Raw genomic sequence first — 72089 nt, forward strand, 5'->3', positions numbered from 1 at the left:
CAGCTTATTTCTAGAAGAAAAGAGTCCTACTAAGGGTGTTATTCTGAATTTGGAGCTTCCAAGAACTGAGATGTGGGCCAAATACTCACAGACAAGGTGAGACATCACTTCAGTGAAGATAACAATGCTGTCAGATCCTCATCTAACTGTCTCCTTCTTGAATCAAGGAGACACCTATGTGTCACCTTGCTAATCCTGCCTCAGCAGAGACTGTCACCAGAACTGTAGTTCAGATATATGCCCGAGGTGAGGGTGGACAGAAGACCTGCTTATCCAACTGAAAAATCACGGATCTATTTCTTTTGAATTTTTGGCCCTTTGTCAAAGGGAGGGATTTAGAATAATTTTCTGAATCTTTCACTGGAGTCTTTCTCCCTTGATTTCTGATCTAATCTATATTTCAGAGCATCATAACGTCACAAACCAAATTTAATCCATCGCCTCCTTTTAAAGATTGGATAATTGAGGTCAAGCCCAGGTGAGTGTCCTCAACCTGGTCAAACTACAAGTTAATGGTTACTTAGAGCTGGAATAAGAACTGGTCTCACTGTTGTCTTTCCAATTCTCCTTTAGCAAGACTGTATTTCTAGAATGCATGGCATCTCTGTGGTCTCTTTGTTCTCTGGGGTGCTCATAAATATCCACTGGTATTCTCTGACTTAACACAGAGGAGAGTCTTGTGGTAGGGATAGGTGTGCTGGGCCCTCCTTAACAACTGAAAACAAAGGCTCATGTGAGTGAGCTAGAGGCGGCCAGTCACTGTAGTTGCTCTAGAAGATTTTTCTATATTTTTTTGTTTTTGTTTTAACAATTTTGTGTTTTTGTTTAATGGTCACAGAAGTAAAATACACTCACACTCTTTTAACAACTGAATAATTTAGAAACAATATTTTCTCATCTCATGTATTGGATGATTCACGTGGCCCCTATGCTAAAATGATATAAATTACGTAGCCTTTTGGCACCACCCCAGACTTGGAATACGGTTCATTTTTATACTCATATTGCTGTTATTTGGTTTGCTGTTGTTGTTGGCTTTCTTTATTTTGTTTTATTCCTGATGTTCCTGATGGGAACACAGCAGGGCTCAGTGAATGTTTGTGGAATCTGTCGATCAATGGATGGCACACGTGCCAGGCTCTGCATTGGGAGTGAGCCTGAGATGGCAAAGTAAATAGATTGGGGGAGGAGGAGTCAACTGAACCTGCAAGGGGAAGGCGGGGAGGAGACAGTGTGATCATGGAAAGGGCTCACAGAGTTGGGAGTTCAGGAATGAGGCTCTAGATTTCAGGTGCATTGGTTCAAATCCTGGTCTGACTCACTCTTAGTCATGGGAACCTGGACAAGCGAGTTAGTGCCACTGAGCCTGTTTATACGGCATCAAAATAGTGGAGAATATAATACTAACTCCATAGGGCTGTGTGAGGACTTCAACAAACACTTCAACAAGGAGAACACTTATTACAGTGCCAGGCAAATAAGAAGAAGCCAAATAAATATTATCATTTTTAATCACTATTAATCAAAAACATGCAGAAAATACCTCAATTCATTGATTTCTTATCCCTCCCCTGCCAGATAAACAAGACAAAACATGAGTGGCCCTGCTTGGATGAAAACCCAACTGACACAGTTTTGGAGGATGCAAGTAAATCACACAGGGATTAAGGACACCTGAACATATGTGGATGTGTGGAAGGACAGTTAGAATGGCTGTTAATTTTAATAACTACAGTCCAACAGGCTGATGTATTTTATACGGTTTGAGAAAAATAAAGCAAGCTATTGAAACCCCTCATCTTACAGATGAAAATACTGAGGCTCAACTTTATATAAACGGTGAGTACTATAATAGGATATTATGCAAAGTCTACAGGTATCCGCAGCTCTGTACTTCCCCATGGGGCTCCTCACTCTACCAGGCTGCCTCCTGTGAGACAGAAGCGGGGAGGAGAGAGGAGGACCGGGTGAGACACAGCTTAAGATGGAGATGAAGGAAAAGGAGAGGGGCAGGATTCAGAGAGGCCCTTCTCCTCAGAAGTGAGAGGAAGCCATCAGCTCAGAGTGGAGGCTCAGAATAAGGGATCGACTGGTCAGGGGTGGGACAGAGGGAAGTAGCTGGAATTTGGAATAGTTGTTGAGGAGACTATGAGAGGAAATAAACATGAGATGAGGGGCGGCTCATCTTATCTGGGTCTCTTCAGAGGCTTTTTTATTATTTTAAAATTTTATTTATTTATTGTTGCTGAAATGGTACCACTTCTGATGAGAAAGGCACATTTTCTGGGGTTCTCCCAAGAGTCACTCCAAAGTGAGCAAGCCACCCTAAAGTGGCTTAGTAATGGGTGAGCTCTCTAAGTTGTAAGAACCAGAGAGGCAGAAACCTCAGAGGCTTCTCTCTCAGCAGCAAGTCCGTGGGTGCACTTCCCCAGTAGACCTCACCCTCATCCTGAACTGTGGCCCTCCTTGGGTCAAAATCCTTTGCTGAAGTTATCTTTGCTTTGTCACCTGCATGTCTCTCTCCTTGGGTTTTGGAAGTTGGAGGAAAGTCATTTTGATGTCCATTTGTATATTCCTTTGTGGATCACAACAAACTGTGGAAAATTCCTAAAGAGATAGGAATACCAGACCACCTTATCTGCCTCCTGAGAAATCTGTATGCATATCAGGAAACAACAGTTAGAACCGGACATGGAACAACAGACTGGTTCCAAATTGGGAAAAGGGTATGACAAGGCTGTATGTTGTCACCCTGCTTATTTAACTTATATGCAGAGTACATCATGAGAAATGCTGGCCTGGATGAAGCACAAGATGGGATCAAGATTGCCGGGAGAAATATCAATAACCTCAGATATGCAGATGACACCACCCTTACGGCAGAAAGAGAAGAACTAAAGAGCCTCTTGATGAATCTGAAAGAGGAGAGTGAAAAAGCAGGCTTAAAACTCAACTTTCAGAAATCTAAGATCATGGCATCTGGTCCCATCACTTCATGGCAAATAGAGGGGGAAACAATGGAAACAGTGACAGATTTTGTTTTCTTGGGCTCCAAAGTCACTGCAAATGGTGATTGTAGCCATGAAATTAAAAGATGCTTGCTCCTTGGAAGAAAAGCTATGACCAACCTAGATAACATATTAAAAAGCAGAGATGTTACTTTGCCAACAAAGGTCCACCTAGACAAAGCTATGGTTTTTCCAGTAACCATGTATGGATGTGAGAGTTGGACTATAAAGAAAGCTGAGCACTGAAGAATTGATGTTTTTGAACTATGGTGTTGGGGAAAACTCTTGAGAGTCCTTTGGGCTGCAAGATCAAACCAGTCAATCCTAAAAGAAATCAGTCCTGAATATTCATTGGAAGGACTGATGCTGAAGCTGAAACTCCAATACTTTGGCTACCTGATGCAAAGAACTGACTGCTTAGAAAAGACACTGATGCTGGGAAAGATTGAGGGCAGGAGGAGAAGGAACGACAGAGGATGAGATGGTTGGATGGCATCACTGACTCAATGAACAAAAGTTTGAGCAAGCTCCGGGAGTTGGTGATGGACAGGGAGGCCTGGCTGTGCAGTCCATGTGGTCTCAAGGAGTCAGACACAACTGAGCAACTGAACTGAACATATATCCCTTCATTCATTTATTCAACAAGTATTTATTTGGTATCAATTTTTTACCCAGTGTTATTGATATACCATCTCATTTTCATTTCAACCTAGCACTGTGGGATGGGCTTTCTCCTAGAATTTTATAGGTTAGGCAGCCGGTGCTGAGAAGTGAAGTGATGTAGTCACAGGGATGCCCCATGTAAAGCTTCTCTGACCACAGGCTTGTCTGTCTTCTTCCGCTGTCTGTGCTCTGGTCCCCGGCCTCTGACAGATTCTCTTCCAGGTCTGCCTGGCTTCTAGGACCCAAGAGACTTCAAGGGTGTGGTACTACTGATCTTGTCTTTGGAGACAGAAAACTGCACCACAGATTCCACAGGACTGGTAGCACCAGATACATCCTTTTACAACTCTGGCCTCTGTTTCAGTTTTGCCTCAAGGCCAAGGCATCCCCACATTCTGAGCTCTGTGGGAACCTTCAAGACTCGGACTTGAGTGGTTTCCAACCTTGAGAATTATTACAGTAATTTATTAATACTCCAATAATTTTGCATGTCTTTACCCCTGCATAACTTGAGCCTTGCTTTGGGGCTTTTGGGTAGGTTTTAACATTAGGGTATGCGACTTTTATTCACAAGGCAGTTTAGCTTTTCTACTGGATCGAAAATACTACATGCTTAAGAAATAAGGAGGTGAGCCTGAAAAATATAGCCTCCTTTAATTCTCCTTTTCTAGTTTTATAATTTGTTTTGCTGCTAAGTTTGGAGCTGCCTTGGAAGCTCTGGTCATCAAAGTTTTGGCTACTACTGAAATAAGGGATTCAGAAGTACTTAATATGAGAGAATTTGGACTGATCATTCCAGGTCAGCTGGACTTGTAAGTTCTGATTATGAAGGGATGTGTGTGTGTGTGTGAGAGAGAGAGAGAGAGAAATAGAGACAGAGACAGAGAGACAGAGACAGAGAAGAGTATGGGACAGAAAGAGAAGGGAATCGTAGGAGAGAGACAGGGAGAGTGGAAAGGACTCTTCCCTTTCTTACACTACACTACTTCGTGCTCCAGAGTGATCTTCCCTAAAACGCAAATAGAAACAGCTGTGTTCTTCTCCAGTGCCTATTAGTTGAAGTCCAGACTCCTGGACACTTGGCAACGAAGGTTCCTCCACATCTGATGCGTTACCTCTTCACTCCTCCTGGCCCACCTCTGGCATTCTCTCCCTCCCACACTGTATGCCAACCACACCAAAGGGCACGCACCCTTCCTAGGAAAAACTTTCACAACTATGCGCCCCAGAGGGTTCTCGTCTCCCAGGATCGGCTTGCAAGCTCCGATGCATCCTCCGAGCCTCACGTCAAACACCCACCCCCCCCCGCCCCCGCAAAGCCCCCCCCCCCCCCCCCCGATCTCTTCAGTCAGACTTTGGCCTTCTTTTCTAGAAATCATTGCATTGTAAATACACCTTCACTCTGAACAGACTTTCACGTAGCATCACACATGTCTCTTTACCTTTCTATTTCTCCTACTAGGTTGTAAACCACGGAAGGTCGGATCATGTTTCTGCTTATTCTGTGCCACCAACCTTAGAATAGTATCTAGCATTAAAAAAAGTATTCATGAGCTCTTCAAATATGGGTGGAAAGAACAAGGAATGAAGGGAGGGAGGGAGGGAAGGCAGACTTCTGAATGAGTCAGTTTTAAATAAGCTGTCCCAGGCCTGCATTTGGCCCTGAGCAGGTGCATTAGAGACGGTACCTTCCTCTGCCATCACAGGAGCCATGCAATTCATTTCCTGTTCCTCTCCATCTCAAATGAAGAAACAGATGCTCACATAGGCAGGGCACGTTGTCCATGATCACCACTGGGGATTTCAGAGCTGGGATTTGAACCCAGACCTGTCTGGATTCAAAGCATGATTTAGTTCCACTGACACCTTCCTGCTCAGATGTATTCTCCTTCTACAAGTTTCATTCCTTGGTCTCTATTTGATCAGAAGTTATTTTATTAGAATTCTGAAACCAGCAGAATCATTTGTCTACAACTCAGTTAACAGTATAACTTGAATATTTACAAATGAAATTGAAAGACTGGAAAAATCAGGCTTTAATTCCCTCAATGTTTAAAAGGAACAAAAAGAGCTAACATTTATTGGATGCTGTGATGGCTAGTTTTATTTGTCAACCTGGCTGGCCTGGAGCATTGTGTCCCATCAAAAGTTATTTTCATTGTCTCTGTATAAGTGTTTTTTGGGTGATATTAACCTTTAAATTGTTTTCCCTGATGGCTCAGTGGTGAAGAACCATCTACCAATATAGGAGACATTGGTTTGATCCCTGGGTTGGGAAGATCCCCGGGAGAAGGAGGCAACCCACTCTACTATGCTTGCTTGGGAAATCCCATGGACAAAGAAGCCTGGTGGTCTATAGTCCATGGGGTCACAAAGGAGTCGGACACGGCTTAGCAACTAGACCACAACAACCTTTAAGTCAATGGACTTTGATTCAAATCCAATCAATTGAAAGTCGTAATCAAATACAGACTGACCTCTCCCAAGAAAAAAGATATTCTCCCAGCAGACAATCTCTGGACTCAAACTTCAACTTTTCCCTAGATCTCCACCTTGCTGGCCTACACTGCAAATTTTGGGTTGGCACTTCCACAATCATGTGAATCACTTCCTTAAAATCTTTCTCTCTCGCCTCATACACACACACACACATACACACATACACACATACACACACACACACTGGTTGTTGGCTCTGCTTCTTTGGAGAACCCTACTAATTTGCTCCTACTAAGCTCCTACTAATTTGAGAGACTATGCAATGCTCTTTTTATCAGCACTTTTAGAACTCTGATACGCATGTGAAGTACTGGGGTCTTGTTAAAATGAAGTTTCTGATTCTGTCTGTCTAGGGTGGGGCTTGGGGTTCTTCTGCAGGCCCCCAGGTGACACTGAGCTGCTGCTCAGGGAACTCTCCTCTGCGTGGACGGCTTTAGAGCACTGGCTGCGGGACTGAATGGCCTGAGTTCAACTCTGACCCTGGTAAAGTTGATCTGTTTTTATTCATCAACCACTTCTACAAACCAAGCTGACAAGCGTACAAACTGCATGCTGAGTCATGTCTGATTCTTTGTGACCCCAGGGTAGCCTACCAGGCTCCTTTGTCCATGGGATTCTCCAGGCAGGAATACTGGAGAGGGTTGCCATTCTCTTCTCCAGGGGATCTTTCTGACCCAGGGATTGAGCCTGTGTCTCCTGTGTCTCCTGAATTGGCAAGCAGATTCTTTACCACTGAGCCACCTGGGAAGCCCCAAAAGTACTCACTTTATCCTGTTTTATTATAGGGCTATTGTGAGGATGAAATGATAGACTGTTTAAAGCCCTCAGGACATGTCTGGCATGTCATACATGTAACATAAGAAAGGCATGTAATTATATTATTGTTGTCTTTAAAACAACCCAGTGGTTCTCGATGATGGCCTAAGGGTAGAAGAGGGCCATGATTTTATCCCCTAGGGGATATTTGGAAATATATAGAAATTTTTGGTTGCTATGAGAGGGTAGATAAGGAGTGCTATTGGCATCTAATGACTGGAGGCCAGGGATGCTGTTATGAATCCTACAATGTGCAGAACAGCCTTCACAACAATAATTGTGTGTGCTCAGTCACTCAGTTGTGTCTGACTCTTTGCGACCCCATGGACTGTAGCTTACCAGGCTCTTCTGTCCATGGGATTTCTCAGGCAAGGATACTAGAGTGGGTTGCCATTTTCTCCTCCAGAGAATCTTCCTGACCCAGGGACTAAACCCATGTCTCTTGCATCTCCTGTACGGGCAGGTGGATTCTATACCACTGGCACAACCACAACAATAATTATCTAGACCAAAATATCAGTAGTGCTGAGATTGAGAAATTCTGCAATAACCCTACAAGTTAAGGATTATTCCCTCCAGTTTCCAAACGAAGGGGCTTCCCTGATAGCTCAGTTGGTAAACAATCCACCTGTAATGCAGAAGACCTCAATTCGATTCCTGGGTCAGGAAGATCCCCTGGAAAAGGGAAGGCTACCCACTCCAGTATTCTGACCTGGAGAATTCCATGGACTGTATCGTCCTTGGGGTCGCAAATAGTCAGATACAACTGAGCGACTTTCAATTTCACTTTAAATGAAAGCACAGAGGTCCAGAGATATGGCAAAATACACACATTTAGTAAGATAGAAACCTTTTTTTTTTAACTACAGACTGGGAGTGGACGGTTTTGGAGTTTCCTAAGTCAATGTGTATGAGAGCAACACACCTGTGTCTTCACATGGTTGGACTCCCTTTTTAACTTCTAGGGCTATAAAGGAGCTTTGAGCCAGTATTGTTCTTGAATTTCAATCAGAAACTCAATTCCCAGAGGAGGCCATTCAGTCATGAACTATTCTTTGCAGAACCAGTGGAGTCACACACCACTTGTGCAATTCAAATCCCCTCAGACAAAGGCAGGGCGATTATTGTTTCCTGAGAAAATAAAAATCCATTTGGATTAGAATGAGGGCTTCAATGCATATTTCAAACCTTGCACAAATGAACAACAGGAGTTTATTATTATTATTTTCCAACCACAGCATGGCATATGCAGCACCCTCTGCAACATACTTCTCTTTTCTCTTCTGGTTCTACAAATACGTCTAAACTGTCACTGTTCCTCTAAAAATGTTAGCTGGCTAGAAAATGAGTAGAAATAAAATCTAAATCTCCTCAGATTGGCTCATTCAATTCAAACTAGCAGGTCAACCAATTAAATAAGTAAAACCACAAATAAAAATCAACCTGTAACAAAACAAAACTGTTTGAATCTTTTTATCAAGATGAAAGAGATTGGGCTTTCGTTAACATGAGTCTGGCTCTAGTGTTTACTAACCTTATGACTCCCTCTTCGGAGCTTAACTTCGGTTTATATACAATGTAGATGCTACAGGTCCGTGGCAATCTTGGAGGAAGGGCTCAAAAGAGAAGTAGCCTTGCCAGAACGTATTTGCTCTATAAGACTAGAAGAACTACCACCTAGATGTATTATTCATGAGAGCTCAAAGGACTTTATTTGCCAAAGAAAAATGAGCACTTTGATTATGGGGATACTAGAATTACTGAGAAGTTCAGCAATATCTATTCTCTGAAGTCTAGGGTTAATAGTAATAAATGCAATTACAGAAATGAATTTCCCAAAAAGACCTGAGATAGTAAAATCACAGAACAGCAAAAGCCAAGTGGTAGCACTTGACTTCCAGGACCAAGTGAGTGTATTCATTGTAAGGGAAAATAAGATCAGAATAGCTGCCAGGGGAGCCATGTCTGCAGAGACCTATGGAGCTGACTAATAGAGCATGATGTTTCTGGGGATAAGATAGATAGGCAATCAACAACAGTGTTGCTTAACATATACAAGTAAGAGATCAGGAATGAATGAGAAGAAAGTTGAGGTCAGCTGAATCGATGGAAAGCAATCGTGGAAAGCCTAGTTTCTAGACATGCTCTAGTTCTTGTATCCAGATGCCATCAATGGAATAAGAGGTAGGGTCTCCATTTATTTATATCATAGCAAATATATAAAGTAATGACCTGCCCAGCCTTTCTACAAGAAACCTGTAGCTATTTATTGGGTAACTTTGAACTGAGAAATATTAATATCCAGGGTGGTAGGAAAGACAACCATTTTGCCTTTTTGCATTTCTTTTCCATGGGGATGGTCTTGATCCCTGTCTCCTGTACAATGTCATGAACTTCCATCCATAGTTCATCAGGCACTCTGTCTATCAGATCTAGTCCCTTAAATCTATTTCTCACTTCCACTGCATAGTCATAAGGGATTTGATTTAGGTCATACCTGAATGGTGTAGTGGTTTTCCCTACTTTCTTCAATTTCAGTCTGAATTTGGCAATAAGGAGTTCATGATCTGAGCCACAGTCAGCTCCCAGTCTTGTTTTTGCTGACTGTATAGAGCTTCTCCATCTTTGGCTGCAAAGAATATAATCAATCTGATTTCGGTGTTGACCATCTGGTGATGTCCATGTGTAGAGTCTTCTCTTATGTTGTTGGAAGAGGGTGTTTGCTATGACCAGTGCATTCTCTTGACAAAAGTCTATTAGCCTTTGCCCTGCTTCATGGAAAAGAAGTGCAAAAAGGCAAAATGGTTGTCTGAGGAGGCCTTACAAATAGTTGTGAAAAGAAGAGATGCAAACAGCAAAGAAGAAAAGGAAAGATATTACCATTTGAATGCAGAGTTCCAAAGAATAGCCAGGAGCAATAAGAAAGCCTTTCTCATTGTTAGTATATAGGAATGCAAGGGATTTCTGTGTGTTAATTTTATATCCTGCAACTTTACTATATTCATTGATTAGCTCTAGTAATTTTCTGGTAGAGTCTTTAGGGTTTTCTATGTAGAGGATCATGTCATCTGCAAACAGTGAGAGTTTCACTTCTTCTTTTCCTATCTGGATTCCTTTTACTTCTTTTTCTGCTCTGATTGCTGTGGCCAAAACTTCCAACACTATGTTGAATAGTAGTGGTGAGAGTGGGCATCCTTGTCTTGTTCCTGATTTCAGGGGAAATGCTTTCAATTTTTCACCATTGAGGGTGATGCTTGCTGTGGGTTTGTCATATATAGCTTTTATTATGTTGAGGTATGTTCCTTCTATTCCTGCTTTTTGGAGAGTTTTAATCATAAATGAGTGTTGAATTTTGTCAAAGGCTTTCTCTGCATCTATTGAGATAATCATATGGTTTTTATCTTTCAATTTGTTAATGTGGTGTATTACATTGATTGATTTGCAGATATTGAAGAATCCTTGCATTCCTGGGATAAAGCCCACTTGGTCGTGGTGTATGATTTTTTTAATATGTTGTTGGATTCTGTTTGCTAGAATTTTGTTAAGGATTTTTGCATCTATGTTCATCAGTGATATTGGCCTGTAGTTTTCTTTTTTTGTGGCATCTTTGTCTGGTTTTGGAATTAGGGTGATGGTGGCCTCATAGAATGAGTTTGGAAGTTTACCTTCTTCTGCAATTTTCTGGAAGAGTTTGAGTAAGATAGGTGTTAGCTCTTCTCTAAATTTTTGGTAGAATTCAGCTGTGAAGCCATCTGGTCCTGGGCTTTTGTTTGCTGGAAGATTTTTGATTACAGTTTCGATTTCCTTGCCTGTGATGGGTCTGTTAAGATCTTCTATTTCTTCCTGGTTCAGTTTTGGAAATTTATACTTTTCTAAGAATTTGTCCATTTCATCCAAGTTGTCCATTTTATTGGCATAGAGCTGCTGGTAGTAGTCTCTTATGATCCTTTGTATTTCAGTGTTGTCTGTTGTGATCTCTCCATTTTCATTTCTAATTTTGCTAATTTGGTTCTTCTCTCTTTGTTTCTTAATGAGTCTTGTTAATGGTTTGTCAATTTTGTTTATTTTTTCAAAAAACCAGCTTTTAGCTTTGTTGATTTTTGCTATGGTCTCTTTAGTTTCTATTGCATTTATTTCTGCCTTAATTTTTAAGATTTCTTTCCTTCTGCTAACCCTGGGGTTCTTCATTTCTTCCTTCTCTAATTGCTTTAGGTGTAGAGTTAGGTTATTTATTTGGCTTTTTTCTTGTTTCTTGATGTAAGCCTGTAATGCTATGAACCTTCCCCTTAGCACTGCTTTTACAGTGTCCCATAGGTTTTGGGTTGTTGTGTTTTCATTTTCATTCATTTCTATACATATTTTGATTTCTTTTTTTGATTTCTTCTATGATTTGTTGGTTATTCAGAAGCTTGAAATTAAGGAAACAATACCATTCACCATTGCAACAAAAAGAATAAAATACTTAGGAGTATATCTACCTAAAGAAACAAAAGACCTATACATAGAAAACTATAAAACACTGATGAAAGAAATCAAAGAGGACACAAACAGATGGAGAAACATACCGTGTTCATGGATTGGAAGAATCAATATTGTCAAAATGGCTATTCTACCCAAAGCAGTCTATAGATTCAATGCAATCCCTATCAAGCTACCAACGGTATTTTTCACAGAACTAGACCAAAGAATTTCACAATTTGAATGGAAATACAAAAAACCTCGAACAGCCAAAGTAATCTTGAGAAAGAAGAATGGAACTGGAGGAATCAACCTGCCTGACTTAAGACTCTACTACAAAGCCACAGTCATCAAGACAGTATGGTACTGGCACAAAGACAGAAATATAGATCAATGGAACAGAATAGAAAGCCCAGAGATAAATCCACGAACCTATGGACACCTTATCTTCAACAAAGGAGGCAAGGATATACAATGGAAAAAAGACAACCTCTTTAACAAGTGGTGCTGGGAAAACTGGTCAACCACTTGTAAAAGAATGAAACTAGAACACTTTCTAACACCATACACAAAAATAAACTCAAAATGGATTAAAGATCTAAATGTAAGACCAAAATCTATAAAACTCCTAGAGGAGAACATAGGCAAAACACTCTCCGACATAAATCACAGCAAGATCCTCTATGACCCACCTCCCAGAATATTGGAAATAAAAGCAAAACTAAACAAATGGGACCTAATGAAACTTAAAAGCTTTTGCACTACAAAGGAAACTATAAGTAAGGTGAAAAGACAGCCCTCAGATTGGGAGAAAATAATAGCAAATGAAGAAACAGACAAAGGATTAATTTCAAAAATATACAAGCAACTCCTGCAGCTCAATTCCAGAAAAATAAATGACCCAATCAAAAAATGGGCCAAAGAACTAAACAGACATTTCTCCAAAGAAGACATACAGATGGCTAACAAACACATGAAAAGATGCTCCACATCACTCATTATCAGAGAAATGCAAATCAAAACCACAATGAGGTACCATTACACGCCAGTCAGGATGGCTGCTATCCAAAAGTCTACAAGCAATAAATGCTGGAGAGGGTGTGGAGAAAAGGGAACCCTCTTACACTGTTGGTGGGAATGCAAACTAGTACAGCCGCTATGGAAAACAGTGTGGAGATTTCTTAAAAAACTGGAAATAGAACTGCCATATGACCCAGCAATCCCACTTCTGGGCATACACACTGAGGAAACCAGATCTGAAAGAGACACGTGCACCCCAATGTTCATCGCAGCACTGTTTATAATAGCCAGGACATGGAAGCAACCTAGATGCCCATCAGCAGATGAATGGATAAGGAAGCTGTGGTACATATACACCATGGAATGTTACTCAGCCATTAAAAAGAATTCATTTGAACCAGTCCTAATGAGATGGATGAAGCTGGAGCCCCTTATACAGAGTGAAGTAAGCCAGAAAGATAAAGAACATTACAGCATACTAACACATATATATGGAATTTAGAAAGATGGTAACGATAACCCTATATGCAAAACAGAAAAAGAGACACAGAAATACAGAACAGACTTTTGAACTCTCTGGGAGAAGGCGAGGGTGGGATGTTTCGAGAGGAATCGGGTGGAGAGGGAGGTGGGAGCGGGGATTGGGATGGGGAAGACGTGTAAATCCATGGCTGATTCATATCAATGTATGACAAAACCCACTGAAATGTTGTGAAGTAATTAGCCTCCAACTAATAAAAAAATTAAAAAAAAAAAAAAAGAAAGCCTTCCTCAGCGATCAATGCAAAGAAATAGAGGAAAACAACAGAATGGGAAAGACTAGTGATCTCTTCAAGAAAATTAGACATACCAAGGGAACATTTCATGCAAAGATGAGTTTGATAAAGGACAGAAATGGTATGGACCTAATAGAAGCAGAAGATATTAAGAAGAGGTGGTAAGAATATACAGAAGAACTGTACAAAAAAGATCTTCATGACCCAGATAATCATGATGGTATTATCACTCACCTAGAGCCAGACATCCTGGAATGTGAAGTCAGGGGGGCCTTGGAAAGCATCACTACGAACAAAGCTAGTGGAGGTGATGGAATTCCAGTTGAGCTATTTCAAATCCTGAAAGATGATGCTGTGAAAGTGCTGCACTCAATATGCCAGCAAATTTGGAAAACTCAGCAGTGGCCACAGGACTGGAAAAGGTGAGTTTTCATTCCAATCCCAAAGAAAGGCAATCCCAAAGATTGCTCAAACTACCACACAATTGCACTCATCTCACACGCTAGTAAAGTAATGCTCAAAATTCTTCAAACCAGGCTTCAGCAATACATGAACCGTGAACTTCCAGATGTTCAAGCTGGCTTTAGAAAAGGCAGAAGAACCAGAGATCAAATTGCCAACATCCACTGGATCATTGGAAAAGCAAGAGAGCTCCAGAGAAACATCTATTTCTGCTTTATTGACTATGCCAAAGCCTTTGACTGTGTGGATCACAATACACTGTGGAAAATTCTGAAAAAGATGGGAATGAATACCAGACCACCTGACCCACCTCTTGAGAAACCTATATGCAGGTCAGGAAGCACAGTTAGAACTGGACATGGACCAACAGACTGGTTCCAAATAGGAAAAGGAGTACATCAAGGCTGTATATTGTCACCCTGCTTATTTAACTTATATATAGAGTACATCATGAGAAATGCTGGGCTGGAAGAAGCACAAGCTGGAATCACGATTTCCGGGAGAAATATCAATAACCTTAGATATGCAGATGACACCATCCTTATGGCAGAGTGAAGAGGACCTAAAAAGCCTCTTGATGAAAGTGAAAGAGGAGAGTGAAAAAGTTGGCTGAAAGCCCAACATTCAGAAAACTAAGATCATGGCATCTGGTCCCATCATCTTATAGGAAATAGATGGGAAAACAGTGGAAGCAGTGTCAGGCTTTATTTTTTGGGGCTCCAAAATCATTGCAGATGGTGATTGCAGCCATGAAATTAAAAGACGCTTACTCCTTGGAAGGAAAGTTATGACCAATCTACATAGCATATTAAAAAGCAGACAGATTACTTTGCCAACAAAGGTTCGTCTAGTCAAGGCTATGGTTTTTCCAGTGGTCATGTATGGATGTGAGAGTTGGACTGTGAAGAAAGCTGAGCGCTGAAAAATTGATGCTTTTGAACTGTGGTGTTGGAGACGACTCTTGAGAGTCCCTTGGACTGCAAGGAGATCCAACCAGTCCATCCTAAAGGAGATCAGTCCTGAGTGTTGATTGGAAGGACTGATGCTGAGGCTGAAACTCCAATACTTTGGCCACCTCATGCGAAGAGTTGACTCATTGGAAATGACCCTGATGATGGGAAAGATTGAAGGCAGGAGGAGAAGGGGACGAAAGAGGATGAGATGGCTGGATGGCATCACCGACTGGATGGACATGAGTTTGAGTAAACTCCGGGAGTTGGTGATGGACAGGGAGGCCTGGTGTGCTGCTATTCATGGGGTTTCAAAGAGTCGGACACAACTGAGCGACTGAACTGAACTGAAGGAAAGACAAAGTAAAAACTCCTAAAATTATAATGCCTAGTTCCATCTCGGCCAAGATGGTAAGTAAAATTAGATACTTTGCTTGAGCCCAAGTATCTTCAGGAGCTGTTGGCAGTAGCTGCTGCCTGATCAGGAAGACTCCTCCCTGTAGTTAAAACTAGCCATGGCTTAAGGCTTAAAGTAAAATTGTTAGTCACTCAGTTGTGTTCGACTCTTTGCAACCCCATGCGTCTTTATGACCCTTTGGACTCTAGCCTACCAGGCTTCTCTGTCCATGAAATTCTCTAGGTAAGAACACGTGAGTGGGTAGTCATTCCCTACTCCAGGAGATTTTCCTGACTAGGGATTAAACTAAGGTCTCTTGTTTGCAGGCAGATTCCTTACCATCTGAGCCACTAGGGAAGCCCGAGGCTTAAAGATGCATCAAACCAAAAAAACAAACTCAATATGTGAATGCCCTGCTGAGTCATGGTTAGACTTTCATAATTCTGGAAGAGAACGGTCAGGTGAAACCCTACAGAAAACAACCATAAAATGCTGATTTAATTAAAAAACAAACCAAAAAAAAAAAAAAAACCCACAGGAAATAGGCAAAAACAGACAGACTGGGGTGTTTAATTTAGAATAAATGCAATTAGAAGGGGTAAGAATTGAAATTTGTGGCTTTCTGGCTCCAGGGCTGTCCCACACATGCATCTCTAGTTGTGGAAACCATGGTAGGGAAAACCGCAGTTCAGAAATGGAAAAGCAGCTGAAATTTTCCAGAAGTTCTAGCAGGGAAAGAATTTCAGAAGTGAGACCCATTTCAATTCATAAACTGTCTAATTTGCTAGTTGGAAACCAAACTATGCACATGTGGAATAAAATGCAGGTATCTCTGTGGTTAAGGATAAAATTCCTGAAAGACATCTACTCGTGGAATATAGACATGTGTGGAACCAGATACGTGAATTTTCCGTTTTCCTTTGTTAAGTGTATTCTTCATCCATGAGCTTCTCAAGTGGTAGAAATATAAAATTTGACATATTTGAAGTATTAGAATAGAACGCACAAAGATGGCAGAAAAGATGAAAACTATGGGGGACTTTTAGAGGCAAGGAAACCATAAAGAAGCTAAACACTATTTTTACCTAACTCTTTGTCTAATCTCCAAAGTTCTTAAGAACAAGGAAGGTACATAGGGGGACAGACTAAAAGATCAACAGAGGGATGGGATAGAAACTAATATCAGTAGTTTCATACTTGGGAAAAATACGTTTGAAATTTAAATATAAGCAAGTTCAGTTCAGTTCAGTCGCTCAGTCGTGTCTGACTCTTTGCGACCCCATGAATCGCAGCACGCCAGCCCTCCCTGTTAGCCAGCTAATAAAACCCAAATAATCCTCAGGGGAACATGAAAATGTCCTGAGCTAATAGTGTATTACCTGTATCTTAAAGTAAGCTCGATTGAAGAAAGCTTCAATCAAAGATATCTAAACCAGCAAAAGTGAAGTTGCTGTCAAGTCTGACCCTTTGCGACCCCATGGACTGTAGCCTATCAGACTACTCTGTCCATGGGGTTTTCCAGGCAAGAACATTGCAATGGGTTGCCATTTCCTTCCAGGGGATCTTCCTGACCCAGGGATTGAACCCAGGTCTCCCGCATTGTAGGCAGACACTTTTACAGTCTGAGCCACCAGGGAAGTCCTTAAACCAGCAAAAATTGGACCCATATTTAGAAAAATAAAAAATAAAAAGGGTAGTCAATAGAAACTGAATCTGTGCAATATAAGCTGCTTACTTTAGCATAAAGAGATTTTGAAGAACATATTATGAGTATATTTAAGGACATAAAAGAAAAAAATGTCGAAAGAACTGAAATAAAATATACTAAAATGAATGAACAGGTAGGAAATACCAATAACAAAATGGAAAATATAGAGCAGAAAAATAAAACATCTAAAATAATTATTTTCTGGATGGGTTCAGCAATAGATTAGAGGTGGAAGATGAAAAAAATCAGTAAATCTGAAAGTACAACTAAAGACATTTCCCAATTCAAAGGATGGGGGAGAATCATCAAAACAAAATTAAAAAGACTATAAGATATCTGTAAAGCAACATGGGGTGATTTGACAAATAATAGTTAGAATTCCAAAAGGAGATGAAGGAAAGAAAATATCATAAAAATATATTTAAAATTAGATCCCAAAATTTGGTTGAAAATGCTAATTAGTTTACTAATACTAAAAATATTAAAATAGTAATTAAGACAACTCAGTGAATCCTGAGTAGCATAAAAACAAAAAAATCATTTTTAGAGATATTAAACTCAAACCAGTAAACAGTAATGATAGAAGAAAATCTTAAAAGAACAACACTAAAAACAAACAAATAAATTAAAAAGTCCAAACCAACCAAAACTCATAAAGAGGGAACCATAGTAAGAATAACTGACTTCTTATAAGAAATTATGGAAACTATAAGATATTGGAAGACTATTTTTAAATGCTAGAGGGAGTGGAGTTGGGCAAACAAATCAAAAGGCAAAAAGTAAAAAGAAAAAAACTAAACTAAAAAAAAATTTTGTTGCTAAAAATTTTGTATCTGGCAAATCTATCCTTCTAAATGAAAGTAAAGAACATTTTAGATATCTAAAGACTGAAATAATTTATTGACAGTAAATATATATTATAAGAAACGCTAACACATACACACAAATGTTCTTGCGTATAATTTCTTTACATGACTATATAAAGAAAAAATAATTGCACTAAGATAGGAGATGTTAGAAGAAATACATTGATGCAGATTCTTACATTTTAACTTATATAATTAAATATTAACTAATTATATTGATGTAAATTTAAGATTTGTATGTAATTGCTGGAGTAAACCCTAAAATTATAAAAGAGACATAGCTAGACAGCCAATAGAGCAACTAAAATGGAATACTAAAAGAAACTGAATTAATACAAAAAAAGCAAAAAGGAGAAACAGAGAACAAAATATGGATTAGACAAATTAAAAAGAAGAAAAGAAAAACAGCTAGTTTAAATATAACACATTAAAATCACATTGTATGTAAATAGACTACACCCTCCATTCAAAAGATAGATTATTGGAGTGTGTGAAAAGGCAAGAATTTACTATCTCATTTCTGTAAGAGACAGACTTTAAATCCAAAGCACCAGTAGACTGGAAGTAAAATAAAAATATATATTAAGCAAATAGTAAGTATATAATAGCCAGAGGGGCTATACTTGCATCACACAAAATATATTCCAAGTCAAAAAATTTTCCTAAAGATAAGCAGAAACACTTAATGATTAAAAAAAAAAAAGTCAATACAACAGGAAAATGTAAATTATAAATATGTGCTATGCTGTGCTTAGTCATTCAGTCATATCCAGCTCTTTGTGAACCCATGGACTGTAGCCTGCCAGGTTCCTCTGTCCATGGGGATTCTCCAAGAAAGAATACTGGAGTGGGTTGCCATGCCCTCCTTCAGAGGATCTTTCCACCCCAGGGATCAAATCCAGGTCTCCTGCATTGCAGGTGGCTTCTTTACCGTCTGAGCCACGAGTGAATAAATATAAATGTACATAAAACAGAATTTCAAAATATATGATACCAAAACTTATATACTTAAAGCAATGTTTGAAGTTTTTAAAAATTTACCTCCCAGTAATTGGTAGGGCAATTAGACAAAATATAGATTAATCCCCTTAACCAAGCTGTCCATATGTTATAGAACATGTGGACAACTGCTGAATACACCAAATACACACAGAATTTTCACCAATATAGATCATGTTCCAAGACATAAAACAATTATTATTAAGCTTTGAAAGATTGAAAGCTTAGAGAGAATGTCCTCTGTTCCCAACTGAATTAAATTAAAGAAAAAAATAAAATCTCTAGAAAAGCTTCCAAATCTGGAAATTACAGGTCACTTCTTTGGAAGAAAGAGACTGTATAGGGACAGGAAGAAACACCAAACTTGTGGTTAAATGGCCATATATATTTGTTAAAATGCATCAACTTTTACACTTAAAATTGGTAAATTTTACTATATTTAAGCTACAACTCAATTAAGAAAAAGCAGTATTGGGTAAATGTCAATTGAAGGAGGCAATACAGGGTTGCTATTCCTTCTCCTTTCTTCCAATATATTCCCCATTCAATTTAACTCACGCACAGAACCTAAAGGAATCCCTCAGACTAATAATAGACTATCACAACTTAACCAAGATTTAGCAGCATTTTAGCTGCTATGCAAATATTTATCTTTCCTAGAGAAACAAAGCCTCCATCCATGGTATACAGCTATTGATCCTGTGAATCCTTTTTCAATAGCTGCCCTGAAGGATGATCAGAAATAGTTCACATTCATAGAACAACAGTGTATGTGCATTCAGGATCTTGTCCTAGGGCTATGTTGATTCTCTGGCTTTCTAAAACAATATAGTTTGAAGAGACCAGGACCATTTAGATATTCTGAGGAATGTTACATTGGCCTGTAACATTAATATTTAAATATATTCCAAATACTCTGGATGCCCTGGTGAGATACATGTGCTCCAAGAGGGAGGCAAAACCTATAGAGATTCAGGGCCTGATATGTCAGTGAAAATTTTCAGGGCCTATGTTGGTACCTTGTTCCAGAGGGCAAACTATTCCATGTTGCTCCTACCATCAAGAAAGAAGCCTGATGCTTGGTAGTTCTCTTTGAATTTTAAAGCTTATTTTCTGCAACAGAATATTGTATTAACCCCTTTGTTGGGTGATGCAGAAGATGTAAGCTTGAGTGGGGCTTCTTGGATGGTGCTAGTGGTAAAGAACCCACCCGCCAATGCAGGAGTTACAGAGACATGGGTTCAATTCTTAGGGCAGGAAGATCCCCTAGAGGAGGAAATGGCAACCCACTCCAATGTTCTTATCTGTAGAATCCCATGGACAGGAGTTTGGCTGGCTATGGTCCATAGGGTCACAATGAGTCAGAGATGACTTAGCACTCATGCAGGCATGCATAGCAAGCAAAGCCTATATTTGAAGCACGTGTGCTGCTTCGACCATGTGATTCAGCAAAGTCTGTAGTTCTAGAGGTATCTATTGTGGATAAGATGCTATTAGAAGCTTTTGGGAAGCACTGACAGAAGTGTTGCAACACAGATTCTTATAGTTCGAAACTAAAGCCATGCCATCAGCAGCAAAAATAATTATACATCATTTGAAAAACCACAGCTGGGACTCTATTGAACTCTGTTAGAGACTGAGTATATGCCTACAGACACTATCAAGAGACCATGTGAACAGACCACTATCATAGTCTGGGTACTACAAGACTGGTTCGTCAGGCTGGGTTGAAAAGCAAAAGGGCCAAGACCATCAAAGGAGTGGATTTTGGTTAGATGTAAGAAGAAACCCCTTTGAAGATGCTCATCAGGGCAGTGAAGAAAGACCAAAGAGGGGTAGCTGGCAACTGCAGATATAACCAAGGATGTCTACAACAAGGCAGCAGCTTCTCAGGTAGTATGAAGCCCTTGGTACAACCTGAACTTTCAACCCCACTGCCACCACTTGTCATCCCAGCCTGAATTCTCCTGAGCTGGCTCCAGTTGGATTTGATCACTAAGGATATACTTCCAGTCCTATTGCCTGCATGCGGGATGTCTGCTCTTAAGATTGCTTCTATTTGCTCAACCACAACACACCAAGAAATTCTAAACTTTTTGTGAGTTTAGACTTGGGCTCTAAAGCCCAACAAGGGCTTGCTGGGACACATTAAATAATTAAGGAAATTGAGGAAGAGAGAGGCAAGGTGACTTGCTTGGTGTAATAGACAGTATGTTATGGAGCCAGGGTTTTGAAGTCTATTGTTCAAACCAAAGAATATTCAGAATCAGCTGGTAGATATAATGATAACAGAAGACTATGAGCTCCTCAAGGGCAGAGATTATTGTTTTTTGGGTTGTTGTTGTTGTTTGGTCACCAAGTCATGTCTTATTCTTTAGTGACCCCATCGACTGTAGCCCACCTATCTCCTTTGTCCATGGGATTTCCCAGGCGAGAATTCTGGAGTGGGTTGCCATTTCCTTCTCCAGGGGATCTTCCTGACTCAGGGATAGAACCCATGTCTCCTGCATTAGCAGACAGATTCTTTACCACCAGGGAAGCCTGGTCCTATGGTAGTTATTCAATAAATACCCACTGAATTTGAATTTATTTTTCATTATATTGTATTAGAACCATACATAATACTCACTGCTGCCATTTTATTACCTAAGAACCTGGCATGAGATCTGGTTCCACAACCTATGTACTTTAGAACCCTTAAAGTTCTTTTAACCTCAGATTTGCAGATGACACCATCCTTATGGCAGAAAGTGAAGAGGAACTAAAAAGCCTCTGATGAAAGTGAAAGAGGAGAGTGAAAAAGTTGGCTGAAAGCTCAACATTCAGAAAACTAAGATCATGGCATCTGGTCCCATCACCTCATGGGAAATAGATGGGGAGACAGTGGAAACAGTGTCAGACTTCATATTTTTGGGCTCCAAAATCACTGCAGATGGTGATTACAGCCATGAAATTAAAAGACGCTTACTCCTTGGAAGGAAAGTTATGACCAACCTAGATAGCATATTAAAAAGCAGAGACATTACTTTGCCAACAAAGGTTCGTCTAGTCAAGGCTATGGTTTTTCCAGTGGTCATATATGGATGTGAGAGTTGGACTCTCAAGAAAGCTGAGCACCAAAAATTGATGCTTTTGAACTATGGTGTTAGAGAAGACTCTTTAGAGTCCCTTGGACTCCAAGGAGATCCAACCAGTCTATCCTAAAGGAGATCAGTCCTGGGTGTTCATTGGAAGGACTGACGCTGAGCTGAAACTCCAATACTTTGGCCACCTCATGCAGAGTTGACTCATTGGAAAAGACCCTGATGCTGGGAGGGATTGGGGGCAGGAGGAGAAGGGGATGACAGAGGATGAGATGGTTGAATGGCATCACTGACTCGATGGGCATGAGTTTGAGTAAACTCCGGGAGTTGGTGATGGACAGGGAAGCCTTGCATGCTGCGATTCATGGGGTCGCAAAGAGTCAGACACGACTGAGCGACTGAACTGAACTGAACTGAAAGTTCTTTTAATAAATCTATAAAAAATAAACCTTTTTAAAAAAATAAATAAACCTTTTTATCCAGAGTTATATCAAGTTAAGTTGAAGTACATGAATGTTGTACCATGCAATTTACTTGTGATAAAAATTACTTTCATTCTTTCCCAAGCCCTTTTCTAGAAACTTCTGGAAGTATAAGTCATATATAAGCCTGCAGTTTGTACAGATGTGACTTTGGGAAGTATCATTTACATCTTAGTCTCTGTGAATAGTGACTCTGATGTTTCAGGGAACAACATTTACAGCTTTCCAAAGCAGTTCTGAATCTAGAATAGTAAATGAAGCATAACAAGAATACAATAAATAGCTTTCAAGTACGTCAACCATCATTCAACAAATTAATGACGTATGTAACCAGAAGATCTATTTTACCCTAACATGTCACCCACAGTGTCTACATTCACCACTGTGGAATGTTTACAAATGTAACAAGTACTAAGAACCCCCTTCAACCAATCCTCAAATACATGTCCAGCCCTGTGCTAAGAACCAAAGGAAGGAAACTGCATTAAAAACATGATTCACATTCACTGCTCCATAGAAACTTCCGCTGTATGTCATCAGGAACTTCCATGTCACCACATCCATTAATCACTTTTTTGCTCTGATTTTACCTGGCCTCTCAGCAGCACTGAACATCTTTACTTATTGAAGCCCATTTTTTCCTCTTGAATTCTGTATGTTTTTCTCCTATTTCAAAGATGATTCTTTCTCAGTCTCCTTGACTGACTCCTCCTTCTATGCTGCTGCTGCTAAGTCGCTTCAGTTGTGTCCGACTCTGTGCGACCCCATAGACGGCAGCCCACTAGGCTCCCCCGTCCCTGGGATTCTCCAGGCAAGAACACTGGAGTGGGTTGCCATTTCCTTCTCCAATGCAACTTCCTCCTTCCATAGTATATACTAAATGTTGGGAGTGGCTCAGTACTTAGTCCATGAATCTCTTCTATCTATACTTTCTCCCTAAGTCAGTGGTTCACAACCTCAGCTGGATATCAGAAACTGACACGGAGCTTTTAATGATCCCGATGCTCGGGCTACACTTGAGACTGATCCACAGATCTCTAAGGGTTACTGAAGCAACGGCATCTTTCACAAGCTCTCCAAGTGGTTCCTATGTGGAGTCAAAGTTGAAAGTCCCTGGCTGGGTGATGCCATTCATTCAACAGGTTTAAATGCCATCCATATGCTGTTCATTCCCAGATTTATGATTCCAACCATGGCTCACATTCCTAGCTCTGATTCCAATGCTAGCATCTGTCCCTGACTCACTCCCTACACTTCTGACTTGTTCTGGCTTTAGTCCTTATACAAGCTGGATAAGAACTCAACTCTAAATGAGAACTCACTGGACCCCATGTATTGCTACCTAGGAGCTAATTCAGCTACTCATTGCCACCCACCTCTCTCCAAGCATTTGCCCAAGTCCCAGCAGGGAAGATATTCAAACAGGCTGTTCATATTACAGTAGAGGCTTAGTTTTATTACCTATCTATCATGGTCATGTGATAGGTGCTATGAACAGAATTTCATATATTTCATCAAATTTAATTGTCAGGACAAACTCTTTGAGGGAAGTATTACACATGATCTTATAGGAAATCAAGGCTTAAAAAATAAGAGCACAATCAAAAATTGGGCAGAAGGACTAAAAAGACATTTCTCCAAAGAAGGCATATAGATGGCAAATAGGCACGTGAGAAAAATGCTCAATATCACTAGTTATTAGAGAATTGCAAATTAAGACTATTGTATAATGAGGTACCACCTCATACTAGTCAGAATGGCCATCATTAAAAAGTCTACAAATAATAAATTCTGGAAAAGGTATGGAGAAAAGAGAACGTTCATATACTGTTGGTGAGAATGTAAATTAGTGCAGCTAATTCTTCACTATGAAGAATAGTATGGAGGGAACTTAAGAAAACTAAACCCAGAGTTTTCATAGGGCCTTGCAATCCCACTACTGGGCATATATCCAAAGACAACTCAAATTTGAAAAGATACATGCACCCTATTGTTCATAGCAGGATTATTTCCAATAGCCAAGACATGGAAGCAACCTAGATGTCTATTGACAGATGAATGATAAAGAATATATGGTTTTATATATATATATATATATATATATATATATATATATACACACCACACAAGGGAGTATATACATTGAGATACTACTGAGTCATAAAAGATAATAAAACAATGCCATTTGCAGCAATATGGATGGACCTAGAGATTATCATTCTAAGTGAAGTAAGCCAGACAGACAAATGTCATATGATATCATTTACATGTAGAATCTCAAAGAATAATACAAATCAACTTATGTACAAAACAGAAAGAGACTTACAGACATAGAAAGCAAGCTTATGATTGCCAAGGGGCAGGGGGAGGAGATAAATTAGTAGTTTGGGATTAATATATACATACTACTATATATAAATCACCGACTCAATGGACATGGGTTTGGGTGGACTCTGGGAGTTGGTGATGGACAGGGAGGCCTGGCGTGCTGCAGTTCCTGGGGTTGCAAAGAGTCGGACACAACTGAGCAACTGAACTGAACTGAACTATATATATAAGAGAGAAACCACAAGGACCTACTATATAGCACAAAGAACTACAGTCACTGTCTTATAATAAGCTATAATGAAAAAGAATATATATACACACATATATATACTTACACATCACTTTGCTGTACATTTGAACTAATATAACACTGTCAATTAACTAAACTTCAATAAAAAAAGAAAAGGTGAACAAATTTATCCAAAATCACATGATCAGTAAGTGGAGGAATAAAGACCCAAGCTCAGGTCACTTTTACCCCAAAGTTAGGCATGATCATTAAGCATCTGCTGCCTGTCTCTTGACTTTCAGGCTAATGAACCAAACTCCCCTCTGAGAACATATCTGTGCTTCCTAACATTATATGCAATCAAAACTTTGGAGTTCTAGAAAATTAGGTTTGGATGGGGCTGGAGAGTGCTTAGAATTCAATCCTCTCATTTGACAGATGAGGATATCAAGGTCTTGAGAAAGAAAGTTACTTTCTCAAGGTCAAACAATTAATTAGTGTCCAGGCAAGGATTTAAATTAGGTCTCCTATGAATCCAGTGCTCTCCCCAGAACATAATGTTGCCTCTCACAAAAAATGGAGCATTTCCAATAATTTATTTTTCCCTTCAACTTAGTCAAGGACCCTTCATAAAACAGGATATGCGTTGTTCAACTGCAGAAAATAATTATTTCTTACATTTGCTGCACTCTTTTTACCTTTAATTTGACTCAATTCAAATAGCCATTGCTTGCCAAGCTACTTTAACCACAGAGCCCTTATGAGGTTTATTTGTCACTGAAGTCTTATTTTCTGAGGTAAATTAATGATGTGTTATTCCCAGAGACTTTATGGTGCTTATCACTATATTAACTTACATCAAAAAAATCACAGGGAGCTATTTTTCAAGCCCTGACAAAAACAGCCTAGAGAAATCCTAGTGAATTGGGGGCTTTGAAATATAAACACATGTATGGATCGCATATTTCTCATAAAGAAAATGTTTTCATTTCACATTAGGTGCATGCTTTCTTTAAAAAGTTGTCACTTAGCATAGGAAAAGATTCATTCCTTCTCATCTGGGTTTCCAAGAACGGAAAGACCAGTGGCTCCTTTGAAAAACCAAGAATTATGAATTAAAGGTGGTGATTTGGTGTGGAGTCAGAGAGACTGTGGTTTGAATTTCTGATGGCTAGTTCTGCATCCTTCATGTAAGGGATTTGAATCCTCAAGTGTCTCAGCTGTAAAATGGGCATGGACATATTGCATCCACGTTGAGAGAATTGAGTGAAATAAGTTAGGAAATGAAATGAAATACCCTTGGTATCCTGAACCGTCATGGAGTTGAATGAATGCCATTTCTCTTTCCTGAGAAGAGTGTTTGCTGCTTAAAGAAACTCAGTCACTTTTCCAAAACATTTTAGGTAAGTTCCACCCTTTTTCTTTTCTTTATTTACTCACTAAATGCCTCTAGATTGTGCACCAGCCATGCCAAACACTATGTAGGAAGCTCAGTATCCTATCTCCTTCTAAGAACTTGGGATCTAGTGTGGAGGCTAGACCAGAAAACAGGAGATTGTATTAGCTCCCCAAGAACTCTGATGGGTGAGTGCCAGGCGCTGTGCAGTCTCAAGGGCATCTCTATCTAGGTCTTCTTATTGGCAGAGATTTCCTGGAGGGAGTACCATCTAAACTGAGCATCCCTCTAGTTCTGGAACAGACTAACCTACTCAGCTGGTCCCTTGGGAGCTAGGACTGGCTGACAGGGCATTTCTTATAAAGCCAAAAGTAACCTTTAGGAGATACTGCTTATATAAGACAAACCTGTGTTTGAGAAAGTCCTGTTGAAGTAAGCCTCAAGTAAACAGCAGCAGCCAGGAAAGCAGAGAGGAGAGTCTAACTGCCTGATAAAAGGATGTGGGGTGGGAGGATGGAGATCATGGACTTTTATTTGGAAGCCAAGAACTGTCAGGTCATCTACTTGATAACATTTTCCTCTCTCTGTCTCTCTCTTTTCTTCTTGTCCTCTCTCTTTTTTAAAAAACTTAATCATCACCACAAATTAAGAAGGCTCTGTTATCTTCATTTTATGTAGGTGAAGCTGGGTTCTAGAAAGTTTGTGTTACCTGGTCCAAGGCCACACACTAGTAAGTGGCCACACACTAGTAAGTGGCCCCACATTAATAAGTGAATTCCAGGTAGAGCTGGAATTCACCCTGGCTGGCTGTGCAGGCGGTGGTCCCCCTGCCTGGCTATCAGGGTCTCAGCTAAGTAGCCCTGGGGACAGGGCGGCGGGTCAGCGCCCATAACTGTTCCGTCACATCACGCAGTAATACACAAACCAACCGTCGGTCCTGAGCACACCTCAAACCACACAAGCAGTGAGGCGACACTGGGACTCCGCCTTCTGCTCAGTGATGAGACCTTCAGAAAGGGCCAAGCAGGCCGTCGCTGACTCAGGAATGGGCCAGAGGCAGGCAGGGACATCCTCACCTCTCTCATGGTGAGGATGCTGAAGAGGCATTGCAGGGACCTGAGCATCCCTGGGCCCCGTAGGGTAATCTGACTCACACTGGCAGCAAGTCATTGGTGGCAAGAAGGAGTAAAAGGGTTCTTTATTTAAAAGGGGAAGATGAAGTTGCTGACTGAGATAAATTGTGGATAATGAGAACAGGGTCTTGAATAAAGGGGAAAAAAATGGAGTTGGGATGGAGAAGGTGGCAAGCTGCTGAATCAGCTCTCTGGCAGAAAATGGAATTAAAGGGTTGCCTTTCTCTCTCTGACAGAATGGATGTTGAGGCCTTCTTTTTTTATTTCTTTTTCCTTATTCATCTAAAAGATTCTCTTTAGGAACAATGAATTGGAAATGCAAACTAAGAAATCCTGCCAAAACTCTTGACAAGATAGAAGGTGAGGAGGGTGTAGTCACTGATTCTTAGCCTGGTCCAGAAGGATGAAAAAGTGTTTTCCTCCCACTGGGAAGAAGGAGACATTTTTCATCCCTTGTGTCAGGGATAAACTTAAGATGTTCGATTTCTCTGCACAATGGAAAGAAGGGAAGACAGAAGCAGCACATTAATATTTACTAAGTATTAACCATGGTCCAGCAATATACTCAGTAACATACAATATTATGCTGTTTAATCCTTAGAGAAGCCCTGTTGGGTATATCATATTGTATCCATTTTATTGAAAAGGAAAATCAGGCAAAGAGAGGTAGTCCAAGGTCATCCTGCTAATAAATGGCAGATCTGGGCTACAGACCCAGGGTGGTCCAACCGCAGTGTCCAAATTCCCATCACTGTGCAGGGGAATGAGCAGAATGGTGTCCCTCCCCTCGCTACTTTCACTGTGCACTGCAGACAGATGAACTCTCAGATAGTAGGTGACCCTCACATCTCTATCTAATCCACAGAATCAGTGATTTTTGTTTTGCTCCTTAATCAAATGTCAAAATTTTGGAAGAGAGAGAACAGTTCCAAAATGGATTCTGAGATTGAAGATGCCTCTATTTATAGAGCCAGCAATCTCTGCATTTCTCCCTAAACACAAACGAGAAGGTGAAGTTGGCTGGTCCTTCCCCATCCATTCATTGATCCATTCACTCATCCACCTATATGACAGATGTTTCATATCTGCTATGTGACTGCCTTCATTCTAAGTAAGGGGCAAATATTCCTTCCTTGTCTTGTGGAACCTCTGTATAAAGTAGACGGATCAGACAAATACAGACCCACAGTATAATGGATTTTAAAATGGTGAGTTATATTATGGGAGATTACAGATCTGTTTGAACCCAAAAGAAGAAGCAATACACACACACAGGTTGTTAGGAGAAGATATCCAAAAGTGACATCAGATTAGAGCCAAAAGGATGACCTGCAGTTGGCCAGGTGGAAAAAGAGGTCAGTGGGAGGAGCATGCACAGAAGGAAAGAAGGAAAGATGTAGGGAGTTAATAGAACTATAAGTAGGAACTCTTTGGGTGACACGGATGTGCACTGAGGCAGGAGAGGCAGACAGTAGGGAGTGGGTCATGGAGGACTCACAGAACTTCCCAAGAGTCTTAACTGTTACCCTGGTGAGGAAGAGCCACTGAAGAACCCACGTCAGGGCCTGATCAGATTAAATGTGTATTTTAGGAAGTTCTTGTTAATACATGGCAAGATGAGAGATTCAGAAATGAGCTAAGAAGCTAGCCAGTCTTTAACAAAAATTTTAGGTGATATTTATAGTTTATATTTATTATTTGCATTTATGTATTATTGTTTGTACTTGTTTATATTCACTTAGGTATTTGTTCATGCCTTCATTAAATGTTTATGGAGGGTCTGACATGTGTCAGATACTGAGCTGGACTCACAAGATAAAAAGGTGAGCAAAACCAGGTGTGATTCCTACCAATATATAAAATTAAGTCTAGTCTCTAGAAACCAGAGATTCTTTTAAAAACATAGGAATAACATTATGGCTGTCCCAAGAGCCGTGGTGGGGAGTACACAGCGCCACAGGAGCCCGGTAGGGGCTGCTTTGTCCTTTTCGGCTTCCGTGGGAAAGTGACACATGCCCTGGGTCTGCAGGATCCGTGGCGGTGAAGCGAGAGCCAGGAAGGTTTCAGACAGGTTGATGCTGTGGGAAAACCCTGTTTGGATCGGAGGGTAGAGAGAGTGGAGTGGCTAGAACCAAGGAGGTGAAGGAAGTAGGGTGTGAGGTGAGGCTAGGGGGTCACTGCCGCAGTCGGTCAATGAATCCTTGGCCGACAGGATGCAAGTGTCTGTGTGGCTCCGCTTACTTTCTCTTCTTCCCCTCTGCCATGGCCAAGAGAACCCGCCCCCTGCAGGAAAATGAGGCACATGAGCAAAGCCAAATCACCTCGTCCATCTCAGCAAAAGCCATCCTAACGTTGTTCAGTTGCTAAGTCATGTCCAACTCTTTGTGACCCTGTGGACTGCAGCATGCCAGGTTTCCCTGTCCTTCACTATCTCCCTGAGTTTGCTCAACCTCTTAATGAGGGTGAAGAGGAGAGTGAAAAAGCTGGCTTAAGACTCAACATTAAAAAAAAATAATAATAAGATTATGGTATCTGGTCCTGTCACTTCATAGCAAATAGAAGGGGAAAAAGTGGAAGCAGTGACAGATTTTATTTTCTTGGGCTCTCAAATCACTGTGGATGTTGACTGCAGCCATGAAACTAAAAGATGCTTGTTCCTTGGAAGGAAAGCTATGACAAAGCTAGACACGTGTATTAAAAAGCAGAGACATCACTTTGCCAACAAAGGTCCATCTAGTCAAAGCTATGGTTTGTCCAGGAGTCATGTTCAGATGTGAGAGATGGACCGTAAAGAAAGCTGAGCTCTGAAGAATTGATGCTTTCGAACTGTAGTGTTAGAGAAGACTCTTGAGAGTCCCTTGGACAGCAAGGAGATCAAACCAGTCAGTCATACAGGAAATCAACCCTGAATATTCACTGGAAGGACTGATGTTGAAGATGAAGCTCCAATACTTTGGCCACCTGATGCAAAGAGCTGACTCATTGAAAAAGATCCTGATGCTGGGAAGGATTAAGGGCAGGAGGAGAAGGGGATACAGGGGATGACACCCTGTACTAGGCAGCAACCAGATAAGTCTGAACCCATGAGAAAGCCCAGCTGAGACCAAATTAACTACCAAACACAGACTGAAATTGCCAATCTTTAGTCTCCTGGGAAGACTAAGACTAATGCATACTTAGCATTGTAAGCTGAGTTCCAATGGTTTGTTATGTGTGCATGTGGAACAAGAGGTGGAGGAGCTGAGAGACGCTCAGAGTGACTTTTTCAGGGAGGGGGTTCAGTATGGGGGACACATGTACACCCATGGCTGATTCATGTCAGTGTATGGCAAAAACGACTACAATGCTGTCAAGCAATTAGCCTCCAATTAAATTAATTTAAAAAAAAAGAATGACTCTTACATTCCTAATTTATATATCTGGACAACACTGGAGCCATTCAGTGAGCTGGGACCGACACTTAAGAAGAGAGAGAAAGAACATTTTAATCATGCCTCGAAAAACTGGAAGGGTGCTTTGCCACAAGGATGGAGATCACATTCTGAAGCATCACTTGGGCCAATTTGGACTGTACACGATTCTCAGATCATTCTTCTGCATTGAGTCTACTTGACCTGGGTTCAAATTCTAACACTCAATTTTTATGTGACTAAAGTGAGTTGGTTAGCTTCTCTGCAGTAAAGCTGGAGAATAACAACAAATAATTTGGATTTGCCAAGTTTTCATGAGGACCACATAAGTGGCAGTTGAAGCATGAACCACATAGCTTGGCCTTTGTTTCATACCTGAAGCATATTTGCTACTAGAATATAATTATACTAATCTGTGTTCAGACTGTGCTCCAGCTGACAGAATGCTCTCCGTCCCTCTCCAAGTCTTCTTTGTTCTTAAACTTCTCTCTAGCTTCACCAAATCCTTGAAGCCCTCCCCAACTATTCTAATGCTCCACTGACTCTCACTTTTCTGAGTGTCTGGATCTCTGTACTCTTGTATATATTTGTTCACCATATATTTATTGAGCACATACTATGTGCTCATTGCAACAAAGAATAATTATAAGACACTGTTTTATCTTACTCACAGGGAGCAAATACCACATGATCTCAAATTTTTATTGAAACATGTGTATGTTCATTTCACCTTTTGGGTTACAAATTGCTCTAACATACAGATTTTTATTTCCTGTTCAACAAAGCTCTGTAGAGAGGCTGGGTGAGTGTCCACATTCTTATTTCCCTTTCATAGATGAGTGTCAGCTACCTGGCCATACTCCTCACCCCCTTGTCACTTGGCAGGCAACTTTACTATAGGAGGGGTTAAAAGACTTTATTCATGTTGTTATGCGTTTGCATTCCTTACTTGTGTGGTGGTTTCTGAGCTCAGGGACCCTGGGTTAGTTATCTCTGCATCTCAAGTGTCCGGCTAAATGCCTGGCAAAGAATAGGTACTTAATAAATATTTACTGTGTGGACAGGGTCAGAGAGCTTGAGATTAAAGATGTCTCAGAGAGAAGGCATGGAGGTAAAAATGGCAGTCCACTCCAGCATTCTTGCCTGGAAAATCCCACGGACAGAGGAGCCTGCCAGGCTACAGTCCATGGGGTCACAAAAGGCTCGAGCACCACTTAGTGACTAAACAGCAAAGAGAAGGCAATGTGTTAAAAGCATAGTATATGTTCGTGAGAAACCTGCTTAGGCGTGAAAGGAGGTGGGGGGATCAAAGAAATAATACTCATTGAGCATCTACCATTTACATGAAAATAGTATCTTCTTTACTTTTCACAGCAAACTGGGAAGGAGGTCAGCTTTATGTCTGTTTACAGATGAGCAAACAGAAGTTCATAGGGGTAAACTTGGGTCAGGTTCTACAGCAGCTAATCTGCAGGCCTGATGACAGAACCCAGGTGGGTCTGAATTCAGTGCCTGCTCCCTCTATATTACAGCCTCGAGCAAAAAGATGATCGTGTTGGATAAACTCATGAACAAATAAATGGGTGAATGCTATATTCTTTGAACTGACTTTCAGTGAAGGGAATGGGCCTAAATGTGACAGCTTTTCAAATTCAGAGACTGGGCTTCCTAATCCTCAGACTGTAATTTTCACTCCTGTGGTTTTGTAAATAATGTTTTTTTTTTTTTTTTTGTTATTTCATAAAATGACTCTGATTAGGGAGGGATTGATCATTTCCTAAGACTGTTTTGTAAGAAATGCCCAAAGCCACTTGGCGTCCCCTGTTGGTGCTTATTTCTCTGTGTTTTTGATAAAATATAATTGTCTTAAGTCTCTCAGGATTTATTAGATGGAATGTTCAAAAAGAAAGCTGTCTTATTACTGACCCTGCATCCTGTAGTTAATAAGTTTTTTTTTCTAATTTTACTTCAAAGATGAAAGTTTCTTAATTAACCATCAGAGGTTCTCTGAAGCTAAGTATATTAAAATCATATTATGCCTTCCTGAAGCTCTCCTTAGATTTTTTTTTATTAAGCAAAGCTATTGGAAGTAAAGATATGAGGGTAATCACATCTATATATAATAAAGACACACTTATGAGTTTTCTATTCTAATCAACATCACTGCCACACTGAAAAAGTCAATTATTTTGTAATATTTAAGAATGCTAATAAAAATGAATGCTATTTAGCTAAATCCTGTTAGCTCTGGAAATGAGAAACATGAATATCAGTATAGAAGAAAAAAAAAAGATAACAGATTAATTCCAAAAGCAATCTAGCAAATGTATGTCAAAACAACTGTATTTCAATGGTTATTTTCGATAACTGTTATATACCAATCTCTCTTGATTCTGAAAGGTAGAAAAATTCAGACACTGAGAGTGATTTTATAATACAGGTGGGAACAAACAGGTGCATTAATAAAGGTATATATGTACAGCCATAAAGTGGTGGGTAACTGGCTTTCATGGGAAAGGAGAGCCCTGATTTGACAGTTTCCACAATGTAAATATTTCTACCATAGCTAATTTTCACAGTCCCAATTAAAAAGCTCCCAACATGAAAACTGGCTTACAAATTCTTGAGTATTTAACAGTAGGGTCTCGGGAGCTTTATAAACTGGCTCCAACACAGCACCCAAATTGTGGCAGAGCGTACGAATGAGAGCGATGAATGCTGCTTGGACTGGAACAGGGATTGGAGGCAGAGCAGAAGACAGTTGAGGAACGCCTGGAGGATGAGCAAGCTAGAAGAACAGAGAACAGGGAGGAAGGATTTTCCGGGAAGAGGGCTGGCCCCGTGCAGACGGAAGCAGGCTGTGCTGGGGGCATGAGTGATCTGAATCACTGAGACTGGGGCTCTGGGAGCTGGGTGTTACATGGGGGCCAGACTGTGAAAGACCATGAATGCCACACTAGGAGTTGTAATTCCTTTCTATAAAAAATTGGAGTCTCTGGAGGGGCTCACAAAACCTATTGAAGAAAAGCCACTGAAATAGCCCAAGCACAGATGGATTCTGCCAAATGGCCAGGCGTTCTGCAAACACAGTCATTTTCAAAATGACTGATTTCTTGGCTAAATTTTATTGTTTTTCAAAGAATTTGGCTTATTTAGTAGCATTGCCATAGAAGGGAAGAGAAAGGAAAGATAAAGGTAAGAAATTGAAATGCAGCTGTTACAGAAATCTACGAATATCTAAATACAAAGCAACGGGTGCTAATATAGAAAACATGGGAGATACAGGTATGAAAAAGGAGAAAATAAGAACTATCTGTTATCTTAAAGCTGAAGGGTAGCAGTTTTTAGCATTTTATGTTTATCTTTCTAGTATTTTCATGTATATACATATAATGCATGTACTTCTAAAATTGAAAATCAGTTTATATTATACATGCTTTCCTAAAATTACTCATGAACAGTCCCCCAACTTGGCATGTATTATTTTACACCCTCATTCCTAATAATTACATAGTATTCCATTGCATGATGGCAACTTAATTTTTAAATCAAATTCACTATTTGTAGACTTTAAGGTTGTTCATAATTTTTTACTCTCCCAAATGGCATTCTAACCTTAACCCTAACAAAAATTCATTTTTATTCTTGGCACACATTTTGACAAAACACTTAAATGAATGTAGACATAAAATCTTTTTAAGTAATTTTAAAAGCAAATTTTAGGGAAATACCAAAATAAAATACTTCTTTGTACTTCCTTGTCCTTAGGCCCCCCTTACCTTTTGATAGAATTTATTGTTGAGACATCTTCTGTAGTTTATATACAAGAGCAAGTGCTCACATGTTTCAGGATACATATAACCTTCCGTGATGCCAGCTAAGCTGTGTGTTCCGCTGGTTTCTCCATCCTCTACACCATAACTGCAGCATAATTTTTTCTGGCAAATATCTCTAAGGCCAAATATCCCCCACTAAAAATTAAATATCACACTTGAATTGGTGTTGGTCTCAAGTGTGTGAGGGGTTTGTCTTATAGCCAGCTGGATGTCTGGCGCACTGGTTGGAGGTCACCTAGGCAGGAAGTGGATGTTTACATAAGTTTATATTCAGTGGTTCCTTCAGGGGCATCATGGGAAATAGACTCACAGAACTCATTCTGATGGAGGTCTCGCTGTGTGCTGAGTATTGGTCTTGAGACACTGAAAATTCAGTCTGGGACCAAGCTCTGGATAACCTTGACCTTTAGCCTTAGGCATTTTGACATGAAAGGGTCTTCTAGAGGAAAAGCAGTAGGAGAACCCAAGCACAAGAGAGAAGGCATCATCTCTTACAAATGACCACTGCCTGAGTATTTGGGGAGAATGTTTTTCTTTGCTCCAATTGATATAGTGCATTGTTGAAGTAATTCAACAAATTTGGAAAATATATACCTGCCGTATAGCATACACGCTGTAAGAAATAGGAAAGAGGCAAAATTAAAACCACTGCCTTTCCTAAAAGAAATGCACATTGTATTTGGGAGTAAAGTGTAAGAGCAAGCAGTCACAGAACAACACAGTAAGCGTCATCATAGAAACACATAAAAGAAAGAGATGGAGAGAGCAGGACCATCTGACTGATGTGGGAGCCTGAAGGAGGGGTCAAGAATAGCCTCATGCAGTGGTGATGCTTGGAGTGGGTTTTAAGGCATGACTACTTAGGGGGACAAACAGCATTTCAGAGACAGAAAATATGTACAAAGGCAGGGAGACGCCAGACAGTCTATATATTTATCAGCAAAGGTGTTATACATCACCCAAACCATGGATTTCAGCTGTAGATTTAAACCTGGAGATTGATATACATGGTCAGATCTGAGCTGTCAACAAAAAAATTCACACAACCTGTGAAAGATCAGTTATAAGGTGACAAGACTCAAAATAGAGAAACTAGAAATCTAACGGGAGAGGAAATGGTGGCTTGGATGAAGGTAAAGGCAAGAGGGGGAAAGAAAATGGGGTAGATATGAGAGAGATTTAGGAGATGCAAATAGAGAGGTTTTGGTGACTAATTAGATGAGAGGATGGTAGGACTTGCTGACTAATTAGAAGATGATGGTGAAAGAAGATAGTATATAGCTCCCTGATTTTGGGCTGTGGTGATCTGATGGATGATGGAGATTTTTAAAGAGATTGAAAACAGCAGGAGAAGCACATTTCATGAGTTCAACTTTGGACATAATGCTCTCCAGATGCTGGGGGGCGGGGGGTGTGAGTAAGGATGTCTAGGTAGCCACAGCTTTTATTGTTGTTCGCTCAGTCATGTCCGACTCTTTGCGACCCCAAGGACTATAGCCTACCAGGCTCCTCCGTCCATGGAATTTTCCAGGCAAGAGTACTGGAGTGGGTTGTCATTTCCTTCTCCAGGCTTATAGCGTTAGATCTTGCTGAAGATTACTGGGCTACTATGAATTACTAGACAGTAAAAGTTTAGCATTTTTTAATGTTCCATTTTTTTTTTTTTTTTAATCAGGATCACAGCTTGTGTCTTCTACCATATACAAACCAGAGGCTAAAGGACTTTGCAGCTTCACAGCTAGACTCTGGCTTTTCTTATGTGCAGCAGAATCCCAGAGTATCTGGAATAACCACTGAGAACTCAGTGTAAGACATCCCCTAATTAAAGATAACTACCAAGTTAGGGATTGCTGGAAGCAGGAAAGAGGCAAAGTGCATTTCTTATCAAACAGAAATCCACACCAATTCTAGTAGTGATTCTGATTGAAGTGGTAGCATTTGTCATGATTGGCTTTTCTTTGGAGAACCACCGTTATCAAGAAAACATGTCATTGTCTTTAGTTTGCACTTTCAGATGAAATGGATTCACCTGGTAAATTCATTCATTCATTCAAACAACTTTTATTGGGTGCACATTATTTAAGGTTCACCTTTTTTCATTTGAGGGATCAGAGATAAGTAAGATTTTGTGCCAAATAAGACATGACTCTGCATCTTCAGGAACAAAGAAGCAGTTGTTTTTCTTTATCATATTGCTGTAACTGTTATGATTTTCACTAGTTAATGAAGATAATGGTTATAATTTGTGGTTGTAGTTGTTGTTGTTTAGTCTCTAAGTGGTGCTCGACCCTTTTATGACCCCATGGACTTTAACCCACCAGGCTTCTTTGTTTATGGAATTCAGGCAATAATACTGGAGTGGGTTGCCATATCCTTCTCCAGGGGATCTTCCCAACCCAGGGTTTGAACCTGCATCTCCTTCATTGTCAGGTGGATTTACCACTGAGCCACCAGTGAAGCCCCATACTTTGTGGTTAGGATGAATAAAATCTTGGTCTCCCTTCCTCCCAGATAAGGTATATATCGTACTGTGTTAAATTATTATCCTTCTGATTCCTATCAGTTAGGAAGAAATATGATGCAATGTAATAGTTACTCCCAACCATACTTAAGATCATATGTGACGGACTTGCTTTTATGCAGATTCCCAGACTCAAGCTCTGGAAATTCTGAGTCATTAGATCAGAGGTATAAATCTGGCAATTTAAAAATTTTACAAGCACCTACAGGAAACTCTGCAGTGTGTTGGGTGTGCTTTGAGAAACCCTGGGGTGTTTAACACAACAAGGACTGTGAGGTCTAGCTGACCAGAATGTCAATTTCAAGTTTATTAGGGGCAAGCAATATGACCTTAGTTTTCATGAAAACTATTTGAGCCTCAGAGTATTCATCTCAGAAAAAAATGACTCTATGGGCATTTTTGTAGGACTAAATGAAATTTTATCTGTAAAATGGTTAATATTTAATTGACAATTTTAAGTTTTCTTCCCCCTTTCCTTTTTTGTACTTCTATTAGCACTCTGCTTGGTGCTTCTAAGCTCTCATTTACCCGTTCTCCCTTTTATGAGAATTTCTGTGTGTGCCCCATTTCTTTCTCCCTGGACTCTGCCCTCCTTGAGCACAAGGATTTGCCTTCACTTTATTTCTATGTCATCAAAATTTGCACAAGTAGGCATCCACTAAACTCCTTTCTTAGGAAGTTATCCTTATACCCTGGTAATCACTGTCTTTTATGATCTCCTATCAAAATTACCATTAATGTGTTTGCAAGATTCACACTTCCTAAAACTCACTGATTCTTGTCTCTTTATAGCACAACATATTTAGCAATAAGTAGGATCACACATTCTTTCATACTCTCATCAAGAGGAAATGCCTAATTTAAATCAAGGACTGACAGAATCAGATGCTTGTTTGACCGTTCATACAGACTCATTCATTTGTTGCTCATAGAATGACTTGGTGACTTTGGTGATAGCTTGTGGGCTGGTAAATTTATTTACTATAGCTAATTACATATATTACTTCAGGGAATACTTATTGAGCTCATACTGTGAGCCAAATACTGTTTGGGTGGTGGAGATAGAAAATGAACACAACAGTTCTTATGTTCATGGAGCCCATGGGATAGTAATGATAGCAAACCAATATATAGATAATTTCAACACCGTGTGGTAGATACTCATCTAGAGGATAATGAGGGATGCCTGGGGACTCCTGACCTCCCATAAATGGGGAGAGACAGTTTTCTGAAGGTGATCATATCCATGATTAAAGCTGAAGGAGTGGCGAGTGGCAAGCTGAAAGAATAGAAATGTGCCCCAGGGAGAAGTAGTAGTGTGTGTCAAGACTGGGAGATGGTGTTCTTCTCGATGTTTTGTTTTAACTTCTAGTATATTTTTTTCAATGATGGGTAACAACATTATCCATTTCGTGTTATGAATATGCATATCTGAAACTAGCAAGGAGTTTCACATCAGCAATACATTTATAATTTTAAAATTTAAGGATATCTCAGCATTCTCCTATTAAATATATATTAAATAAAAAAAAATGTACGACACTTTAAAAATTGGTGTTTTTGCTCAGTTGCCAAGTTGTGTCCAACTCTTTGCGACCCCATGGGTTGCAGCACGCCAGGATTCTAACAAGATAAAACGTATACTAGAATATAGTATATGTTTCCTATAAATTTACATACCAGACTACTAACAGCAAACATTAAAAATAATATCTTCTCCATAAACTAGCAAATTTTTCTCTAAAGCATTCAGTTCTCCCATATCCATTCGAATGCTCACAGGGTCTCTGGAGTCTGTGCGTTTCATCTAGGAGATAGCGTTCTTCACACCTGGTTATGCAGGAAGAAGTTGGAGAAATAGATGTGAAGTCCTGTCATGGAGAGATTTTGTTCAGGCTAAGGAATTAGCTTTGTCCTGAATGTGAAGGGAAGCCATTGAAAATTCTACATTATGTGACATAACTGTAATTCTATGTTCATGTTTTCTGCCTACCATAAATGTGTGCTTTCACTGAGTTCTTTTTTTAAATCCTCATTACATGCATTTATATATTTTCCTAAGAAATTTGAGCTTAGCTTTCACAATCATTTGTGGGTTGAGTGTCAAAGAGCTGGTAACACTCAATAATGGAATATAATAAAAGTGTCATCTCAAAACAGAGGGATGTTATTTTATCTATTTGAAAATAGCATATTGTCTTTAAGATCCCATTAGGAAAGTCTAGTGTAAAACAGCTCTTGGCTGGTATTACCTCTTGCAGCCTCTCCTCATCTTTCAGTATTATTGGTCAGGATGGGTCAGGCTATGCTACAGTAATAAACAGCCCCTAACTCTCAGTGGTTTGGAAGAAAAGAGAATAATAGCCATTCTACAAGTCCATTGTGGGAAACTGTCAGTGGGATGGGCTTTGCTGATTCTAATGTCAACTACAAATTGGTGCTTGCCATGGGCACTTGCCATCTACCTCTATGAGCATTAAATCATGTACTGTTGCAGCTGCTGCATTTCAATGCATCCTGAAACAAGTTCAGGGTAGGGAGCAGAAATGAGGCACTCTGTGCTCTGGGAAAAACTAACAGAACAGATTCTCAGATAGTCAGCTATTTCAGGAGTCAACTTTATGAGCCCAACGCCTGTATCTCCCCATATATAAAAAGCACTGAAATCCTTCAGGATGACAACTGTTCCTGGTGACTACCAGAAACCTGCAAAAAAAAAAAAAAAAAAATTGCTTGATTGCATGTATTCCCCTTCACCAAAATTACATATATACTGACCTTGCCCATTACTTCTTGGAGCAGTTTCTCAGAGCTACCTGGGGTGCTGTCGCCTCATTTTGCCCCAAGTAAAACTTAACTCACAGTTCTCACATTGTCTATTTTTTTTTTTAGTTGGCATCAGTATTTGGGTGGGCTTCCCTGTTGGCTCAGATGGTAAAAAAATCAGCCTGCAATAGAGAAGATCCGGGTTCACGCCTTGGGTCAAGAAGAGCCCCTGGAGTTGGAAATGGTGGCCCACTCCAGCATTCTTGCCTGGAGAACTCCATGGACAAAGGAGCCTAGCAGGCTACAGTCCATGGGATCCAAAGAGTCAGACACGACTGAATGACTAACACTTTGACTTTTCACAGTCTCTTGGGCACTTAAGTCCATGGAGAAGCTGCCTTTTTGAAAGTTGCTGACCAGTTAATCAGAGAAAAGTTAGAGCTCTGAAAGAGCAGTGTAGCTCACAGCACATTGTCCAGCTCACAGCACATTGTCCAGCTCACAACACATTGTCCAGGGTTGTCCTCACTCAACTACAAGGAAGCAAGGAAATTCAAGTCTATCATACACCCTGGAAAGGAGGACACCAAAGCTATTTGACAAAAAATCACTAATTACTATCACACCAATAAAGCACTTATGAAGTCTAGGAAAAAAGATAAAAGATCATACTACCACCTGAATCCAAGAATGACCAACATCCTTTTGCTAGAATCTTGGAGAAGATTATACTACTGTGGTAAAGTAACATTGCCTGCCATTCCAGTAAACAAGGAACATTGCCAGTTATTCCAGTTCTACAAGGATCAAGTCAGCAAGCACTGCAGCCACCCCAAGTTCCGCATGGTGTACCTTGAGAGGAACTTAGTAGTGAGAGTCACTCAGTTGTGTCCGACTCTCTGCGACCCGATGGACTATACAGTCCATGGAATTTTCCAGGCCAGAATACTGGAGTGGGTAGCCTTTCCCTTCTCCAGGGGATTTTTCCCACCCAGGGATCGAACTCAGGTCTCCCACATTGCCGGCAGATTCTTTACCAGCTGAGCCACAAGGGAAGTTCCTTGGAGGGAACTTAGGGAAGAGTAAAGCAATAATCATTCTGTGCTTTGGATCATGACCCAAGATAGTTAAGATGCCCATCTAAGGAGTAATTTGAGTGAGCCTAGTCTCTTATATCTTCCCATACATAGAAAGAAGCACTAAAGTCATTAACCTGAAATATCTGTTTTTTTTTTTTTAAGATGAGAGTAATATTTGATGTTCAACTGTATGTTTTTTTTCAGCAAATTAAAAAAAAAAAAAAAACTTAAAAAAAAACCCCTATATATCCTGGCTCCTCTTTGGAGCAGTTCCTCAGAGCTATCTGAGAGGCTGCATTCTGGACTATTGTTCTCAGTAAGACCTTAGAATAAAACTTAACCTGCAAGTATCAATTAAAATTCAAAATATTCTGGGTTTGGACCCAGAACTTCCACTTCTAGAAGTTAATCATGAACAAAAAGATGGGTCTAAGAGTATTTGTTACATTTTTTTTAAATTTAGAAAGAGCCTACATATTGATTAATAAGAAATAACTAATATGTTTATAAAATATAATATCTGCAGTAGTTAAAAAAATGAAATACTGACAAAAAATGCCAAAAATTGCTAAGTAAAAGAAGCAAGTTGTGTATAATACTCAAAATGTTCGATAAATGTGAATCTGTGGGGAAAAGCATGCTGTAAACTGTTAAAAAAAAAAAAAGATAAAACAGAAAAACTCAACCTGCAAGTTTTAGGTTACATGTTATTCTTTAGTTGACTCTACCTAGAAGGCCAACAATGGCTCATCGTTGGGGAAATTAAATGAGCCACTGTTCAGAAACTGAGCAGCCCACCTGCCTAAAGCCATCTGAGGTTTCTCCATCATCCCCAAGCTATCTTTCTCTTAGACAACAGCCCCAGGGTTATAGCAAACCAAAATCAATAACTGTCTATTCATCTCAAGGCTTCTTCTTTCTGGAGTGTCTTGAGTCCTCTTCCTTCTCACACTTCCAATTTTCTCATATATAATCAGAGGCTGTGATCACTATAAAACAAACAAGAACGGAGCAAAAAGTACCATGCTAATTAAGGTGCAAATCTTCCTAGCTTTTGCCTCTAGCCATGCTCCAGTGAAACTAAATACTGGTAGCATTCACCAGACTCTGGTTCTTTTGTCCTGGCCAATAGGGTAGAGTCCTAGAATTTATAGTACAAAAGCAAAGCAGTGGTCTTGTGATTTCTACCTGTTCCCAAAGGAATAATTCCTTCTAGCCAGCAAAACTGAAGAGGCTTTGAAGTCGAGCAATGAAAAGGTTATGGACACTTATATATACGGATTTAAATTCTGACTCATCTGTGTGGACTTGACAGTGTTAACCGCTAGTGCCTCAGTTTCCACAGCTGTCAAATAAAATTAATAATAAATAGATCCACACCATGAGGTTGTTGTGATAAAACAATCTTACACATAAAATATACGGAAAATGCCTGGCTAGGATTTTGTGCGGTATTATCACACCTTACAAGCAACCAGAGTGTGCTTCCTGAGTTACAGTCTATTTATGTGTGAACTGTGGGTAAAAAATAGAATTCTTCCTGTAATACCATATTTCCTGGTCTTCCAGGGAGGCCACATGTGGTTATCCCTGACAACTCTGTTCGGAGATTTGAGTGTTTGTGGCCACTTGAACTTCATTCCAGTAAAAGCCATTTCCAGCTCCTGCTGCAACAGTCAGGGGATCAAAGACAGGTAACAAAAATGGTAAAAAAAAAAACAATAAGAATGTACAGTCATTTTTCATTTTCTGAAGTCCCAAATATTCAGGGAGATAATTATGTTCAGGGAGATAATTATCAGGGAACACAGACTGGGTACAATGTACTATTCAAGTTTTTTTTCCCTTGTTAGATTGTAAATTGAAGAAATATAACTATGATGTCCATATTATATGGTCTGGACTTAGAGGTTCTGGGTCCAAATCTAGAATATTTTGAAATTTAATTGGTATTTGCAAACTGGAGAAATGCAACTATGATGTCCATCTTCTGTAGTCTGGAGTCAGGGGGAGGGTACTGGTATGCAATAAATGCTCAGTAAATATTTGAACAAACACTTTATTGAGTCATCTAGCCTCACGCTGGGTATGTGACTGACCTGAAATAGATGCTAAGATCACACTTTTTCTGAGCTTTCAGACTCCTTATCTGCAAAAACAAAGGAGGAGTAAGTCTCAAGGACTGCAAACTAAAATCCTTTGTTGATCTGGTAAATTTTTTAGTTAATTAATTAATTAATTTGGCTGCCTTGGGTCTTAGTTGTGGCACTCAGAATCTTCCTTGCATCAGCTGGATCTTTCATTATGATGCATGGACTCTCTTGATGTGGTGCTCAGGCTCCAAAGCTCACAGGCTCAATAGTTGCAGCATCGGTTTAGTTGCTCTGTGGCATGTGGGATCTTAGTTCCCCACCCAGGGATTGAACCAGCTTCCCTTGCATTGCAAGGCAATTCTCAACTATTGGACCACCAGAGAAGTCCCTGGTAATGTAAAAATGTGCAAAGGCACCTGATTTAAGGAAGGAGTGGTGGGGACTGTAGCTATTTAGAAAAGTGCCCCAAGGGATTTATATACAACTATTATCTTAATAGTAAGCACATCAGAAAAAAACCCATCCCCTGAGAAATTAACTCATCCTGCAGTCTGCTTGCTTGTGACTATAGTAGTGATTGTTTAGGTCCTTCCCTGCACTAACATTCCGTGGTTGTGTGAGCCAAGGTTCTCTTGAAGGCTTGCTGCCTGTTCACAACTTGGCTGCAGTCAGCCTTGTTAATTCCTAATTTTTTATGAGATGTTGAAAAAAGTTTGCATGTAATTCCAGATGACTTTGTTGCTTTATTTATCCAGGATGTCTGTCTCACCAGTAACTGATCTTTAATTCCAGATAACACTAATTTATGTTCAATCCTGGACATGAGGTCAACTGACTCAACTGTGGCTTATTCACTTACATCCCAGATATAAGGTTATCACTAGATCCAGAAATGCCTTATCCCTAGTGGGGTCTCTTTGACACACGGCTCCGGGAACTCATCATTTAGATGTCAGTCATTCCCTCCTCCTGGCTCTGATGTCTCACAGGTTTCCTGACAACAATTAGGGGAACTAAAATCACTGATAATCACAATCACACCCACCCTCCTTATTGGCTCACAGGCAATTTACTTCTCTCAGCTCTCCCGTCACATAACTCACCCCGGGTGTTACTTTTTCAAGCTTCAATTATAGACATTCAATCTGACAGCTTCCCTGAAGTCATCATTCTTCCCCTTATTTTCTGATATTGATCCCAAATGTTTGGGTAAAAGTGAAAAAAAAAATGCAGTCAGTCATCAAGATGTTCAGGAAGATGCAGATGTCTATCCTACAGTGACATGCCCCCAGGTAATGGCTGCGATCTTGTAAGCTCTGAAGTTATATAGAATCAGAACAGAAATCCTCTACCACCTGCCTGCCTTGGCATATCTAAAATGTATTAACATATCTGCCTACAGAAAGGTCCATCTGTCCCTGAGCCGTCCCTTCATCCATTCATGAGACATGTCAGAAGGTTTAACATTGGGGCTTCTTCCTTTTTCCTCAACTGTTTTCTAGAAGCAGACTGGAATAACTTTGATATTTATTTTCCCACTGACTTGACGCATGCTGCCATGTTCTCTTGGAAGGCACAAACAGCTACTGTCAGTTTTATTTGAAACAACAGTTTTCTTTCCCTGTTTTGACGACAGCAACAACTACCACCACCAGTTCCCAAATATCTAGAATGTATTCAGTACTCAGCAGGTGGCTATGGACCTCCTATAATATTTAATATTTAAACAATTGAGATATTGGTCTTTGGTTCCCATTTTATAGATTAAAAAACCTAGCCTGCATCAAGGCTGTCTTATTTAAGGTGATACCTGCAGGATCCATACAGAACTCAAATGCAGTTTAGCGTGATTCCAAATATAAATAGAAACAACAGCAGCTGTAGATATTACTTTGTTGTAGGTCAGGCTTCACTATACACTATTTCATTAACCTTTGCAAAACCCTGTAAGTTACATATGGTTCTTCTTACTCTGTGAATGAGCTATTATTCATCTATCTTTTTTTAACTTATTTATTGTTGGCCTCACTGGGTCTTTGTTGCTGCACACGGGCTTTCTCTAGTTGTGGCAGCTACTCCCTAGGTGCAGTGCATGGAATTCTCATTGCAGTGCCTCCTCTTGTTGCAGAGCACAGGCTTTAGGGCACACAGGTTTCAATAGTTGCTGCACATCGGGCTTAGAGCACAGACTCAGGGGACACGGGCTTAGTTTCTCAGAGACACGTGGAATCTTCCTGGACCAGGGACTGAACCCATGACTGGACCCATGTCCGCTGCATAGGCAGGCGGGTTCTCAACCACTGGACCACTTATTTTTATTTTCGTTCCTTCAAAGTTTGTGTCTCTCTGCAGTTTGCTCACTTCCACACTTGTTTCTTAATTTCCCCCAATTGAAACACTGGTTTTATTGGTGTCCCAATGCATTTTTAATATAATGGTGGTACTTAATGAACACAACATATTGCGTGGGTTTATGCAGATAGATTAAAGAGATTAGATTTCTTGGCACCGTTCATTTATTCTTTAAATCTTTCCCTATGGAGCATTTCCATAAAACTCTACTTTTTGTGTGGGAGTGTCTCCCCGTGAGGTTTCCACTTCCTATATCTTGTGAAAGTGTGATAGAAAACATGGGCCATGTGGAATCTCCTGATTAGCTATATGATCTCAGAAAACTTACCTATACTTTTGAAATTTAGCTTACTCACTTGTAGCATGGATGTATGATGGCTTCATACACACACACACACACAACACACACAAAATGAGTATAATAGTTCAAATAGATTATAGAGTGAAAATGCCTGTAATGGAGTAGTTGTTTACAAGATGCTACTTCTGGCCCTAGAACACATCCCTGATACACTCAGTTTGGGCCCAGAGGAACATCTCTCCCACTGAAGAAATGTCTCTTGTTGTTCAGTCTCCATCCAAACACACAAATGCTTAATAAAGTGCCTGACACAGCATCTGGAACTCAATTTATATTATTTCATCCTTTGCTTTCTCATTTTTTCCTAACTTTTGTAACATGCACATATGCTTGAGAAAAGGAAGCCTTTTGGAAAAGTTGACTAAATAAATGAAATAAATAATCTGGAAGCTATGTCCTTTGTATACTTAATCCTTACAACAATTATGTGAATGGGAGCTATTATCTCCATTTCAATAATGAGGAAACTGAGGCCATTGGTTAATGAAAATCCGCAAAGCTACACAGCTAATGATTTCCAGAGGCAAGGTTTTAGCCTTGGGTTTTCTTGTCTTATTCATAGTCCTCTTATCTCTCTAAATAAATGAAAATCTTTCTTTCCATTATAAACATAGCTCAACTGATTCTGATGTAAAATTTTGATATTTAATCTTAAACATTAACTATTTAATCGTAAACATATTAACTTAAAAACATTGCATAAAAATATACGTACAATGATTACTGAGTAAATTGGGCTCCTGGTGAGTGAGACACTCACCTTAGTCCCAGGCCTTTACATAATTTCTCATATAAATGATCAACTATCACATCTGTGCTCAATCACTCTGTCATGTCTGATTCTTTGCAACCCCGTGGACTGTAGCCCACCAGGCTCCTCTGTCCATGGAATTCTTCAGGCAAGAATACTGGAGTGGTAGCCATTTCCTGGTTTCCCTGGTGGCTCAGGTGATAAAGAATCTGCCTGCAATGCCTCCAGGGCATCTTTCCAATTGAGAATCAAACGCATGACTCTTGCATCTCCTGCACTGGCAAGTCAATTCTTTACCACTGTGCCATCTGGGAAGCCTGGTGTTTAATTCATTTATTCATGTACTGTTCAATTCATTAATTCATTCACTCAATCGTTCATTCAGAAAACGGCACACAAACCACATTTCTATATAGTGTGGGCTGTTGGTCTTCTTGTAACCTGGTTATAAAAAGCCCTCTTGTTATGTAGCCTGGGGCAGGTTCAGGAACCCACGTTCGAATATTAATGAATGGGAAATGGATGATTTTATGATGTCTGACCTTTCTGCTTTAATCCATTAGGAAGTATAGATTGGTTAGTAGTTAGCACAACTGGGCAAAAGCTGTCTAAGTGGAAAATTGATCCTGGTAAGTGCACACATAGCAGTTCCACCTGTTAATGCTTCCTATTTTAGCTTTCTGAACTTTTGCTCATAGATACCTCAAGTTCACGTCCCAGCATGCCAAGCTGAATGTGGGGAAGACTTGGAATGAGCTGACAGAGATGTCCTTTTTTTACTTGTTAATTAAATGGATAAGTTAAAAGAAATGCCATAAAAATCAAAAGATCAACCCCAGCCTCTAGGAAGCACCACTTGGTGTCTCTTTACCCAGGTCAATGGGGCTCTTCATTGAGAAGGTTTTGCAGATACTTGCAAATGTCAGTGTAAGGTTTTTTGTTGTTGTTGTTGTTTTTGGCTCCATAGAAAAATCCTAGGCCTGGTTGCCTCTCTTCATGGTTGAGGGCAGGTGAGACAGAGGGAACACTCTGTGATCTGGTGGAAAGGGCTTGGGAGACCTCAGTTCTTGACCTAATTCTGTCTTATTCACTACCTTTGTCTGGGCTTTCCTTCCCTTGTAGAAAAGTGAGAGGGTTGGACTGGGTAATCTTTCAGGACCCACCCAAGAACTCCATGATGCCTTTAAGCTTGCATTCTAGCTCATGTGTGCCTTGAGATCTGCCTTTGCACTAAGTGAGGGTTAGAAATAAGTTTCATTTCAAGTCCTAAATCCAGTTAATTGATATTGTCTGACTGGAGCTCTGGGTTGAGGAATTTCTGAAGATGCATGTACTCCTAGAAGGACAAGCTCCACAATGTTCCATGGGGGTGGGGGTGGAATTGGGCATGAGGTCACAGTGGTTTCCTGAATGCCTTGAAATTGCCTTCAGTGCACTAGATTGAGATCTCATTGAGGAAGGAATTCTATCCGATCATCTTTGTTCTCCTAGCTCAGGGCCTTGAAAATGGCAGATATTCAATATATGTTGAAGGATCCTGAAGGAATGAAGGAAGACCTTTCATGGAATTCTAAGACTCTAGTATCTAGAGGATTTTGTGGATAGAGGGTGTTTATTTTAATGCTAATATACCCTTTGCCCAGCCTGAGCCTGACCCTGCTGTAAATCTCAATAACAAGAGGGTGAAATGACAAATTCTATAGCAAAGTGAATATATACAAGAGGTAATGATATTTTTTTCTGAAGTCAAAGTGTTTGTGCTCAAATCCAAGCCCAGTTGTTGGCTAGGTGTTATCTTTGGGCAGTTCCCTTCACTTTACTAAGCCACAGTTTCTTCATCTATAAAATGGGGATAATAAAGTACCTAAATCACTGGCAGTTACAAAAACTGAATAATGTGGAAGCCCATAGAATAGAACCTGGAATATATCAAGTACATATTACTTATTATTATAATTATTAGTTACTGCTTGACCACGAACATGTATTATACACTAAGCTGAAGCCAAGAACATTTCATGCTCTCCTCCTACTTCTAAGAAAATCAAGGCTCTTTGGGTGAGAAAAAGCAAAAAATATTCTTATGCTTCTGGGAGGGAGTAGAATGTTAGACAGGGAAGTTGAAAGGACAGAGAGAAATGGGAGTCAACACTCAGAGCCTCTGAATTATCTCCAGATGATTTCCCAAAGCCCTTCACTCCCTAAGCCTTACAGATCTGTAAATATTCCCTCTTTGCAGCCAAGTTTAAGGTGAGAGGCACTAAATGATTCCATTCCTGCGTCTTGGATCTAGGCTGAACTGTATTCTCAAAGATACATATGTTCTTATTTAAATGACTGTTTGCTGAAATGCTTCATCCCCATCACATTTTTAGAAGACCATAATCTAAGCAAAAGAAAACCACCGTAGAAGTTAGATTATGGGCTAGTGGAATCGTGGAGCCCTTTTCCATTGTGTCACCACTATCGGTGCATTCTAAGTGGCACATATGACATACGCATGGCAAATTTGAAGGGAGTTGTGCAAAACTGTTTGGACTAGTGCCGCAGTATGGCTAACATTAGAAGGAAAAGAAAACATCATGGCATGGGTCATAAAGTTGACTAGTTGCCCAGTTATTGTCTATCATGACTGGCAGAAAATCTGAAACATAGTAGTTGATGCATATGTGTTTCATCTTCTTTACCTTATATCTCATGGCCATTATTAACACTGATGATACTCGTGCTCCTTAAACTCAACTCAAGAAATTATTTTCACAACCTTCTTCATAACTGTCTCGCTCACTTCCTTCATTTGCTAAATATGAACTCCACTATGGAGAACAGTGTGGAGATCCCTTAAAAACTGGAAATAGAACTGCCATGTGACCCAGCAATCCCACTCCTGGGCATACACACCGAGGAAACCAGATCTGAAAGAGACACGTGCACCCCAATGTTCATTGCAGCACTGTTTATAATAGCCAGGACATGGAAACAACCTAGATGCTCATCAGCAAATGAATGGATAAGGAAGCTGTGGTATGAATACACTATGGAATATTACTCAGCCATTAAAAAGAATTCATTTGAATCAGTTCTAATGAGATGGATGAAACTGGAGCCCATCATACAGAGTGAGGTAAGCCAGAAAGATAAAGACCAATACAGTATACTAACACATATATATGGAATTTAGAAAGATGGTAACAATAACCCTATATGCAAAACAGAAAAAGAGACACAGATGTACAGAACAGACTTTTAGATTCTGTGGGAGAAGGCAAGGGTGGGATGTTCAGAGAGAACAGCATTGAAACAAGTACACTATCAAGGGTGAAACAGACCACCAGCCCAGGTTGGATGCATGAGACAAGTGCTCAGGGCTGGTTCACTGGGAAGACCCAGAGGGATGGGATGGGGAGGGAAGCAGGAGTGGGGATTGGGGTGGTGAACACATGTAAATCCATGGCTGATTCATGTCAATGTATGGCAAAAACCACTACAATATTGTAAAGGAATTAGCCTCCAACTAATAAAAATAAATGGAAAAAAAAATTTTTTTAATTAAAAAAAAAATACAAATTGAACTTTCTCTCCACTTCAGACAAACAACATACATGTTCTTTTCTACACCAGAAATGTGGTAGACACTGCGATGGAAACAAAATAAACCAGATGATGGTCCTATTTCCAAGGATTTTAGAGCCTAATTGGTGAAGTATGGAAACAGGGGGTTAGATCAGCTCAGATCATCATAATACACAGCAAAAAGTAATTCAGGATCTGGAGATTTAGACATGAAAATGTAAGTGAGACAGAAGATGAGGAAGAAAGAAGGAGAAAGAAATAAACTAAGATACATTTAGTAGCCACTACATACAAGGTGCTGTTCCAGCCACTTAGCCATATTTATGTCTGTATCTATACTTCACCTCTATCTACATCCATAAAAATTATACCTGTTATCTACAACCACATCATAAAATATAGGTACATCAGCAAGTTATTATTGTCTCTGTTTTACAAATGAGGAGGCTGAGAGTCAGAGAAGCTAAGCAGTACAATTGAAATGCATTCTTAGAAAAAGAAAAAAAAAAAAGATAGTCAATACAATTGCTCCTATGCCTCATCTCTCATTTGTTTTCCTGGCCTCAATGTCCTTTCCCAGAATAATAACTTACATTTATTAAATTTCAGTTCTGGGCTCACCTTTTAATACATATTATATTTCATAATGGGGTTCCCTGGCAGCTCAGATGGTAAAGAATCCACTGCAATGTAGGAGACCTGGGTTCGATCCCTGGGTTGGGAAGACCCCCTGGAGGAGGGCATAACAACCCACTCTAGTCTTCTTGCCTGGAGATTCCCTATGGACAGAGGAGCCTGGTGGGCTACAGTCCATGGAGTCTGCAGAGAGGCCAACACAACTGAATGACTAAGCATAGCACATATTTTTTAATGATAACAATAGCCCAGTGAAGGGAATGTGGTTGCCCTTCTTTGTTTCATAAATGAGAAAATAAACGCTCAGAGAACCTATGTAAGAAGGGATTTCAAAACAGAATTCCAAAATGTGGCATTCTCTGTCATCTCATGCTCCCTCTGCATGATCTGAAAATATATATGCTCACAATACATATGTGTATATGTATGTGTATGCATACACACATGTGCACACACATATATGTATACACACATATATGATATTTGTATCATATCAAATATCTACTGCTGCTGGATAATTCAGTCAGTGACTTTTTGGAGGTTGTATAAAAGATCCTCTTTCTCAAGTTCAAATATTTGCTCATCCTGGAGGCCTTCATTAGAGATTAACAGGAGATCCAATTTTAAATTTCCCATGTTGGAACTGAGGATTCTAAATAATGACCTGGAGATTTGAATATCAACATTCCCTAGAGAGGAAGTAGCCAAATGACACTCTCTATTGCTTTCAGCAAATCCAATTAGTTGAAAGTTCAATTTACAATGAATCCTGGGAGCAACTTACGGAAAGAATACTGACTAGGAATAAAGACAGCTATGATCAAGTCAAAATAACCATCATAATTAACAACTGCAATCTGCTATGTAGTTTAAAACACATTTCATAGTATTAGATCTTTCTAATAACCCTGTGAGGACATGTTATTATTTTCCCAGAATCCAGGGCCTCGTTAAGTCCTGCTGACTGTGTGCCATAACTGGATCTGGGTTCTAACCCTCCTTCTCCATAACCACAAACACTTCTGGATCGGATCTATCACCTGTTACCTGGGGGATTTCAGTAGCCTTCTCATTGATCTTCCTTCCTCAGTTTTACACCCTGCACTTCATTTCCTACCTTTATGACAAAAGGCTCTTACTAAATCACAAATATGAATTTCACTCCCTTAGGAAAACCCGATCAAATCCTATCCCTCCCAGTTAGCAAAATATCTTCCCTCTCCTTCCCTCCCTCCTTCCCTCTTTCCTTCCTTCCTTCCTGTATTGTTGACCAAATTCTGCCTCATAAGTGTCACATGAAAATAACAATGAACAGGGCTGCTTCAGCAGAGGTAGATGTGAAAAATCCAACAACCTGTTGCCCGCCCCCCACCTTGCTCTCTGCTTCATTCCCCCCTCCTCTAATCCAAGTAGTCTATGGAGCACAGTCTGAAATGTCATCGGCTTATAGAATAAAGTTCAGACTCCTTCGGGGAGGGAAGAGCCCGCATGTAACCACCCCCCAGGCTCTCAGTGAGGAATTAGCCCAAGTGACAAAGGCAATCCAAGAGGTGGTCCTCACCCCTGCAGCTACAGAGCTAAACTGATACATTAGGGGAAAGAGCAAAAGGTGAATGGCTAAGACATCTGTCTTTCAACCTTCTTTTGGATCAAATGAAACCTTTTGCAGTTAACCTGAAAGAAATACACATACTTACATTTTAAAATTTGTGCATGAGTTGTTTTTCCAACCTAAATGCCACAAATATTATGTCCTCTGCATAATCTCTCAGACTTCCCTGCCCTTCATGTGGGCTATCTATTTTATCCTGTATTTGCTTTTTTATACCACTTCATGCTTTACGATATGACATATTACGTTGCACTGACGCTGCAGTTTTACGTCTTTCTCTCCTCCTAGACTTTAAGAACAGGGAGCAGGTTTTATTCATCTTTTAATCAATAACACAGGGGTTGGCACACAGTAGGTGTGCCACCAATATTTGTTGAATTGAAGGTGAGGATTTTTTCACTTAGAAACAAAAGTACAGAAAGTATGCAAACACTGGCTAATGGTATGGTTGAGATTATCACCTGTAAAAGTTGATTATTTTTTAATAAAAAGATATGATTGACAAGAACTGAATTTATAAATGACTCTTTTAAAAACAAAGCTATTGCATTATGAGGGGTGAGCCGTTACCTCACAAATAAAATAGACTGACTACATTTGAGGCTGCAAGCAAATTTTGGAACCTACACAGAGTGAGATGATGTGTATGAGCGGAAGAACAAGAAACATATAAGCAGGATACAGGGCTTTCTGGAAACTGTATGTTCTGCCCTCAGCGATCTGAGCTTTGGACCAAGAAAATCAATGCATAGCAGCGGAGAGGTGATAGATGGGTGATCACCATAGAAACAGCATGGCTCTCAGGATAGGTCAAGACTTGACTGTATCCAAATCAGTATATTATCATATCTTAAGAAAGAATACAGAGACCCAAAGTGGAGGGGTCTCCTTACCAAGGGAAGAAGGAAGGAAAGAAAATTGACAGGGCACTGCAGCTACCCCCGAGGGAAGAGACACAGAACCCAGAAAACATGAAAATTCCAGCTGCAGACAGAGAAGCTTCATCAGACACTGTCTTAACTCTGAAGAGAAATCCTTGGTTACAATCGTCATGTCTTCATTTCGTTTGGGTTTTCCTTTCTTTTTTATTCATTTATTTGACACAGGTATATAAAAGTAAGTCATTAAAAGCATGCGCTTTGGAGTCAAACATACTGAGGTTCATGTCCTAACATTGCCCACAATGAAAAATGGGAACTTGAGTGGAACTCTTCCCATCTTGCCTTAGCTCTTTAGTTAGAGTGCACTCCATCTGCCTATGAACTGCTTGTTGCCCAGAACCTGCTCTGCCTGCAAAATTCAGCAAGTTAGGAAGGCTGGAGAACCATGCCTCCAAACCCACCCTTAGCAGACCTCAACCAAAGATTTATGGAAGGTGGTGTATGAAACCGTGAAAGTGAAATTTTCAGTCACTCAGTCACGTCCGGCTTTTTGTGATTCCCTGGACTGTACCTCTGTCCGTGGATTTCTCCAGGCAATAATACTGGAGTGGACTGACATTCCCTTCTTCAGGGGATCTTCCCAACCCAGGGGCTGAACCTGAGTCTCCTGCATTGTGTAGGCAGATTCGATACTGTCTGTGCCACCAGGGAAGCTACCCCCCAATACCTTGAATCTTTGATGGGATAACCCTCAGGTATGTGTTCTTTTGACTGCATGAGTTTTCTCAGTAAGACTGAGTTCCACCCCCACCATAGTCTCTGGAGCTTCCCTCGTGGTTCAGAAGAGTCTGCCTGCAATGCAGGAGATCTGGGTTCAATCCGTGGGTCAGGAAGATCCTCTGGAGAATGGAATGGCAACCCACTCCAGTATTCTTGCCTAGGAAATCCCATGGACTGAGGAGCCTGGTGGGTTACAGTCCATGGGGTCGCCAGAGTCAGACATGATTTAGTAACTAACACGTTCACTTTCACAGTGGTCTCTGGCCGGACAAGGCACCCATTATTGCCTGCTTTCCTTTTCCTGTCTTACTTCTTCATTCCCCCATGGATGCTTCCTGGAATCATTTCCCAAATAAACTACTTACACCTGAATCATGTTTTGGGAATTTATTTCTGGGGAACTCGAATGAAGAGTGACCATCTCTGTGAACTTCATTTTCCTTTTCTGGAAATGATGACCAAGGTACATAAATTCAAGTTGCAAATAGTATATAAGATAATGAATGCAAAATACTTAGCACAGTGCCATACACTGAAATCTTATAGACATGCCAGCCACAATTTGTAGTGTTGTTCTTAAGAGCACAATATTGCTAGATATGCTAGTTTCCTTCTGAGGTGCTGTAGAAAGGCCAACAAGTTGCTATTCATCTCTGTCCACACAGAACTTATAGTCTCATGGAAAATATAAGTTAACTATTTTTTCTCATGGGCTTCCCTGGTGGCTTAGTGGAAAAGAATCCACCTGTAATGCAGGAGACCCAGGTTCAGTCCCTGGGTTGAGACGATCTCCTGGAGAAGGCAATGGCTACCCACTCCAGTATTCTTGCCTGGGAAATCCCATAGACGGAGGAGCCTGGCAGGATACAGTCCACGGGGTTACATAGAGTGGGACATAACTTAGTGACCAAACAACAATTATTCCTCATGGTAGGTGCTATACCATAAACACAGATAAAGCCACATGATAAAGAGAGAAGTTTGTGATACTGTGGGAGCCCATGCTGGAATTCAGCCTGGTATTGGGAGAACACTTTGTAGGGAGACGAGATTTAAGGCATGGACAAGAATTGGCCAAAATGTGTGTGTCTGTATGTGTGTGTGTGTGTGTGTGTGTGTGTGTGCATGTAGGTATGGAGAGAGTGTTATAGGCAGAGAAAATCATATATCAAAAGACCTGCCATACATGTGAAAAAAGATGGAGGAAGGTAGAAAGGAGGTAGGGAGACAGAAAAAGACAGTCCAAATGTTCCTTTTAGCCTGATCCCATGTGCATCAAACAACCACTACTTCAGCTCAGCTCTGAAAGTGTGTGTGTTTTTTTTTTTTAAATACTAGGAAACCAGGCAGAGGTCTAGTGTGCTAACACTGCCATTTAGTCACTGAAAAGATATGTTGGCTGCATAAGCAAACACATTGAGAGGTATTCTGGTTTAATTGGAATGTGTGTCTTGTGAGTTGGGGGACAGTCTGGCAAGTCCATTGAGTTATACCAGTTCTGGGCCGCTAACAAGAAGGAGTCTATGGAGTTGAAAGCCTGAGGTTGCCACCCCGAGGCTGGGCTTATTCCAGGGTGACTCTGCTCACGAGGGTTCCCGCTGGGCTCTCTTCTTTGGGGGAAGGCTTCTTCTTGACACTGTGCCCTTATTCTATGTCAGCAGCCAACATCCACTGCCCAACCCTCATTCTAGATTGCAGATCTCCCTCTTCTAATGCCAGGAAATGGACATCCTCAGCAACTTTATCAGCCAAGACCATCAGTGAAAGCCCAAGAAATATTCCTTTCTCAAGCCCTGGGCCGTGGAGAAGTTATAAATCAGACAGTTTTGGTAGGGGTGAATTAAATATTACATGGTGCAATTCTTTGAACTCATAGAAGCGAAAGTGCTCAATAAATGCACATTATTATTATTGCCTCTGGCTGCAGACACTAGGACATCTGAGACCCCTTAATTTTTAAGTGTTTTCTCTCTCTCTCTCTTTTTTTCAGTGGTTGTAATGAAATTTATTTGCTTATAGGTATTACCCTGGTAAACTCTGTTGCCTTCAACACTGAGTAACTTCAAGAGCCAATGACCATTGGAACCACCACAGCTCAGACATCATCAAGAAGACATATGTTCTATTCTTAATTGGGTGGTATGGATTATTTTTCTTTTCAGTATTACTGGAAAGCAGTATGAGCGGATTTTCCAGAATGGTGCAATAAAAATAAAATTTGATTGATTAATTCAATAACTACAGCTAGGAAGCATCTTGTGTGGCAGTGGGGAGGAAGCATCCAGAGCCCTGTGGATGGAGGCTGCATAACTCACGTCTGTTTGAGACACAGACTCCTCAGCGAGACGTTGGCCTCTTAGAGAACAGCTCACTCTTGGAAGTAAGAGCCAGGTTGAATGGCTTATTTTCCTTCTGAGCTTCATCTAGTGAGTTATAACTGTGGGGCATCAGGGTATAGATGGTAAATCATATTTATAAAGCTCTTCAGCAGTCACCCTCCATTTTTGCCCTGATTCTGTTGGCAGAAGCATTTAGCTCTTGCCTGTGGGTAGAATTCAGGGGAGTCCCAACCCCAAGGAAAGGCCTGCTGGAAGGATTATTAATTCTTTGCTAAGGTAGGGAATTTCAAGCAGGCATCACGGGACTCATGATATCGTATGCAGAATTCTTCTGTGCACAGCTTTCTGTGGAAATAGTGATACTAGTTTCTCCAAGATGTCTGTAAGTCCCCAAAAGGTTAACAGCCATGGAAGTGCAGTATATATTCATAGGCTGGAGGCACTGGAAGATATATGATGTTTCTAAAATGTATTTGTGGGACTTCTCTGGTGGCACAGTGGATGGGAGTCTGCCTGCCAATGCAGGGGACATGGGCTAGATCCCTGGTCCAGATGGATTCCACATGCCTCAGAGCAGCTAAGCCCCTGCATCACAACTACTGAGCCCACGCTCTAGAACTGTGAGCCACAACTCCTGAGCCTGTGTGCCAAAACTACCGAGGCCTGCGGGCCCGGAGCCTGTGCTCCACAATAAGAGAAGGCACCACAATCAGAAACCATCACATCACAATGAAGAAGAGCCCCTGCTCACTGCAACTAGAGAAGGCCTGCACACAGCAATGAAGACCCAGTGCATCCAAAAGATAAATAAAAAATAAAATCTATTTGTGAGCCAAGAATGACTATTTGATCAGAAATGTATTTTTTTTCCATCTGAGGATATTATTAATATCTAAAACTGACTGGATTTACAAAAGGTATTGAAGTCCGATTTAGGACGAGGTCTGTGTGAACAAATCACAGGTGCTGTGGACTCCTCCTTAGCCTTTAGGGCTCATTTTAAATGTCATTTCATCATAAAACTTTGCATATAATATGCACACTTTTTTTTTTTTTAATTGTCTGTTTTCTTACAAGTGTTGAGCTCCTTGGGAGCAGAAATGGAGTCATTTTCAAGATTACACTCCCAGACCATATCATCAGGTACATTCTATAAATGTGCAGGGATTGAATAAGTGGAAGGCTCCCTGTGTGATGGGAACTACATCAGCAGAGACCTGGAGGTGAATGTCAATTTCTGTGTTAATTATGCGGCTTTATGTTGTGAAGGAGAGCTATTCTATTAGCTTAAATCAAATTGGGAAATTTACTATTTACAAATGGTGGACAAGGAGGTAATGGGCTAGTTTCAGGAATGATTGGACACAGAGCTCAAAGCATCAAGACCTTCATGTCATCATTTTCTCTGCTTCTGTTCCTCCATTGGCTCAATGGGTTCCCACTACAGACAGATGATTTCCCTACAGGGATGAACAGCTAACCTTCTTTACCAGTGTTTACATTCATTACTTCCTCTGAATGGGCAGCAGCTTTTTCAGATAAACAGACTAAATCAGTTTCTTTCACCTTACAAAAGAAGAAAAAAAAATCAAGGGGGTCACCTAAACTGAAAAATGTCACATAGCTAGAAAGCAGTGAAGCAAGAAATAAAACGTTTCAGAAAAACTAAAAAAAAAAAAAATAATGTTTGTGGACATGGGAAAGCCTGAGCTTGAATATCGTTATTGTTCTGTAGTTGCTAAGTCATGTACGACTCTGGTGACCCCATGGACTCTAACCGCCAGGCCCCTCTGTCCATGGGATCTCCTAGGCAAGAATACTGGAGTGGGTTGCTATTTCCTTCTCCGGAGAATCTTCCCAACCCATGGGTCAAACCCATGTCTCATGCATTAGCAGGAGGATTTTTCACCGCTGAGCTACCACAGAAGCTAGAGCTTCAATATTACTTACAATCTTATTTAAAGACTGCTGTTCTATTGTCTGAATGATAGACAGCAATTAACCATGCCTTTCTGAGATTTGGTCTTTCTAGCTGGTAAATAGAGGGCAGAATAACATCAGCTCCCCAGAGTTGACTGACATCTCTCTATGTGCCTATCTTATACATAAATGTATAATTTCATTTAATAAATTATTATTAATACATATATATGTACATATATAAGTAATGGGTTGGCAAAATATTTCATTCAGGTTTTGCTGTAACATTATATATATGTGTGTGTGTATATATATATATATATATATATATAGTTGTTTCTGTGGGCCGGAAATTTGCACTTTTATATATATACATACCTTAAAGTACAATGATGTATTTGAAAATTCTCAGCACATAGATTGTCAAATAAATATTGACAAAGTCAAGTACATAATCTGTTTAGCAATGTACAAAATATAATTATGAAATGTACTTCATAAATGCCTTACCATTAGTTTAATTTTTATTTGCCAACATTCATTTTCTCTTCTATCTCACATTCATGTATATTTTTTTGGTGTACCTTATTATATTTTATTTGACATGCTATTCCAAATACAAACCCATATCCTTAGAAAGAGTTTTCTACCCTTTTATTCATCCAAAAACATTTATTGGACACCTATCATAATGGGTTCCTGGCACTGGAGGACACAGCAGTAAGCAAGAAGGATCAAGTCCCTGCCTGTGTGGAGTTTACATTCTATAGGAGAAGCAAATTACAGACTATAAAGTAAATGAATATATAATCAACTTTCAGATTGAAGAGATAAGCAACATTAAAAAAAAGAAAGCAGCAAGGGGATAGAGAATGAAGAGAGGTGGAATTTTAGGTACTGAGTTATTAGAACTTTTTCTAGATGAATAAAATATTTTAAATAATGAATAAAATCTTTAATAAAATGTTTAAAAAAATAATAAAATCTTTTAAAAAAGATAAAATCTTAAAAAAAAAAGAAGAAACTGAATGTTAGATTAGAAGAATATTTATGGCAGAGGACACAGCAAGAATGCAGGGGTTAGGGCAAGAATTTGCCTCCCTTTAAGATTTGTAAGAATAGCATTGAAACAATGCTATTAACAATAACATCAAGGGTGAAACAGACCACCAGCCCAGGTTGGATGCATGAGACAGGTGCTCAGGGCTGGTGCACTGGGAAGACCCAGAGGGATGGGATGGAGAGGGAGGTGGGAGGGGGGATCGGGATGGGGAACACATGTAAATCCATGGCTGATTCATGTCAATGTACGGCAAAAACCACTACAATATTGTAAAGAAATTAGCCTCCAACTAATAAAAATAAATGAAAAAAAAAAAAGATTTGTAAGAATAGTGGAGTAACTGGGGGAAGGTAATAGGAGATGAAAAGGTGGAGGGTACCGACCATGCGGAGGTCTTGTGGGCACGCTAAGTGTCTGTGTAACCTTCTAACTGCACTGGAAAGCCCTGGAGAGTCCCTGAAAAGCAAAGAAGGGACTTGTAGGATTTTCTGGGTGAAGACAGACTGCTGGGGACAACAGTGTGAACAGAGACACCGATTTTGGTGCCATTGTGATTGAAAGATGAGGATGGTTCCAACAAGGCATCCTGAAAGCAATGAGAATTGATCAGATTTGAAAAACACTTCTCAGGTATTAGCTGACAGGGTTTGATAATGGAAAGGAGGAGGGTATAAATCTTATTTGCATTTTAAAGGAAAAGGGACAGACACTGAACACTCTGTTTTCTAATAATAACCAACATTTACTGAGCACTACGTGTCATGCCATGTGCTAAGTGCTTTATATTCATTATGTCAGTTAATACTGGTTCACCATCACAAAATGGTTTGATTTTGTTTACTTTGCTTATTTTTATTTTAAATTCTCTCTGTTTATGTAGATCTTGATCTTAATGTCTCAGTGTCTCATTCTTGCTCTGGGCTCAACAATTAAAACTAATGACAGATATAACTTTTAGAAAACATACTGTCCTGAGTTTCCTAGAGGAGGGCTTCCTTACACACTCACCTACTAGTTCTCTGCTCTCATGGTCTTCTGATAATCACTCTGTCCTTCAAAGCCACGGCCCACTGACTAAGTGGGCCCAGATCCGTGGGACAGGAGATGAGCACCTCTGTTTCTGGCAATCTTGATACTGAGCATTGTGAATGTAATTCGTGTTACTATTATTTTGTATACTCAGCATGTATGAAAGGACAGCCATAGTGATTTGCACTGAACAAGAAAACTTAAAAACAAAAATTCTTTAAACAGGTCTCAGGTGGATGCCATTATAATATGTTTCATTAAGTCTAGCTCTTGAAGAATCAGATTAACTCACTAACTGGTTTTCTATACCTGAAGTTTCATGTAGTAAAGTGCTGCTTGTGTCTATGAATACAGGTGAGGGTGAGAACCAAAACCGACATTTACTTTGGCTGTGGCATGATCTTGCAGGTTTTAGCTGCAGAATGGCAGGGACTGATCATCCAGTAGAACACAAACAGCCATCTTCAAAAATCAATGGGATTGATCTTTAAAAAAAAGTGTGTAAGTCACTCAGTCATGTCTGACTCTTGTGCAACCCTATGGACTGTAGCCCATAAGCCTCTCTGTCCCTGGAATTCTCCAGGCAAGAATACTGGAGTGGATTGCTATTCCCTTCTCCAGAGGCTCTTCCCAACTCAGGGATTGAACCTGGGTCTCCTGCATTGCAGGCAGATTCTTTACTATCTAAGCCACGAGGGAAAGTCCAAAAATCAATGTGATTGATCTTTACCTATGCATAATCTACTTCTCACTCTTTCAAGTCACTGTTTAAAGTTTTGCTAATTTTCATATTCATTGGATCATGGAGAAAGCAAGCAAGTTCCAGAGAAACACCTACTTTTGCTTCACTGACTATGTTAAAACCTTTGACTGTGTGGATCACAACAAACTGTGGAAATTTCCTAAAGAGACAGGACCACCTTACCTGTCTCCTGAGAAACCTGTATGCAGGTCAAGAAGCAACAGTTGGGACCAGACATGGAACAACTGACTGGTTCCAAATTGGGAAAGGAGTACAACAAGGCTGTATACTGTCACCCTGCTTATTTAACTTCTATGCTGCATACATCATGTGAAATGCCGAGCTGGATGAATCGAAAGCTGGAATCAAGATTGCCAGGAGAAATATCAACAACCTCAGATATGCAGAAGATACCACTCTAATGCCAGAAATTGAAGAGGAACTAAAGAGCCTCTTGATGCGGGTGAAAGACAAGAATGAAAAAGCTGATGTGAAACTCAACATTCAAGAAACTAAGATCATGGCATCTGGTCCCATCACTTCATGGCAAATAGAAAGGGAAAAAGTGGAAGCAGTGACAGATTTTATTTTCTTGGGCTCCAAAATCACTGCAGATGATGACTGCAGCCATGAAATTAAGGATGTTTTGCTCCTTGGAAGGCGTGCTATGACAAACCTAGACAGCATATTAAAAAGCAGAGACATCATTTTGCCATACAGTCAAAACTATGGTTTTTGCAGTAGTCATGTAGGGATGTGAGTTGGACCATAAAGAAGGTTGAGTGCTGAGAATTAGTGCTTTTGAATTGTGGTGCTGGAGAAGACTCTTGAGAGTCCCTTGGACTGCAAGGAGATCAAATCAGTCAATTGTAAAGGAAATCAACCATGAACATTCATTGGAAGGACTGATGCTGAAGCTGAAGGACACTCCAGTATTTTGGCCACTTGATGGGAAGTGCTGACTCATTGGAAAAGACTCCAATGCTGGGAAAGACTGAAGTCAAAAGGAGAACAGGGTTCAATAGCACCACTGACTCAATGGACATATATTTAAGCAAACTCCAGGAGACAGTGGAGGTCAGAGAAGCCTGGCATGCTGCAGTCCATGGGGTCACAAAGTGCCAGACATGACTTAGCAACTGAACAACAACAACAGTTTTCATATGAATAATAAAACAAATAAGCAACACCCTCAGTTGGGTTTTGGGCAATGCTTCATAGAGAATACATGTAAACTGAAGGAAGAATAAAGGATCACTGATAGTGCTTGGGATAGCTCTTATCTTTCATTCCATAGTATGTGAAGTCAAAGAACTTTATTGATTTGATGACACATTCCTAGAAACTTGGCAACCATATCCAATAGGCCCCCGGATAACATGATGCTCTTGGATACCAATCCACACAGCGTGGAGGGCATAATACTAGGAAGCCAGGAGTGGGTGGTGGTTCTGACATCAGTAAGGAAGTAAAATACATGTATGATGGTGTATAGAACATGTATGTTTATTTTAAAAAGACAATCTATTAGCTAAGTTGAGCTTTGTTTTGTTCCTGACTCTTTAACTTTGCAAATTATTTTACCAGCTGACAATTCAGTTTTCTCATTTCTAAAATCATAGAGAAGACCAGATAATCTCTCACGTTCTCTCTGGATGTGATTTTCCGGGAAACTAATTGTTCTTAAAAGCATAATTTCAGAGATAGCACAGTGAAAGATAAATTGATGAACATTTGGACCGAAATCAAATATCTTTGATAATGAAGTCCCAAGTTAAAAAAAAAATTAAAAAAGAAAAGATAAACCCTCATTCATTCTGCAATGTAAAGACACATGCATTCACAGCTGGGCAGGATAAACACACCTCCTCCATTGACTTCTAATCTTCTCAATCTAATAAGAAATAATCAAGTTTAGAAAGGTACAGAAGAACCAGAAAGTAAGAACAGAATAATAACTGAGGAAGAATCATAGAAAGCTCTTTAAAAACTGTTTATCTAAAACACATTAGATCCAGAGAGATTTAATGGTGATTTAATTCAAGCATTCAAAAATATCTAATACATTCATCATAATTTATTATAGACAGTAGGAGAGAGAGAAACTATCCAATTCATTCCACAAGACAGATTTGATCCTGATTCCCAAAGGTGATAAGATACTATGCAAAAATGAAAGGCAAACAAAATCATCTAAACCATGAACATAGATTCAAGCTTGGAAATTAACTAATTTAAAGTAGAGTTTAACAATCTAACATTGCTGATTCAATAATCCAATAGGAATAAGCCCAGTTTCAATATAAGAAAATTGAAAAATGCAATAGAAATTTATCAGTAGGATAATAAAAAAATAAAGGCAGATGATTATTTTAATATTCCCTAAATACATTTGATGAAATTTAATAACATTTTCATTTTTCAGGGTAGAATAAAATAATTCCTTCTTAATATAATGAACATTCCCATTTTAGACTGTCAACTAAGTGATTCTTTACTAGTGGACACAAGACACAGATCTCTAAATTAGAAATAAAACAAGTTTATCCACTCTGCCCACCCTCATTTAATATTACTTAAATAGGTCTAGCTAGTACAATTAGCAAACAAAGAAGTAAAACTAATACATATTAAAAGAAAGAAAAAAATCATTATAAGACCTATAAGCTTTGCTTGCAAATCTGATATCCAAAATACTCTGAAAACTAAACATTTTATATTACTCATTTGATGCAAAATCTGATTTAAACTTCTATAAAGACATTTAGGGTGACTATACTGTTGCAGAAATATTACTATGTTTTATTAATATGCTTCTTCCCAAGGTTCTGCTGGGGGTGTTATGTAATATATAGGATATGCAACATATTGTCATTCAAAATTCTGAATTATAAGATATATCTGGCCCCAAGGATTTTAGATAAAATGTGAATCTCTATTATGTGCAGACTATACATCAAGGACATTTTATAAGTCAGATTACATTTGTTAGAATAAAATAAAATTAAATTAATAAAACATTTTCTATAAATGACTATAACAAACAAAGTCAATGATAAGATGTTTATTTATGTATCTGTTTACCCCTTACATGGATAAAGTGCTTGAGGGCATGGGTTATAGTTTGTTCATTTCTCTATCAATTGTACCCAGAATATTACTTGGCATGGAGGAAGTAAATAGGCATTTGTTTTAAAGAAGAGATGAGTATATAAATAAGAAAACTGTTATTAAGTTTTCCAGTTTTTATTTTAATGTATAAATGTTATACAATTCTAATCAATATTCCAACAATAATTTAAATTTGATTTGATTTGTTTTGATTTCAAAATCTAAGAAAAGGCTGATAAAACTTTCATTTGTAAAACAAAACTGGCAGAAGTAACAAAAAACATTATTAAAAAGACAAATAACTAAAACAGAAACCAGGCTCTTGCTGGGAACTTCCGCTTACCTTTGGAGTGATTTTTGACAAGTGGCTTACCCCTTCTAAGTACCCATGTTCAGGTGTATAAGATAAAAATCAACAATTAGACACCACCAGAAAACAACTAGAGCTCATCAGTTGACTTGGTAAAGTTGCAGAATACAAAATCAATACACAGAAATCTGTTGCATTTCTACATAGTAACAACAAATGATCAGAAAAAGAAATAATAAAGAAATGATAAACTATAAATAAACCTACCTAGGGAGGTAAAAGACCTACACTTGGAAAACAATTAGATACTGAATAAAGAAACTGAAGACAACACAAACATATAGAAAGATATAACATGTTCGCAGACGGCAAGAACTGATGCTGTTACAATGGCCATACTACCCAAGGCAATCTACTGATTCAATGCAACGCCTATCAAAATACCAATACTGTGACGTTTTTCACAGAATTAGAAAAAATAATTTTAAAATTAGTACGGAAACAAAAAGCATCCTGAATAATCAAAACAATCTTGAGACAGAGGGGAAGAGCTGGAGGAACCATGCTCCCTGACCTCAGACTGTACTATAAAGCAATGGTGATAAAAAGAGTATGATACGGGTATAAATGATATGGACAGCTACATGTAAAAGAATAAAATTTTCTGAAAAATTCTAGCGCCACATATAGGTCTTTTATCTAAATGTAAGATCAGATATCATAAAATTCCTAGAGGAAAACACAGGCAGAACACTCCTTGACATAAACCATAGCAATATTTTTGTACGATGCACAGAGAGTCTAAGTCCCCAATTTTCATTGCTCATACATGATAAGGCCCGGATTCATGTCTAGAGTCCATTTTCCTACCTTGTTGGAATACAAATGTTTTCCATCAATTGCTAACATGAACTGCTTAAAAAAAATAATGCAGGCAAAATACCTCAGGTAAAGCCTTATCTATAGAAAGTGGCTGTTGCTTTTTCAACTACAAACTGAGGAACAAAGAGACTGAATTTGCACATCTGGAAAACTAGCCGTGGACAATGATCTTGGAGAAAGCAGGACAGAGGAGGCAAGTCTTGGGCTCAGAGAGAGTGGACTTCATATAGAAGAGGGAGCATCTCTTCTCTTCTTCTTCTTCTTTTTTTTTTTTAATGCAACTTTTCCATAAGTGGATAAAAGTCAAGTTTATTTCTTCCTGCTCTAAATGCTAAGCAGAATCTCAAGAATTCAACGCTGATCTTAACTACTTACCATGCTTCCCTAAATGAGGGTAGGGCCTGTGGGAGGGAAAAGGTATATTTTCTTAAAGAAGCTGAATAGTTAAAGTGGGCTCAGCCATGGTACCTAGAACAAGCATTTCTGAAAATTACAGTGTCGCTTCTCTCTTCTCTCCCCAGGGATGAGTTCATCTACAAGACTTGGATCCCTCCTCACCTACAATGGCCCCGCAAACCATGTCACACCGTATGCAGGCAGATTTTCCTTGCTTGGTGCATAGCCCTCTTCTCAGAGGAGGGTCCTCCCTGATCTAGTCCCAGGACCTCTTGGTTAAAGTCCCTTCCTGTTCCCCAGTGGTTTCCCAGAGCGGCTGTAAGCATCCCATCCCGTTTCTTACCACCACCCTTCAGTCTCACTTCAGGAGAATTTTCTGAGTTGACTGCCACATTCCAGCACTGTGCTAAGTTCCAAGAAAATGGTGATGATTTAAAAACAAAGATTCAGCTCCCAAAGGTCTCTCAGTTACAGAGAGAAAGACATACAACACGGGATTGCTTCCATCTTCAGAATAAGTATATACTGAGGAATTTGAACTTTAATGTAAGGGCAATCAATAGCCACTGAGATTTTGCACATAGAGACAGTTACACAGGTTTTCCTGCTTCAAGCTCATATTGAGTCTGACGTCAACCATGTCTCACGGATAGCATGGGATTTCCTTTTCTGTGCACACCACACCTGGTTTGGCTGGAAATGGCCTCTGGACACTGTGTCCTTAATGGCCCAGCTCTCCTTTAAGGCCAGACTCAGCAGCAGGAGACTTTTCTCCTTGTCGTCTTCCTGTGCCATATTGTTACCCAGTTTGAGCCAGTTCTTAATACTAATGTATGGTCCAGGAACTACCAGCTTCGCTATCACCTGGGAGCTAGTTAGAAACGCAGAATCTCAGGCCACACTGAAGAGCTACTAAGTAAGAATCTGAATTTTAACAAGATCCCTCGGGAGTCCTGTACCCACCTAGGTGTGTTTCAGTGAACTAAGTAGGTTTCACTATGGAGCTTGTTTGCACTGTGACAGAACCCCATCTCTCATGCACCAGGCCTTCACAGAGAGGAGGACAGACGTGTGGAAGGGAGCTGACATCCTGTGAGCCAGGTTAGTTAATGCCTGAAGTTTGCGGGCTAGAAACACTCCACGTGATTTTATCTTCTAGCAGTCTTGCTGCGGGACTAATAGCAGTCTCATCTCAAAAATAAAGTGAAGCTCAGAGCATCTAGAACCACACAGCCAGGATCATTAATCTCACTGGTTTTCTTCTCCACAGCTCTTTGTGAACCCCAATAAGCATGAATCCACTACCTTGACTGATCCAAAATACAGGAACCTACCCCTGGAAGGAAAGATTCTTGTCAATCCTTCAATGACCAATCCTCTATTCTGCCAGCCTAGAATGGCCCTCTCTCTCTTTGCCAGGCCCAGTGTTCAACTGAAAAGCAAAGGCTGTCTTACAGGCTTAGAATTCCCTCTGGGCTCCCTCCCTTTCCACTTGCATTTGCCTTTCCTTCCTACACAAATAGCACTGGTAGATTTAATATTCCATATCTCACACTTGACTTCCAGATTCTCGGATAGCACAGTCCTATTTCAGAGAGAGAAATCAAGCCACTGAGAAGCAGACGGCTCCCAGAGAGGGAGGGAAAAGCAGACAATTCGACATAACTGCCTAACAAAGTGTATTTATGAACATCATTGGAACAAATGTCTCCCCATAATCGCAGTCATCATCTCCTAATGTCACATCATGGAGACACTGGGAAACAAGACTTATAACCTGATTTTCTATCAGCTGGTAATGGCACCACCCACCTCCAGCCTCCCTAGCTAAGCAGCATATGACTCACAGCTTCCTTCTAAATTCGAAAGCACTTTGAGGCCAAAAAGGAAAGAAATAAAACGATACGAAGGAAAAAAAAAAACACACAAACAAATGCATTCAATCAGTAGCTTGTTTCTTAATAATCAGGCAACTGATCACCACAGATGCTTTAAAAGGTGCTGACATGAACTACCAGGGGCTTAAACTCCTTGGAAATTGATCTGACAGTGGGAGAAACGCCGCCGTTTGATATGGAAAATTCGAAGCTATTCTTTGGGAAAGTAGAGCCTTGATTTTCTGGGTTATTTGTAGCTGTCCCCTTCCTCCTGAAGCTTCCCTGAGCTCCCAGCTTAAATATCCCTTTTCTTTATTCCCTTCTCTCCATTTCTGCTGCCACTGCCCATATCTACCTCCCTTCTTCCTCTTCTCATTGACAGTGCTGCAAACATCTATGCGGGTTTCTCTGACTCTGAGCTCTCTTCCCTCCAACCTGCGGTCTGCTCGGTATTATTATTGTTGACGTCCGTGTCTGTTTTACTTTTTTTTTTTTCCATTAAGACCACGAACTCTTTACAATTAGGGACCAGCCCTGTTTCCTACTTTTTGCCTCTAGAACCTAGCACAGAACATGGTACAATGCTATGCAGTGGAATTAAAATTACTATTTAAAAAACAATTTAAAGAGCAACTTATAATGGTTGTCCTTTGAGTAAAAAATGTGTCCCGGGGAACTCAGTACAGTACCAGCCCCTTCTGATGAAGACAAATTTTACAGGTCATGATAAGCGATATCCTCCCCATAGTCCTAGCTCCCCTTCTTGTCTGCCAGTCAGGGCTCATGCTGGGTATGGAGACGCATGGGAAATCACACAGTTCTCTCCAGGCAAAATTCTATTAAAGTGAACATCAAACATTAAATCTGTAACAAGGAGGCACACAAGCTTAGGTTTCGAAGGTCCGAGAAGTGTCCATCCTGTTAGCCTAATGAAGCAATGCATCTATGGGTTCATCATATGTATTCAGTTCAAATCTGCTTCATGGGCTGTAGACGTATTTATTTTAGGTGGTAAATTTCATGAATTCTAATATTATAGAATTGCAGTAATCTCTTCCCAGCTTGGAGTTCTTATTAAATACAATGTCAATTTACTCCTTTATACTTTCTAAAAAAACTTCAAGAACCTCTGTTTTAAGTTATATGTTATATACTTGTCAATAATAAATTTTCTTATGATTTATTAAGAATGTGTCAGGAACTGTATTAAAGGCATATGTTGTATTAGTCGCTCAGACGTGTCTGACTCTCTAAGACCCCTTGGACTGTAGTCTGCCAGGTTCCTCTGTCTATGGGATTTCCCAGGCAAGAATACTGGAGGGGGTTGCCATTCCCTTCTCCAGGGCTTCTTCCCAACCCAGGGATCAAACCTGGGTCTCCTGCTTTACAGGCAGATACTTTACCATCTGGGACACCAGGGAAACCTGTATTAAGGGCATGCTGTGGTCTGAATGTTTGTGTCCTCCCAAATTCGGATGCTGAAATCACAACTACCAAACATGACGGTGATAGTCTGTGAAGCTTTGGGAGGTGCATTAAGTCATGGTGTAGAACCTTTGTGAAAGGAATTAGTGTCTTATGAAAGAGGCTCCAGAGTGAGCACTAGCCTACTTTTACCTGTCTGGACACTCAAAAGGTGCCAGTTATGAACCAGCAAGATGGCCCTCATCCAAGCATGTTGGTACCCTGATCCCGAACTTCCCATTCTTTGAATCTGTGAGAATTCAAATCCTGTTGTTTATAAGCTACCCAGTCTGCAGTATTTTGTTATAGCAGCTCATATAGACTGAGACATATTTTGATCTCATGTAACTCTACAAAAATTTAAAGATAGATACAGTATAATTTCATGACAAAAATACCCCATGGTAACACAATTTCATATAATAAGACTAGTTATTAGCTCTCATTCTCTGCCCAACCCCATTTTTAGACAGACACGGGGGTCAGATAAAGTTTTTATTTTCTGCATATGGAGGTAAAATTGGGCAATGAAATGTCAGTCAGCCTTGTTCTGAAACTACTGGATGGATCCCTGAATCTACAACATTCTCTTGGATCAACAAGCTGACCCAAGACAGGCCACATGGACAGTGAAAGTGAAAGAGCCCCCATCAATATTTCAGCTACAGGGGATGATGCCAGCCACCAGAGGGTGCCAAATCACATCAGAAGCCTGACGGGTTAAAATTGCCCAGATGAACCCTCCACCCTTCTGGCCAGCTGACAAAAAAAGGCTCTTCCCTTGTAATTTCAAAAATGCAGCCCCTTGTTTTATGTGATTGAATTTTCATGTCCTACTTATCCTGTTAGGGCAGGACTTACTGTACTATTAGCCTCCTATAATAGGTGAGGAAAGCAAGATTTAGAGAAGTAGCTTTCCTCAAAGTCTTGTGGGTAGTGAATAGTATGTCCGGAAAACAAAGTGGACGAGTCTCCTTCCAAAGCCCATGCCTGGCTTCACAGCAACCGCGACTCCTAAACAGGATGATCTCTGAGCAGAGTCTGCGTGTCTGACATTTTGCTAAGAACTTTGTATACACTGTCACTTAATTCTTACAACCACACAACAGAACTAAAGTCGTATTTCCCCTGTTTTCAGATTCTAGAACTGAGGCAATCTGCGGTTAAGTAAACCGCCCAAGAATTCACAGCTAGTAAATGTCAGAGAAGGGCTCAAAGCGAGGTCCCCACAAGTCCAGAGCTGTAGGGAAGTCACTGGGGGCTGGGCTAGATTACAGAGCTAGAGTTCACTTTGAGGCAGAATAAGAATGATAGCTTTTTCAAATATGTGTTGAGAGAGAAAAAGGAAATTGAAAGTAACCTACCCTGCTATACCTTCAATGGGCAGGAGGAAAGTACTGAGGGATGATGTCAAGAAGCTGACAGCACATGATTTGAACCTGTATCTTGGGCAAGTATTGGACTCAGGAGGTCAACATAATCATCTCTGAGCCATAAAATCAGAAGGGCCCTGGATGTCTAGATGGAGTACTGACACAGAAAGACTAAGTTCACCTTTGCATGCACTTGCCCACATTGGATAAAACAAACACATAAGCTAAAAGCTGCTCCTGTGGAAGACATGATACATTGAATTGACTCGTTTGATCCTCCCATTTTAAACTGAAGATAATTAAGATGTCATTGACATGGCCGTTTTTTTGTTGATTTAATGATTTGATTGAATACCATGTGTCTCTGAGGGCCTCTACAACCTCAGCCCCCTACACACTACTTATTTTTCTTATACTGACTTAAGATCGTGAACCTCGTTGACCTAAGGCATCAGGAAAGGCCACCGGAATTTGGCAGGACCTAATCCTATGGTTAGGGACAGGCTGCTGCCCTTGTGTCTATTTTGATCGAGAAACCTGCCCTGAAGCGCTGTGACTGCTATCCGGAGTCTCCAGCAGCCTGCCGGAGGCGGGGTCTTAAGCAGAGCTGCGGGAAGCTGGGCCAGCACCCCTGCTACGCCCTGTCAAGCTGCATCCATCGGATTAGGTTAGGAGTTAAGATGTTACACAATGTGACCAAGGGGATCAGAAGCAATCACACAACCTGTCAGCCAGTGCTTTCCTGACGATTCCTGGGGAAGAAGATTGCTTCCTTGAATGCAGAGGAGGGAAGGGGTGGCAGCTGGCAGGGGGCAGGGGGAAAAGGGGCTATTTGGTTCCTTATGTAGTCAGGCTTGGTGAGGAGGGAGTGGTCCGTCAGTCTTATTTCCCTAGTCTGACTTCAGGATTTTGCCCACAGGTCACAATTCTAGAAGCCTTTTCTTCCAGGACAAGAATCGCAAAGACTTCTCTAACATGTTTTAGTCTCCCGGGAACCAGGCCAGAGAGCTCTGTGAGGCCTTCTGCTTCATAAAGGCGAGAGGGGGCTCACCTCCACCCACCCTGTCCTCAGACAAGGCCAGGAAATGCGACTGAAGGTCGGGGACACTTGGCGCCGGCTTGGAGGTGATTGAATCCTGGCTTCTGTTTGCCGGCTACGGGGCCATGGAGCTAGCCCCAGCCTGGCGCCGAGAATACCCTGATGTTGGCAGACAGGAAGGGGATGTGGCTCAGCTTCTGTCTGAACCGTGTAGATGCTACCCTCGAATGTGTCTGCTGGGAATGACTCCCAGACACATTGCCTGACAGATACTCCAGTGACAGAAAGTGCAAATAAGGCAGGCATCTTCAGAGAGGGCATCTGATACTCAGGACTACAATAAGTGCCAAATTGGCAAGGGACCGTTGCCCAAGAATTCCGAACCCCCGGCTGATTTCCTGTACCCTTCTTCTGCCATCAAGCCTTCCTTACACACACACAACCAGAGAGGCAAGCTAAGGACTTGACTTTATTTGGGCAAATCATTCTAGGTTCTCCTTATTTGTTTGAACCCGTTCCTTTGAAACTGCACGGGCACAATACAGTGCCGCCATTGTGAAAATGGTTTCTAGAGCCATATTTTACCCGAGTCCAAATCCCACCTTCACAGCTTTCTAGCT

Source organism: Dama dama, chromosome 2 (genome assembly GCF_033118175.1).
Source record: "Dama dama isolate Ldn47 chromosome 2, ASM3311817v1, whole genome shotgun sequence".
NCBI classification, from domain to species: Eukaryota; Metazoa; Chordata; class Mammalia; order Artiodactyla; family Cervidae; genus Dama; species Dama dama.